General features: G+C 46.9%; 1 protein-coding gene across 4 annotated transcripts; it reads right to left on the reverse strand.

Moving 5' to 3' along the window:
- Positions 1–8,940: 8,940 nt before the first annotated feature.
- Positions 8,941–55,366, reverse strand: SNUPN (snurportin 1). 4 transcript variants are annotated; one of them, XM_077264074.1, is made up of 10 exons: positions 55,214–55,366; positions 39,282–39,342; positions 27,444–27,626; positions 23,187–23,355; positions 22,385–22,489; positions 20,679–20,775; positions 18,720–18,817; positions 12,112–12,189; positions 9,911–9,991; positions 8,941–9,392 (listed from the first exon to the last, which is right to left on the reverse strand). In XM_077264074.1, exons 1-10 carry the CDS (start codon positions 55,281–55,283, stop codon positions 9,141–9,143), a joined length of 1,194 nt encoding a protein of 397 aa, XP_077120189.1. In that variant the 5' UTR covers positions 55,284–55,366; the 3' UTR covers positions 8,941–9,140. The 4 variants fall into 4 exon arrangements, with proteins under 4 accessions (XP_077120189.1, XP_077120188.1, XP_077120190.1 ...); XM_077264073.1 differs by having other exon boundaries at positions 27,444–27,647; XM_077264075.1 differs by having other exon boundaries at positions 27,444–27,623; positions 55,215–55,290.
- Positions 55,367–72,089: the final 16,723 nt, after the last annotated feature.

Genomic DNA, 72,089 nt, shown 5'->3' on the forward strand with positions numbered 1-72,089 from the left:
ATAGGGAAGAACTACATGTGAAAACTTCCTGCGAGGTGGTCCCTACTTGCAGTTTTGTTGCAGAAAGGCAGAAAGCTACCAGCTGCGCAAGCAAACAAACTGACGTGGTCAGTGCGGATTTCCGAGGATCACTGGGGCCCTTTCTGCTTCTGAAAAGCTTTCGGAAGTAGTGAATGGGGAGTTGTGGAAACTGGTACCACGGAGGAACCAGAGCATGCAGTGCGATGGCTCTTGGATCTCGAGGCCGAACGACAAACTCGAGTACACAGGCGATCAGTCAGGATGCCATCCGAACTACAACTGGAGAGCTCCAGTGAAAGCAGGTCTGATGGAAGACTTCCGGGTGAAGTTCCCACTCACTTGAGGCGAAACCCTGATGGCTGAATATGTTCGCAGCACAGAGTTATACTCCTGGGATATGTACTGCCGAGATCACCGAGTGATAGATCTCGGCCCATGTGAAAATGTGAGGTACCTCGGCCATGGTGCCTGAACGTGGGTACCTGCTAGATGATTGACGTATGGCACAGCCGTGGCATTGTCCAATTGAATTCAGATGGGTTGACCCACCATAAGGCAGTGGACCTACTGTAGGACTACCTTTCTGATCTCCAGAGCAATGATCGGGAGATTAGAGGACTGGCATTGGAAGTTACTAGTAACCATTGAACCGGGAGAAAGGCCCTGGATGAAGAAGGAGCTCAGAGACTATCGTCTGAAAGTCTGCTTGACTTGCTGAAAACTAACGTAGCAAAGCAAACTGCTTCCATTGTCGTCTCCATTTTTTCCTCCGAACCCTCCCAGCAAATCGAATGAAATGAGGGGATGAGTGAGCAAGTGCGCGAGCTCTCTGTTGAAGGACCATGACCTTGTCTGGAGGGAGATTTACCACCCTTCTGGAAGAGTACCGGATCATCCTCCAAAAGGATATCTGCTGGGCTGGAAATGAGAAGTTGTCTAAGTCTAGCCACCAGCCCATGTGAGAGGGTATCGCAAGTGATATAGACGACTTCGCGTAGTCCTGCAAGGAGAGGTAAACAGTCGGCCAAACAGGGCAGGGCGACCACGCCTCTAGGTGCAAGAGGAACATGACAGCCGCCATGACCCTTGCGAACACTCTGGGTGCGGTAGCAAGGCCAAAGGACAAGGTCATGACTTAAATGCTGTTCATGAATGGAAAAGCGAAGGAATGTTTGAAGAGGGTAAGCATCCCGAATGTCGATGGATGCCAGAAACTGCACCTTTTTCTGCTGAAGTAATGGCTGAGCGGAGGAACTCCATTCGAAGAAGAACCTTGTGAAAGGTTGTTAGAAGTTTGAGGTCCAGGATCGGTCCTACTTCTCGTTCCCCTTTTAGGAACCAAGATCCCTTAGATCTAGACTGTCCTGGACAACCCTTTCACTGTTGGTCGGGGCTGTAGGAACGTACGATCCTTTGTTAGTCTCCCGCTCAAAAGATTTGATTGACCAGCTGTACTGTCTTCAGGAAAGGGTTACTGGTGTGAATCAAAGTAGTTAAGGTCTCCAGGCAGGAGACCGTTGCTCTAGCAATCCATGCGGCGGCTAGGGAGGGTAGAGGGCTGGACCCGTAGCCACAAAACAGAACAAACCAGATTTGCTATTTGACAGATCGTGGCATTTTTAATTGATGACACATCGGGCAGGGATACTGGTAGGTAAACCACAGGAGATTGTACCCGGTTAATCTGCCAAGTGGCAGAATGCGCGGCTGCTTCCAGCAGTTCATTGCAGAGTTAAAAATTAGGAACCCTCGATCCACCATCCTCTTAACAGGGAAGTGGAGAGGGAACATCCGCCTTCTTGCATCTTCTGTTAAATAGTGGTGATGCAGAGGGGGGTGCTCAGACGCCCGAAAAGGGTGCCTCTGTACATCCACAGAGTTCAGGTCTCCGGGTGGACAGGACAGGTTGTCTGGCGTTAGGCCTGGATGCAGAAGAGGATACCTGGAGGCGACACTCCGTGTGCCCGTCTGTTGATGGTGTGGGGAGATCGGCACCCTTTAAAGGGCCTGTCGCCCTTAAAAATCAGACCAGGCATGGCGTCCCACGTAGAGGCTTCTGTCCAGTGAATCGCATATCCGGACTGGATGGCAAATGCTCTACAAGGGAGTTTAGTCTCCTTATGAGAGACACTGCGTAGTCTAGAGCAGGACCGGAGTCCTCGTCAATGTACAGAGATTGGATGATGATATAAATAGGCGAGTCATCCTTTACTGAAACTCTGGCAAGTCCAGGTCCAAGGCAATATCCGATCCGTGTTCAGAGTCTTGTTGTCAGCAAATCCTTGGAGATCATGAAATGAGAACTTCCGTTTTGCAGATGCCTGTATGTTTCTAGAATACTCGCGGCCCCTGCTAGCCGACGGATCCCATGTAGGAGAGGGACCATGTATATCGGTCCTGCGAGCACTCCGAGCCACGGAGGGATCACGGAGGGATTCAATTTCTTGGTCAGAAAAAACCATGGGTTGCGGCAGTGACGAAGTCCACTGAGGGAACTAGTTACACTGGGATAAACTGGGATCAGCGGCAGAGGGCTCCTCATTTATGACCAGCTTCGGATTGGTCATGTGCCTTTAAGACCAGGGAATACTGGTCGTGTGCCTTTAAGACCAGGGAATACTGGTCGTGTGCCTTTAAGACCAGGGAATACTGGTCGTGTGCCTTTAAGACCAGGGAATACTGGTCGTGTGCCTTTAAGACCAGGGAATACTGGTCGTGTGCCTTTAAGACCAGGGGATACTGGTCATGTGCCTTTAAGACCAGGAATACAGGTCATGTGCCTTTAAAACCAGGGAATACTGGTCGTGTGCCTTTAAGACCAGGGAATACTGGTCATGTGCCTTTAAGACCAGGGAATACTGGTCATGTGCCTTTAAGACCAGGGAATACTGGTCATGTGCCTTGAAGACCAGGGAATACTGGTCATGTGCCTTTAAGACCAGGGAATACTGGTCATGTGCCTTTAAGACCAGGAATACTGGTCATGCGGGTTTAGGTAAAATCTCGCAGCGAGCGAGAAGCGCCAATTCAGGGGGCGGAGCCACAGGCACGACATGGGCAGAGCCTGGAGACTTCCATGAATAGGCCCAAGCCGGGGCCTAAATTTCTGCAGCCGGCGCCAGCGTAGAAGTGAGGGGCGTTGCTCGAGAAAATTGAGCACTTCCGTGCCAGGCGAAAAACGCCAGGAAAACAGGCAGAGCCGCCTTAGGGCGCCACAGTGCGCTTCCCGTTACCTCAGGGAGGTGGGCCACAGGGAAGCCTGAGACTGCCTGTGAATATCCCGCTGCAGAAGTCCATCACTGGCAGTCCACTCACCAACGGTGGGCGTCCCGGCATGGAGCCGCCGCGGATGTCGGGTATTGCAGCATGGACGGAGCAGGGATAGAGGGATAAACCTCAATCCATCATCTCTTTTGTTAGGGAGGTGGAGAGGAACCGTCCGCCTCGTGCCATCCGCTTTCACAGTGGTGGGACAGTGGGGGCTGCTCGGACACCATAGAAAGGTGCCTCTGCACATCCACGGAGTTCAGCCCCCGGGTGGACAGGGCCAGTTGTCCGGCATTAGGCCTGGCTCCAGGAGAGGATACATGGAGAAGACACTCCATGTGGTCGCCTGCTGCTGGTGTGGGGAGATCGGGACCGTGAAGGAACCGTCGCCCCTGAAGTGAGCTGGGTGGGGCTCCGGCGGTTGGCGGGGACTTCAACTGCAGCCTAGTCCGGCTGAAAAAGCCGGGGACTAAATTTATGGAGCCTGCCGGTGGAGCGCGTCGGCGGGCCGTGACGTAGCGCCGAATGATTGCCCTCTCCTCAGGGACCAGGACCGCACCTTCCACGCAGGCAGCGTGATGAAGGAAACTACTCACCACCACCGAGCAGAGATGCAGCCTCTATTGCGAGGGAATAAGCTCAATCGATCCTCCCTTGGCCGGGGGATGGAGAGTCTCTGTCCATCTTCATATGTGCCTGCCGCAGGGGACTTATGGCTGTGCCTGCCGCAGGGGACTTACGGCTACTGTGGGGACTAGGGTTGAGCGACATTTGCTTTTTTAGGATCGAGTTGGGTTTTGTGGAACCCGACCTTCTCGAAAGTCGGATCGCGTGAAATCGGCCGATTCTACTGTAAAGTCGGGTTCCGGACCGGAACACGAAACCCAATGCAAGTCAATGTGGATTATTTTTTACATTTACTTAATCTCTCAATCTCTCTCGTGCAAAGCATATGTTGTGTTTGACTGCGGAAATCACTGCAGCCCAAACGGTAATATGGCTCTATGACGCCGCAGAAACCAGGCCGGAACCTATGTCATCACGCTGCCCACACTCCTTAATTGGCTGAAAAAATGGCGGGGAAGGCGTCATACAAAACGCGACTTTGGCGCCAAGATCGCCGACCACGTGGCCGATCCCACGCTGGAGTCGGGTCGGGTTTCACGAAACCAGACTTTGCCAAAAGTCGGCGACTTTTGAAAATGAACGATCCGTTTCGCTCAACCCTAGTGGGGACTACATGACGCCAACAGGTGAGGGCTTAATTGCGGAGGAGCCAGGGAGATGCACATAAGAGGTATACTCTATGTGCTCGCCATCTTACAGGGGGGAGATCGGGACCGTATAGGAACCGTCGCCCTAGCGTAGATTAGGCGTGCCCCAGTCGTCGCAGGAAAGGTACGGGGAGGTATACTCGCCGTGCTTGCCTGTTGATGGTTCAGGGGAGAGCGGACCCTAGAAAGAAATCTGTCGCCCCCTTCACTCCGTTAATTAAAAAATAAAAATTTACAGAAAATAAAAAATGTTGGGGTCTGAAAACAGACCCAAGTGCCTCCTACAGACACTAAGCAAGAACTGGTTAGCTGAGAGCCAGCAGGAGGGTGTATACTGCAGGGGAGGAGCTAACTTTCTTTGTATCACTTAGTGTCCTCCTAGTGGCAGCAGCATACACCCACGATCTGTGTCCCCCAATGAGGCGAAGGAGAAATACAGAAGTGGTGATGTATTTCTATTATACTTTTCCTCTGATAGTTCCACTCCTGGTTTTGACTTACACATACTGATGTGGTTGCCCGAAGAGGTCATTTACACATACATCACAGGCCTGATTCACTGGGGCTTTCTTAGTACTTTTCTGCACTTTCTTGTCTTTGACTGGATTCACATGTCCGTGAACCATGGATACTGCTTGGTTGGAAATACTCCTGACTGGTAGGTTTTCTAACCAGAGCCCACTGCATCATATATGCTAATGGAGTCAATTATCCCAGGTCAGGAAACCTGCCAGTTGGGCCAGGCTGTGCGATCTGACCACAGCCAGTGTTTTACGGGCATATGAATTTTGCCCAAAGCCAGATTCGCGCATCCAGGTGTTGCAGTCCTAGTACGTGGATGGACCAGATGCAAGTCTTCTGACCTGAAGTTGGCAGCCTCATGCAGTCCTATGAAGTTGTTGCGTTCAGGTCGGGATACCCACGGCTGGTCTGTGAATCACAGACAATGACATGGATAAGTGAATGCAGCCTCAGAGATTTTCTTAAAGGGAACCTGTCAGCAGGATTGTGCACAGTAACCTATAGACAGTGTCAGGTTGGCACCGTTATACTGATTACAGTGATACCTTGGTTGATGAAATCCGTATTGTGGTTCTTGTTTAATCTTTATTTTCAGTTTTGAGTTGATGATATGCCCGTGCTGCGGGGCGGCCTGTGGGGGTCTTCATGAGGTGCTCTAATTATATACTCATAATGCAGACTGCTGACAGGTCACTGATCCCTCACTGACCTGCACGCTAGTTTACATAATGAATACCTGTACATACTGAAGAAAAAACAAAACAAAAACCCTTCTTCAGGAGGTCTCCAGCTGTGGCACCTGCACTGCAGCATAATCGCATGTCTAGTGTCCTAGTAATAACTGTTCTTGATGTCATTGAGCAAGTGAAAAAAAAACAAAAAAAACCACCTCAATTTGAAATTGGCACCCACCGCACCTGCCCAGTAGCAGCTCTCTGCAACCTCCGACAGCTGCTACTGTGCAGGCAGCGCCATCTTGGAGGAGGAAATTTGCTTTTTGTTCTCCAGCAAGATGGCACCGCCGGCGCCATAGCAGCTCTTGGATCTCTATACACACACCAATAGCTGCTACTGCCCAGGTGCCATTTTCACATGGAGATATGGAGTGTGTGTGTGTGTGTGTGTGTGTGTGTGTGTATATATATATTTTTTTGTACTTGCTCATCGAGAACAGTTATTACTAGGGCACCAACCATGCGATTATGCTGCAGTTGCCATGGCCGGAGCCTTCCTGAAGAAGGGTTTTTTTCCCCCCCTTCAGTATGTACAGGTATTCATTATGTAAACTAGGGGGCAGGTCAGTGAGGAATCAGTGACCTGTCAGCAGTCTGCATTATGAATACCTACCTAAGTCATAGCATGCTGCTCTCATGTACAGCATCATGGAATCAATGGTGCTATATAAATAAATAATAATAATGCTGCGATTGTCACTGACACTCGGCCGAGTCTTGTCTCACTCGCACCCATATAAGTCTATGGGTACGAGTGAGACAACCCACATCACTCAGATATCATCTGAGTGCTGTGCGTTATACGCCGACAATAGAGGAGATGGAGAAATTAGTTTCTCTGCCTCCTCCAAAGCTGTGCTCCGACCTGCTCTGTGCGAGAGGCTCGGAGCACAGACACATGACACTTGGCTCCTGATCGCAGCAGAGCAGAAGACGAGGGTCATTAGCATATCGCACCCCATGCTCTCACATCAGATGCCATATGCTGGTGTGATTCCAGCCTTAGGGTACCGTTACACTAAAAGACTTACCAACGATCACGACCAGCGATACGACCTGGCCGTGATCGTTGGTAAGTCGTTGTGTGGTCGCTGGAGAGCTGTCACACAGACAGCTCTCTCCAGCGACCAACGATCAGGGGAACGACTTCGGCATCGTTGAAACTGTCTTCAACGATGCCGAAGTCCCCCTGCAGCACCCGGGTAACCAGGGTAAACATCGGGTTACTAAGTGCAGGGCCGCGCTTAGTAACCCGATATTTACCCTGGTTACCATTGTAAAAGTTAAAAAAAAAACACTACATACTCACCTTCTGATGTCTGTCACGTCCCCCGGCGTCCACAGGGTTACGCGCTGCTGCTCAGAGCTTCCTGCACTGAATCTGTCAGCGCCGGCAATAAAGCACAGCGGTGACGTCACCGCTGTGCTCTGCCGGAGCTGACACAGTCAGTGCAGGAAGCTCTGAGCAGCAGCGCGTAACCCTGTGGACGCCGGGGGACGTGACAGACATCAGAAGGTGAGTATGTAATGTTATTTTTTTTTAACTTTTACAATGGTAACCAGGGTAAATATCGGGTTACTAAGCGCGGCCCTGCGCTTAGTAACCCGATATTTACTCTGGTTACAAGTGAACACATCGCTGGATTGGCGTCACACACGACGATCCAGCGATGACAGCGGGTGATCTGACGACGAAAGAAAGTTTCAAACGATCTGCTACGACGTACGATTCTCAGCGGGGTCCCTGATCGCAGTAGCGTGTCAGACACAGCGAGATCGTAAGTATATCGCTGGAACGTCACGGATCGTGCCGTCGTAGTGACCAAAGTGCCACTGTGAGACGGTACCCTTAGAGATAATTGCGTCTTCATCAGTGAATCACTGAACAATTGTCTGACAACATGGCATCATGTGACACTCACTGTTAGGGCTAGTGCACACAACCGTAGTTTCAGTCCGAATGATATTTGTTAAAAAAAAAAAAAAAAAAACAAAACAGGAGAGTGCTCAGACAATGTTATTCAATGAGGCACTGCAGATGAACGATTTTCTTCCAGAAGTCAGAAGAGAGTCACCCATTCAAATCTATGGGTGTGAGGAGAAAAAACAAACAGATGGCATACGGAGTCAGAGTGTAGCATCCGATTTTTACCAATACATTGCAATTCTATAGCACAGGAAACTGTAAAAACAGATAGAAAAATACTGGTCCACTTTCTGGATGAAATACTGAAGTTTTTTTTTTTTTATACATTTGTGTGAACCTACCCTTACAAAGAGTAGACACTATTAATAGTGATGAGCGAGCATGCACGGATGCAAGCCGAGTCTTCAGCGTGCTCTAATGCTATACTAAAGTCACCGTGGCTGCCATGTCTCACAGCTATTCAACAGCAACAACACATGCAGGGAATGTCTAACAAACAGGCAGTATGTGATGCAGCTGTCAAACAGCCACGAGGCATGCAGCCACAGTGACTTGAGTATAGTATTCGAAGACCACTATATTAGCACCGAGCATGCTCGGATAACACTTTATCCTATAACACCTTATCCAACCATGTTCGTGCATCACTAATTAATCATCACTATAAATACCAAAATAATCATAGATCTGTGACTTTATATGATCCACAGAATTCCAGAATTTAAAAAAAAGAAAAAAAAAAAGAAAAGAAGAGCTGAATATATAATTGACACAGATCAGATATTTCAGCTTCTATCATTTCTGAATAAGCTTTGAAAATATCACACACTTCATCAATGTCACTTTTGCATAGATGTCTATAACGTACACTGGGTGAAATTAATTTTCAAATCCACAGCTCATCAATCCTGAGCAGATTTTCACCCTTTGCACTGCATAGGGTAAGATTCACCTTGTACTCATGACCTGCAACAGCCTCATGATTTGACACGTATGAGTGATGGGTACGTCACAATAACCTACAGTCCGCTGTGCAAACTATCCGCCATGCATGGTCCTACCCTAACAATAATTCAATATGAGACGGTTACAAGACATTTTAGGTCTGTGTTGTGACGAAGACGACAAAGCTAGAAATATCCAGGCATCTTTACTACAAAGCAAAGTGCAGGTACTGATCAGCAAAATTCACATGAACATTTCTGAAAATGTATTTTTATTATAAAAAAAAAAAGCTATAAAATGTATTCTGTAAGTTTATAAATAGTGCACCGCTGTACATTAACTCCATATCAGGTCCAGAACAATATTAAGGTCAAAGCACAGGTGGTGTTATCTGAACGGCAGCAATGAATGTGCGCACCATCCTGGAGAGCGTGTGCCAGCAGTCTTTTCTTAGGATGGAGGGATTGTTGACAGATGTTCCAGTTCATAACGTCCACCTTCCGCTGCGCCTTTCCCATCCTTCTTGTGTTCAAGAATCTGTCGCATTTGCTCTTGTGCATATGCTGGCTTTTCTGTAAGGGGTCCTGGTGGGGCAGGAAATCCTAGAATTTCAGGTGCCATATATGGACGGAGCCACCCAACCAGCGGAGTACTACCTGGAGTATAGTGTGTGTGCATGTGGTAAAATAACAGGCCGTCCACCTAGTAATGAAGCAAGAACACAAACCGATAAGTGTCCATCCTCCTGCGGAGAGCAGAGTGCAGCTTTATAATGATCAGCAGTAGTGATGAGCGAACGTGCTCGGATATGGTGTTATCAGAGTGTGCTAGAAAAATATGTTCGAGTCACCGCACCTGCATGTCTCGAGGCTGTTCAACATCCGCAAGAAATCCAGGCGCAGGGACCAGAACATATTTGAGGATGCCGAAGTCACTCAGTTAGCACCCGAGCATGCACCAATAACACCTTATCCAACCACGGTCCCTCATCACTAATCAGAAGACATCACCTCCTCTTTCTTTCTTCTAGCTCTTATTTTAGTGCTCTTTATTCCAAGTATATAATGCTAGTAATACAACTGCCCATTTATTAAAATAGGAGGCCAATTAGCTCTGCAATGTTCAGGTGTATTATGGCATACTAATAACGGATATTGCTTCAGGAGGGACCTGTGAAAGGGTAGTTTAATATATAGATGAATGTATAATGAATACTATACCTTGTAGGGATAGGACTGTGTGAGGACACTCTGAATGGAATCCAACGAACAGGGGAAATTCGGCAGACCAACGAACTTGAACTTCATGAAAAAAAGAATATAAAATATAAACAGGAATGGATATTTTCTATACTCTGGAATTCCTGTGCTTCAGAGGTCTCTTCCATATATTACATTGTAAGGGCTCATTCACACAATTGTACTTTCAATCCAAGTGCTGTTCATTAAAAAAAACAAAAAACAGATTGCTAGCTTTTGTGGAATAAGGAATTCCCTTCCAATGCTACTGCCTCTACTTCTTTAAGTACACAAACTTACCGTAAATGCCAGAAAATAATTTCTCAATTTATACTATTATCCATGTAACAGTTAGTTTTTCATCAGTAATTTTTACTTTTACTTAAAACTTTGTGCAATATGCGTAGTTGACCCATACTTTTTTCTTGGGTTTCCCCTTCCCATCCCAGATTAACTGTACGCCCCTTCTTCCCATTATTTTGATCTTCCCCATTATCTCTTCCCCTCTAAAAATATTTAAGTACCAATAGAAAAAAAAAAAAACAGATCGTCCTCAGACCAACGTTACTCAGTAGGGCAGTGCAGACTTCCTTTTTTTTTTTGTTCCCTGTGAACCAAATCGGTGTGTGGGAAAAAAAAAAAAAAGAAATTATGAATGCCACAGTATAGAATCCATTTTTTATGGAAACATTGCAATTCTGTTATATGGGAAACTGAAATTGGTCTTGTAAATGGTTAATTGTTGCTGCTGTACAAAACTGATTGTATACAGACTGTACACAAATATAGCAGGCGAGAACAAAAAAAATCGTTCAAGTTGTCTGGATAAAATAGACGATATTCTATATGGTTGTGTGGAACTGGCTTGAGTTATATACAACTATGAAACATATGAGGAGCATTTTTCTACTTAAAAAGAAAAATAGAGGGGTAGGATATGTTTTTGTTAATGCTGCATTGCACATTGGCTTTTTTGGGCAAAAGGCTAGGTATTGAAAATGGGCATTGTTGGTGTAAAAGCCGGTGGTTAAGGCTTCTTTTACACTTCAGTTGTTTGGCGTCAGTCTGCTCCGACATAGTGACGGATCGACGGATCCGTCACAATTGTTGAGAAAACGGTTCTAACGGTTCCGTTTTTTTGACGGATCAGTTACTTGGGGGTTGTCTGGGAAAAGTATCTACTTTTTGGAGAATGCGCAATTGAAAAAGCGGAATGGGGCGACGGATCTGCCGAAATGACGGTCGCGACGGATCCGTCGCCCATAGGCGGCCATTCTATGGAATGGCGGACGCGACGGATCCGTCGTGAACCGCCATTTCGGCGCAGACAAAAAACGTTATAATGTCCGTCAATGTCTAGACAACGTCCGCCAACGGCACGGACGACCATCCGCCACAATCCGTCGCTAATACATGTCTATGGGAAAATAGCGGATCCGCAAAAAAAAAAAATGGCGGATCTGCTATTTGAGGAAAATGGCGGTTTCAGACTGACGCCAAAAGACTGAAGTGTGAAAGAGGCCTAACGAGGACATCACAACACTGGACAAGTGAAGGAATGGGACAGAATTTTAATAAAATTATTCCCCATCCCAGAAAAAAAAAAAATCCTGTACTTTTGTACTTTGAACTCCGGATTTGAGAACTAGTGATGCAAGGAATGCATGTCACCATGTAACATCATAGCACTACACTTTCATTTTAGCATCTCACCCACTTACTGAAAAAAAAAAAAAAAAGAATGACAAAAAGTCCTATTTCCAGCATCTAACAAACTTTTACATACACAAGGTTTTTTTTTTATGTCAGTCAGTGCTGTAACATTACATGGATGAAGTATACATATTTTTGCTGTAGATGTGGCACAAATTCCTATTTCTATCATAGTGTGTCATGTCATATTATGCTGCTGTGTAGTATGGCTGGGACATGCAATCAGGATGCGATACCATCTGAAACCCTGTATTTCTACAATCATACAGGAATGGACATGAAGACACGGTGCACAATGACAGCATACAATGGCAGATCATCATCTCTCCTGCAATTATTGTAGAAGGAAAGAATCTTATAGCATGCTGCCAGTCAGCGCCTCCAATGCGAAGCCTGTGTGGCTACTAGCCCTTGGCTGGTGACTACTGCTCTACTTACTGGTATCTAATTCCATCTAATGCTTTACTTACAGGGTTGATCTTGGAAATATTACACAACCCATCTTCTTCCTGCAGCTTTGATTGGAGCCAGTAAAAGCGAAAGTCAGTCTGTGAAAGAAAAACGGGCCAATATGACAGAGCAAATGAAACAGAGGAGGATTACATTGTCTGTACGTCAATTGCTGTACAATATCTATACAACTGCTACAAAAACGAGACACACAAGAAAAATTGTCAGGGTCACTCATTAAACCATGTATGTCCCAAAGCTAGAAAAGGAGATTTTTGTGTACTCACCGTAAAATCTCTTTCTCTTAGCCTCTAATTGGGGGACACAGGACCATGGTGTTATGCTGCTGTCCACTAGGAGGCGACACTATGCATAATCTGAAAAAGATTAACTGTGGCTCCTCCTGTGCAGTATACACCCCTGGACGGCATCAGCCTTCTCCAGTTTTGTGCCAAAGCAGTAGGAGGAACGTAACATGAATAACATAATTATGCCTGTAAGAAGGCAACTATGTACGAGCTCAAGAAACAATATGAGAACTCAACAGTTACAACAGCCCGGAAAGGGCAACAGGGTGGGAGCTGTGTCCCCCAATTAGAGGCTAAGAGAAAGAGATTTTACGGTGAGTACACAAAAATCTCCTTTACTCTGTCGCCTCATTGGGGGACACAGGACCATGGGACGTCCTAAAGCAGTCCCTGGGTGGGAAGCAATGGACGAATATTGTGCAGACAGGCCCGTACACTTAGGGCACCGCCGCCTGCAGGACACATCTACCCAGGCTCGCTGAGGACTGGGTATGAACCCTGTAGTGTTTAGTAAATGTGTGTAAGCTAGTCCAAGTGGCCGCTTTACACACTTGTTGTGCCGAAGCCTGGTGCCGAATGGCCCAGGAGGCCTCTACCGCCCGTGTAGAGTGTACCGTAATACCGGCTGGAAGACGAAGATTCTTAAGGCGGTACACCTCTTGTATGGTGGATTTGATCCACCTGGCAAGAGTAGCTTTTGGAAGCTGGCCTACCCTTGTGGCCGCCTTCCAGAAGGAGGAAAGGAGAATCAGACCTCCGGAAGGACGCAGTCCTAGACACGTATATACGCAAAGGCCTGACAAGGTCAAGCGTATGCAGAGCCTTCTCCACTCTATGAACCGGAACTGGACAAAGGGATGGTAGTGAAATTTCCTCATGGAGGTGGAAGTCTGACACAACCTTCGGAAGGAAGGATGGGACCGTACGAAGAACTACCTTGGCCTGGTGACAAGCCAGGAAAGGCCGTCTGCATGAGAGTGCTGTCGGTTCAGACACCTTGCGTAGCGAGGTGAGTGCCACCAGGAAAAAAAAAACACCTTCTGGGAAAGAAGGCGGAGCGGGACCTCCTTAAGGGGTTCGAAGGGTGGTTCCTGCAATGCTGTCAGGACCAGGATGAGGTCCCACGTTTCTAGTGGTCGTCTGTAGGGGGGAACCAATCGGGGAACCCCCTGAAGGAAAAGGCCTTACTTGCGGCTTGGTAGCAATGCGCTTTTGGAAAAAGCACTGAGAGGGCTGACACCTGGCTTTAGGCGAGCCCAATGACAGACTGGCTTCCAGACCCGCTTGGAGAAAACCAAGAGCTTTGGGTAGGGAATAAGGGAGTGGAACCTAGCCACGAGATTCGCACCAGGTAAAGAAAACTTTCCAGGTACGGTAATACATCTTGGCAGTGGCTGATTTCCGTGCTCTGATCATGGTTGCAACGACCTCTGTCGAGAACCCTGCCTGGGTTAGAACCCAGGTCTCAAGGGCCACGCCATCAAGTTGAGAGCCCTTGAGTTCTGGTGGTAGAACGGCTCTTGTGATAGAAGATCGTGGCGGTCGGGGAGACACCAGGGGGCGTCTGCTGTGAGTTGTACGATGTCGGCGTACCATGTGCGTCTGGGCCAGTCCGGTGCAATGAGGATAGTTGAAACTCCCTCTTGTTTGATCTTCCTCACCCTCTGGATATCAGGGGGAGAGGTGGAAAAAATATACAGAAGCTGGAACTGAGTCCAGTCCTGAACCAGAGCGACTGCTCCGAGCGACCGCGGATCGTGAGTTCAGGCAATGAAGTTGGAGACCTTGGCATTGAAAAGGGATGCCATTAGGTCCACATCCGGGGTCCCCCAGCGGAGACAGATCTGATGAAAAATTTTGGGATGGAGAGACCACTCTCCCAAGTCTATTCCTTGTCGGCTGAGGAAGTCTGCTTCCCAGTTGTCCACACCCGAACGTGGACCGCCGAAGGACCGGCCCTGTGTCCTCCGCCCAGCGGAGGACATATGACACTTCCCGCGTCGCTTGGGTACTGCGGGTCCCCCCTTGATGAGTCACATATGCCACAGTCGTGGTATTGTCCGACTGTATCCTGATGTAAGAGGCTGCCAGTAAGTGATGGAAAGCCCTCAATGCCAGAAGGATGGCACGAATTTTCAGGATGTTGATGGGCATGGACGCTTCCGCTGAGGACCACTTGCCCATCAGGAGCCCCCAGCTGAGCCGGGGTCCCTGGATGCAGGCGCAGTGTGCTGGCCTATTGCTTGGAGGTGTAGGATGCTGCCTGTACAGGCCCTACCTGAGGTGTCTCAACCTATACCCCCAGAGAGGGAAAGGGAAGGTGCTATTGTCACCTTCAGGGGCCTTTATCCTCGCCTCGACCTCAACCCAGAAACCAAAAGGAATTGGGGAAGGGAGTCTCGACTTCGAACCAGCACCCGAGGGACTGGGGAAGGAGCAGCATGGGGAATAGCCATCTCAACTTCAACTGGGCACCCCATAATAGGGGGCCGAGGAAGGAGCCATGCCGGGAGTCTCACAAGAGACCCTCTTTTCTTCATCTGCTAGTCGGAGGGCCAGTGCCTTGTCCTTGGGAAGGAGCACTAGACCCCTGGAAGTGTTGAATAACATTCCCAGGAAGGTCAGGGACTGACTCGGAGTTGGTGATGACTTTGTAGGTTGATTAACCAGCCCATACAACAGAGAGTATCGGTTGTGATTGAGACGCTGAGCTCGCAAACCTTGAAGGTGGGAGCCTTGATGAGTAGATCGTCCAGGTATGGAACGACTACTATGCCTCTGGAATGCAGGACGTCCATGGTTGTTGCCATGACCTTGGTGACACTCTGGGAGCCGTGGCGAGTCCAAAGGGGAGAGCCACAAATTGGTAGTGGTCCTGGCCTATTGCGAACCTGAGAAACCTCTGATGGGCAGGTGCAATGGGTATATGCAGGTATGCGTCTTGTATGTCTATGGAGGCGAGATATTCTCCCTTCTCCATGGACGCAGTGATGGACCGAAGGGACTCCATGCGGAAGTGACGGACCCGTACATATTTGTTGAGCTGTTTTAGGTCTAGTATGGGCCGTACGCTGCCTCCTTTCTTGGGAACTACGAACAGATTGGAGTAGAACCCTCGGAAGCGGTCGGTCGTGGGTACCGGTACTATGACTCCTGATTAATAAAGCGAGGAGACCGCTTGGTGGTAGGCTCGAGCCTTGGCTGGCGGTTTTGGGGGGACAGAGAGGAAGAACCTGTCCGGTGGGTTGGAGGTGAAGTCTATTTTGTATCCGGAAGACACTAGTTCCATGACCCACCTGTCTTCTGTAATAGGCAGCCATACTTGATGAAAGAGCAAAAGTCGGCCGCCTACCGGTGTGGTGTCTTCCGGAGTCCGTGAGTCATGAGGAAGAGAAAGTCTGAGATTTTCCTCCTCTGGGCTTAGACTGGCCTGCTTTTGACTGCCAGGTCTTGTCCAACCTTTGCGTCGATCGTGAGTTGTCCCTGCGTGGGGAACGATTACGATTTTGTACTGGACGTGAGACGGACCAGCCGGAGGAATTCCGAAAGGATCGGAATCGAGTTTGGTTACACTTCTGGTAAGTGCGTTTAGGTTTCAGTTGGGGAAGAGAAGTACTCTTACCCCCTGTGGCGTTGGATCTCAGAGTATCCAACTGTTCACCGAAAAGTCTCCCACTGAGGTAGGGGAGGTGCGTGAGGGACTTCTTTGAGGCTGCGTCCGCTTTCCATTCCCGCAGCCAGAGGATACGCCTGATGGGGTTTGATGCTATCCCCGCGACTCCCCTTGCTGAAACCAGAGCTGCATGGAGCATGTAATCTGCTACAACTGCAATTGAACCGCTTGGTCCGACAGTTGAGGAGCGGATGCTTGGAAGGCTTGTAGATTCTTTGCCCAGGCCAGGATGGCCTTGGCAGCCCAAGCTGAAGCGAACGCAGGAGCCATGGATGCCCTTGCTGCCTTGAAAATTGAACGAGCCATGCGTTCTACCTGCCAGTCTGCTGCGTCCCTGAGGGTTGAGCTATCTGGCGGTGTAAGGAGGGTCTGTGCTGCCAGCCTAGAGACTGGGGGATCCACTTCAGGTGGATCTGTCCATTCCTTGGTGTCCTTCTGTGGGAAGGGGCACCTCGCCTCCAGATATTTGCGATTAGCGAATTTTTTCTCAGGCTGTGAGAGCTGTTTTTTAAGGATCGCCTTAAACTCTGGTGGTTAGAGAAAACCTTAAGCGGCTTCAGAGGTCCTTCAAAGGAAGTCTGATGTTCCGGGGCCTCTGATGGCGGATCAGAAATGACCAGCACCCGATGGATGGACGATATTATGTCCTCAACTAGCGCTGTATTGCTAGGAGGGATTGGGATCAGGGACCCCTCCGTTTCTCTGTCTGAGTCAGAGACGCAGATGCCTTCCGAATCCTGTGTATCACTGAGGCGTCCCCTGCTAGGTGAGCTGGGGAGGAGACCTTCTCCGGTTGGTGATTGCGGAGATCTGCATTGTCTGTCCCTGGAATGGGACGGTCTAGATGACCTGGAGCAACGGTGTCTCTCCCTAGAGGGGGATGACCGTGTGCTATGGGATGACGCAGATGGACTTGATGTATGGATCCGCTTGCGTCGTGACCTAGACGTGGATGTGCCAGGGTCATCTTGTTCCTGAGTCAAGCTCTCCCTTTGCGGGGTAACGGTCATAGCCGGGGCATGACCCTGCAGAGCCTGAAGCAATGTGGAAGTCAGTTATCTATAGACTGCGTCATAGATTGCGATATCTGAGTAGCCCATTCCGGTGTGGCATTAGACACCGAGGCATTGGCAGGGGCTTCTTGTGTGACACAGTAGTTTGTATACAGTTCTGACAATGCGGGTACGTGCTGCTACTGGGGAGAGCGGTCCCGCAGGCTGTGCAGAATGCATAATAGCAGTTCTGCCTGGTTCTCTTAGACCTTGAGCCCGGCATAGTGCACAGAGTGCAGAAGTGCTGCCAGCAGATGGACCTTACAGGGGTAGAGAACCTACAGGGGAGCCTTATAGGTAATATGGATTCACAGCTGAGTAAAGATAACCCAGCTGTGATCTTACCCCACCAGTGTACCCCTAGGTCCAGCGCCGAAAATCCACAGTCCTGTGCCCCCCGGAGACTGGCTGCCTGGTCCTGGTCCTGCAGACCGGGAGATGCAGTGTTAATCTGCAGCCGAAAATGGCTGCAGAGACAGAGGAGAGAGGAGGAGAAGGGGGCGGAGAGCTGGAAAAAGGTGGCAAGGCTATAAAAAACCCGCCCTTTCTGTCTCGATCCGCCCCTTGTATGACACTGTAGAGTGTCATATTTGTCATCCGGGGGGCGGGCCGGGGGGCGGAGAGGAGGCTGCTGCTTCAGCTAGGCCGAAGCCGGGGCCTAAATTAGATGCCTGAGGCCCAGAAGGGCTCCAGGCCGGCGCGAAAGTCCGGGAGGGGGTCGGATCTGAACCGGACCCCTCCGGATTTGAAGGCAGGATGGCGGTGGGGCTATAAGCGGAGGCAGTATAGAGCTGGTGCTGCCACAGAGACAGGGACGCAGGGAGCCCTGTGTCTGTATGTGCCATGCCTGCCTGCACTCCCCCCGGCCCCAACAGGAGCCCGCAGCTGGGCTGGGGTCCCTGGATGCAGGCGCAGTATGCTGGCCCATTGCTGGGAGCTGTAGGATGCTGCCTGTACAGGCCCTACCTGAGGTGTCTCAACCTAATACCCCCAGAGGGGGATAGGGAGGGTGCTTTTGTCACACCTTCAGGGGCCTTTATCCTCGCCTCGACCTCAACCCAGAGACCAAAAGGAATTGGGGAAGGAGGGGGGTCTCGACTTCGAACCAACACCCGAGAGGTTGGGGAAGGAGCAGCATGGGGAATAGCCATCTCAACTTCAACTGGGCACCCCATAATAGGGGGCCGAGGAAGGAGCCATGCCGGGAGTCTTACAGGAGACCCTCTTTTCTTCATCTGTAATCCCATCGGAAAACGGGAAACGGAGTAAAAACGGAGTAAAAATCTTAGGTGTGCCTCCTTTGCGACACTAAGCAAAAACTGGAGAAGGCTGATGCCGTCCAGGGGTGTATACTGCACAGGAGGAGCCACAGTTAATCTTTTTCAGATTATGCATAGTGTCGCCTCCTAGTGGACAGCAGCATAACACCATGGTCCTGTGTCCCCCAATGAGGCGACAGAGTAAGTCAGTTTTAGAAAACAAATATTTCACCTACTGAGTGACCGTCATTATGGGAAAAACAGGCACACAAATTCTTATGGACTAACAAGAAACACAGAAGCCTTGTTCATATCTGGATCATATTCATGACTTACCTGGCAGTCGTACACCGGGTGCCCCCTCCAACACATGACATCTAACACGTAATATGTGCGAGACTCCTCGTTATATATGCAGTCTAGAATAGTGTAGTCTGTAATAGATAACATGCAACATGGTCATCATCTGCCAGAAAAAAGATCTAGTCATGTCCAATACTGAGCCGGGTCTAGTCTAATTTTTTCTCTCTTCTATATTGATCTTCTTAAGGAAGCCCCCCACTCCCAAAAATGTGAAAACAGCTACAATTACACCTTACCAATTCAAACCTCTTTCCTATATATCTTTCAAGCACAGCATTGCTAAAACCTGGGAAAAAGCTTTGGTCAACAAATCCCAGTATTGGTATATTGGGATTATTCGAAGATGGAGTAGATCCCGACTTGCCCCTATTCATAGGCATCTATCGGATCTTATTTCAAGCATGGAAACTTCTTGCATTTCATTGGTTAGACACAAACCTTCCATTCATGGAAGAACTACAACATAAGATCAATATAATCTGATTGGAAAGAGAAGTCCATCTTAAATGCAATTCTACAATTCTATTCGCAACTCAGAAAGGATATGGAGACCTCGGGTGGATACGCCAGGGCAGCCCACAAATCTTCTAATTAGAGATAGAATATTTACGATGCTATCCTTTAATTGTTAGTCCTCTTTTTTTCCTTTTTCTCTCCCTTCTTCACACTTTATACTCTGTTATTCCAGAACTCCTCTGAAAATGAAAATGGTTGTCTCTGGAATGTCAGGATTTGGGTTTTGTTAGGGTTAGGGAACTGAAGTTGAAATATCTTGTCTACGTTTTATACTATGGAATTATGTAATTTATGTTATTTGAAAGACGGAAAATTTGTATTTGGAGTTTTTCAATAAAAATTATTAGATGGCTGTTTAACATGCACTGTGTTCTCTGACAGCGGCATTTAACATGCATGCGCCAGAAGAAAGTTGCAAACCCCACCCACTGGCTCCTATGTCATGACTGCGGATCACCGGCGGGTTGGCATGACAACTTGGGGTCTGCAGGAGACCCCTGTGGTCATAGCAAGTGAGCATTTCTGCTACATAGAGCAGGGTTGTAGCCCTGCTCAGTGTAGCACAAGCGATTGGAAGAACGTAGCTCGTAGTCTCCCATGGAGGTTATTAAAGCAAGTAAAAAAAAAAAAAAAAAGTTTAACCCCTTTCCGACATCGGGGATAATAGTACACCAATGTTGGACTCCCCGTTTGGTGCGGGCTCCGGCGCTGAGCCTGCACCTTTCCGGGCACATTTTTTTCCAGGACACTATTTGGTAAAACCAATCGTGTTGTTCAAAATTACAACTCATCTGGCAAAAAACAAGCCCTCACATGGATATATTGACAGAAAAATAAAAAAAAAAGTCATGGCATTGGCAAGAAGGAGAGAAAAAAACCGGAGATGCTAAAATGGAAATACCAGTGGTCCTTAAGGAATTAAGCTGTACAACAAAGTTGCATCTGTATAACTTTTTTTTTTTTTTTCAACAGATTGAGCTGGATCCGTTTCAACAGATGATTACTGGACATGTGAACGTAGCGTTACGTTGTTGGCTTCATCTGACATAAGTCAGGGAGGGAGCTTTTAAGGTGTGAAACAGTTACTGACTAGCATCTAGTATTGTTACTTGCCCTTACACAATATGGTGGAAGGTTTTCATGTGCTTATATGATTTTAATTTATGCGTATATTTCATGATAATTATTTGCTTGTACAAGGTACAAGCATTTTATAAATTATCCCATCGTTTTATATGAATTTATGCACATGAATTGAGTGCATTTGTTGCCTCTAAATCAGAAGCTACAGTAGTGAGAGCGCCACAGTAAGTTGCTAATTCCTCTCGCTCTCCTCTCTCCTGTTCTGCACTGGGGTGTATATCAGTCAGGAGCTAGCTTAGGTCTCTCATTTTCTAAACTAACAACCAGACTTACCTTTACCAGTAGCACTGTTATGCCGATTTCCACCTGGTAGTAATGATGGAAACCTGTTCACGCAGTACCCACTTTTAGTGTAAGCTGCAGTAGAACCCTATGTAGGGTGGATAAAAGAAAAATAAAATTAATATGGAGGCATCCAACCAGGAGAAACAGAAGTGTATATATAAATTAGAAAAAAAACAAATATTACATATGCATATATGTGTGTGTGTGTGTGTGTGTGTGTGTGTGTGTGTGTGTGTGTGTGTGTGTGTGTGTGTGTGTGTGTGTGTGTGTGTGTATCTCTATATATATATATATATATATATATATATATATATATATATATATATATATATATATATATATATATATATATATATATATATATATATATATATATATATATATATCAGAGTTGCCTAAAGAGAGTTTATAGGCCTTAACATTTATAGCACAACCCTAGTATATGTGCCATTAGTGTGTGATCAGTCATAGTCTGTCTGAGAACCCAAACATTCAAAGAAAAAAAAAATTCATTTATGATTTATACATTTACTGTCACTTGTAAGGCAACAGCTAAAATATAGGATACAGTTTTGACCCCATATTAAAAAACAAATGGAAAAAAAAAATAAAAATTATATATATATATATATATATATATATATATATATATATATATATATATATATATATATATATATATATATATATATATATATATATATATATATATATAGGTTAGAGCCACTTCAGAAGGTAGCAGCTAGATGAATACATGGGATGGAAGGTCTCTCCTGTAATGAGAGGTTAAAAGAGAATGGCTCAGTGGTTAGCACTGCAGCCTTGCAGCGCTGGGGTCCAGGGTTCAAATCCCACCTTGGACAACATCTGCAAGGAGTTTGTATGTTCTCCCCATGTTTGCGTGGGTTCCCTCCCGGTTCTCCGGTTTCCTCCTACATTCCAAAGACATACTGATAGGGAATTTAGATTGCGAGCCCCATCGAGGACAGCAATAATAATGTGTGCAAACTGTAAAGCGCTGCGGAATAAGTTAGTGCTATATAAAAAGATTATTATTATGTATAACTGGTGGAGAAAGGTCCAATCAAGTTGAACATATGTGTAACAGAGACCCCCAAATCTGTCAATGAGGAGGCCTCAGTCATTGGTAGTACGGCCCCTTTGCACCTTAATGTTTATTGCGGCTTCATTCTCTTCACAAGTGTTAACATTGGTGGCATATCCTAGTACTTCACTCCTGTTTGTGTCAAAAACTGTGCCAAATTGTCATGTAAGAAGCCTTCTTGGCTCCGTTCACAATTTTTTACATTTGTTAAAAATGCAGTCCAGATGTAAAAAGTTACAGAATGAAAACCGCTTTGCACATTTTCTTTACTTCGTTTTGCGTCTTATATTACTAGTAGTAAAAAAAAAAAAAAAAAAAAAAAAAGATTGATTGAATAGATGAAAAACAGCAAAATAAAAACCAGATAACTGCACATAAAACACACAATGGCAATACAAAAATCGAAAGAGAAGTCACTGAACACTGGCAGGTCTGGTGCAATAACTAAACAATATGCACGTGTGGGCCATATGGACTAGATGCATCTGTACAGAAGAACTGCAGCCAGCAAAGGAATATTTGAAAAGATATCCAATATACAATTCATAAAAGACAAAGCTATAATGACAGGGAACAAAATATAGCTCACCCGTGAAGCCACAACTAATGAACGCTTTCCAGTGGGGCAGACTACAAGAATCCACAGATCAGCCAGATCTGGAGGAATTTCTATAAGCCACTCAGAAAGCATAATCTGGAGAAACACAAAACACAAACAAGACAAAATAAAAATGAAATGGCCATTAAAAAGAGAAATAGATTATTATAATATTAGTGATGACAATTTATAGAAATGGTCCAGTGAGACAGTCACTGTATCCCCTTCCTGATATTTGTCTCTACCAGGTCTTTCCATCAGGCTCACAAGACAAGCCTGCACCATTCCCTGCAGATGATGGCTGTGTTATTGAGCCATCATCTGCCCCTATGGTTAACAACGTAGATGCTGCTGTCATTCTCTCACAGCGGTATTAACAGCGAGCTGCCCCAAACTTCCATCAGCTCCCTCCTTCATAATCGCAAGGTGCCGATGAGTTGCCATGAAAGCTAGAGGTCTGCTACAGACCCTCCTGTCTGTCATGTTGGTGTCTGGCATTCGTAGGAGACCATTTTTTATGTTTTATACTACAATACTGTGGCAGTAGATATTATTTGACCATTCATACTGACAAGTTCAATCCCTCAAAGGGGACTAAGAAAGAGGAGATATACACGTACATTTAGCAACTGGAATTGGTGCGAATAGTTAGTGATATCACCGGTGTTTGCCTGCCTACTCCATCCTGCTTTTGTGGAACACTGCTTAGGTGGATGTTATTTTTTTTTTAACCAGTCAACATAGAAAGTCAATGTAAAGGAGAAGGTAAAAACTTAATTTAAAAAGTTAGTACCTGGTTAGCATAATGTCTGGGTAACTTTTTGCAAGGCTCCACATCCATGTCCTCTGCGTCTTCATCTACGTCTTCTGTTTGTTTCCCATCCTCATCCTTCTCTTCATCTTGGTCTGTCCAATCCCCAGATGCGAGCCGGCGAGCATGGTTGGTATAGTCCAAGCGCTTTCTGTCAATGAATAGTTAGAAGAGCTGAAATTGTAGAATTCTTACATGAGTGCCTATTGTATGAGCGCATATTGTACAGAACATGGGTACAAGCGCTCATGTATATTTACACAAAACATGTCCGCACAAGAGGGATGCTTAATATTATTCATGCATAGACGCACTTAATGTACAGATTTGTGATCTGCTCTTGGACCAAAATTACTAATTATCAAGGCTAATAAGCCATGGCAGGGGTGAATTGGTATAAAAATCACTTTCATTTGCCATCTATGAGAGAGATAGTCGGGATTTAATTATATCATATTTGCAAGGTCACTTGAAACTTTTAGTTTTACCATACCACCAAAACATAAGTGGTTTTCCAGTTAGATATTTATCACCTACCCATAGGATAAGTATCTGATTGCTGACGGCCCCCAACTCCAGTCCCCAATTCCCTTTTCCTTCTCACTGCATGACTATATTGGGGAGAACTTTAAATGAATCTGTTGCCACTGATTCCAGCGATGTACCACTTACTGGGCTTCTTACAGCAGTTGTGATAAAATCAGTGTTTTATCTGCTGTAGATTGTCTAGTTCTCTGAATGCTGAGCTCTGTATAATCCCACCCACAGCACCGATTGGCAGCTTTCTGAGCTCACTGTGCAAAAGCAGAAAGCAGCCAATCAGTGGTGGGGGCGGGATTACACAGATCTCAAAAATACAGAGGACTACTTGGCAACAGGTTTAGTAGTCCTCTAGGAATAATCTGCTAATAAAACTGTGATTTTATTAAAACTACAGCAAGCAGCCCAGTAAGGCTAAGTTCACATTTGTGTAGCGTATTATCTGCATACGCAAACGCATGCCAAAAGGCATGTTTACGCAGAGTTTTCTATCTACATCAGCTTACACATGACTGCAAAAAAAGCTGCGTTTTTTGCCTGCATTTGTGTTTTTTTATGCGCATGCATTCAGTATTTCCAGGGCGTCTCAATCAGTTCCTGGACATGCGCAGTCCGAAGTATGCAAGAGCATCGAACGCATGCGTACGCAAGGACATGCGTACACCTGCGTTCCCATAGACAGTAATGTGCTTTTTTAACGCACTTATCCGCTTATTTAACGCTTCCAAAAATGCAACCGCGAAAAAACGCATGCGGATCAAATGCTGCGCGCACAGACGCAAATGTGAATCCAGCCTTAGTGATGTATTAATGGAATCAGGGTCTTTGATGGGTCTCATTATGCTGCACGACAGATTCCTTTAACAGAAGAGGTGGTTATGGTGGCACTATGGTGGTGTGAGGGAATATAGCCTCTCACCTATGGAGAGGGAAGCAGCACCAAGTTCTTACCCATTCTAGAGCTGAGCAAATTACAAGTGATATTTGTTGCAAGACAATGCTGGTGCGCCATCTGATCAACGAAGGTGAGGGTGATCAATGAGTGGAACAGGCTGCCACAAGAGGTGGTGAAGTCTTCTTCAATGGAAGTCTTCAAACAGAGGCTGGACAGACATCTGTCTGAGATGGTTTAGTGCAGGGGGTTGGACATGATGACCCAGGAGGTTGCTTCCATCTCTAACATTCTATGATTATAAAAGGTGATAACATAACAGCTATAAGAAGATACCTTTAGTCAATATATTCCAAAGCACCAACCGGTATTCAGCTCCGGAACAGAGTCTCCGTCAGATGAGCAACCGATGCCGAAAACCGGTTTATGCTTTTGAAGATCTCGAATAAAGGTATCTTCTTCTTATAGCTGCTCAGTTATCACCTTCCTTGATCGGACAGCGCACCAGCATTCTCACATAACATATCAGATTCCCTTTATATGCACGGTGCTGCTCAAATCAAATTCTATAGACTGACAAGACAGCCAGTCTCCATTGACAATGAATGAAGCGGCAGGGCACATGCTCAGATACCACTCCTTACCGAGACCGTGAAGTGAGGAGGAATGGAAGGCTAAGGAAGGGACCCTGCTCTTGGATTGCCAAATAACCCACAAATATCTGAGGTTAGTGCTTATATCTAACAAAACTGGAGCTAAACAGTTCCATAACATGTAAACTAACATTAGCATTTCATTTTACATTATGCTACACCTAACAGGATGAATGAGAAGTTATGCATAGGATACGGTCATATATAATTTTAGGTCCTCAACATAACCCCTTAGTGACCAGGCCAATTTTTTCTAATCTGTCATGTGTCACTTTATATGGCAATAACTCTGGAATGTTTCAACATATCCCATTGATTTTGAGAATGTTTCTTCGTGATGCACTATATTTTATGCTAATGGTAAATTTAGGATGATAGCTTTATTTTAAAAAAAATAAAAACATATCAGAAATTTGACAAATATTTTAAAAACTTAGCAATGTTCAAACTTTGAATGATTATCCCTTTAATCCAGAGTTACACCACACAAAATGGTCAATGAATAACATTTTCGTCATGTATGCTTTACATCGGCATCATCTGTAAAATTTTCTTCTATTTTTTTTATGCTATAAGGTTTTAAAATGTAGCAGTCATTTTTCATTTTTTCAAAGCAATTTACAAAACTTATTTTTTTTTTTAAAGCACCAATTCAGTTTTGAAGTGACTCTGGGGGTCCTGCAAAAACTTGCGTTCCCATGCGGTCGGTGAGCATGTCAAAACGCCGCATCCGCATACAATGCTTGTCAATGTGTACCCAATGTTAAAGATAGGTACGTAGGACGCATGCGGAAGTAGGTGGAGCTTAAGGGAGGACGTACGCAGCCCTCCACAGACTAGCCACACGCAAGTGTGAACTTAGCCTTAAGGTACCTTCACACGAAGCGACGCTGCAGCGATAGCGACAACGATGTCGATCGCTGCAGCGTCGCTGTTTGATCGCTGGAGAGCTGTCACACAGACCGCTCTCCAGGGACCAACGATGCTGAGGTCCCCGGGTAACCATGGTAAACATCGGGTTGCTAAGCGCAGGGCCGCGCTTAGTAACCCGATGTTTACCCTGGTTACCAGCGTAAAAGTAAAAAAAACAAACAGTACATGCTCACCTGCGCGTCCCCCGGCGTCTGCTTCCTGACACTGACTGAGCTCCAGCCCTAACAGCACAGCGGTGACGTCACCGCTGTGCTTTCACTTTCACTTTAGGGCCGGCGCTCAGTAAGTGTCAGGAAGCAGACGCTGGGGGACGCGCAGGTGAGTATGTACTGTTTGTTTTTTTTACTTTTACGCTGGTAACCAGGGTAAACATCGGGTTACTAAGCGCGGCCCTGCGCTTGGTAACCCGATGTTTACCCTGGTTACCAGTGTAAAACATCGCTGGTATCGTTGCTTTTGCTTTCAAACACAACGATACACGGCGATCGGACGACCAAATAAAGTTCTGGACTTTATTCAGCGACCAGCGACATCACAGCAGGATCCTGATCGCTGCTGCGTGTCAAACTAAACGATATCGCTAGCCAGGACGCTGCAACGTCACGGATCGCTAGCGATATCGTTACAAAGTCGTTTCGTGTGATGGTACCTTTAATCATCTAGATGCAGTCATCACTATTGACAGCAGCATCTATGGGGTAAAATGGTCATGGTCGGTGCCAACACTGATAGTGGCTGATGCAGCAGGGTGTGAGCTATAGTGGACAGCTGTGGCATTTTCACCTGTATGGGGATGCTATTCAATTATACCTCAAGTCAGTAAAAAGATGTATGTTTGGTCACTAAGGAGATAACATACAAACTACTTGCAGATTTTGTCCTTGGTGGGATTTGAACCCAAGACCCCAGCGCTAATCCCTCGTCACCATGCTGCCCATGAAGAAAAAACAATGCACTGTATTGTGGGCCACGTTCGCACTAGCAGTATTTGGTCAGTATTTTATCTCAGTATTTGTAAGCCTAAACCAGGAGTGGGTGATAAATACAGAAGTGGTGACGTGTTTCTGTTATACTTTTCCTCTGATTGTTCCACTCCTGGTTTGCTGAGGTAAAATACTGAGTGTGTGAGTGTGGCCTCATACCAATGATCTAATGTGACCTGATGAAATCAGCAGTCAGACAAATAATGGAAAGTAATAATCAGCAGTGCCCATCACGTACAGTTTCTGTAGTTCCAGAAGTTTCCTCCTGCGCTCGCTCTGCTCCAGAGAGCTGTATTTGCCTTTATACTGCGCTAATCTTGGATGAGGAGCTGAAGTACTATTGAGGTGGGAAGAAACAGCGAAGCTCCCTGCAAGGGCCTCTGCGAGGGCGTCCATCATCTGCTGTTCACGTAGTACTCTGCTGGACAGAAAATACAATGGACTAAACAGACAATGACGAATTAAAAAACACATGTATGGAGGCATACCAATCAACCTGCAGATACACAGATATACATACACAAAACCCATTCACAGAAGGCGAACATGTGCAGAGTAGAAGCTTTTGCTTTCACATAATCCATGTCCCCAGATTTCACTGCACATACTGAAATACCCATTTACCAAGTCAGACTGCAGGAAGGATCCACAGACTGAGACATTTTTCATATCTGGAAACTTCACATAGTTGGTGGATTGCCCGACAGACATTATGTGTAATTAGCATCTTGGTAGGATAAGTCTTCACAAACAATCTAACACAGCCAAACGGCTTGAAACAACAGGCATGTTGTCCTGGCTGCAAGACTGCAATACGTGCCCACCACACAGCAGAGACTACAGCCGGCCGTACCCACAGATGGAGGGCGGCCACATGATGCTCTGACAGACCAGCAGCCATCTCTCTCATACACAGAAGGGCACGCTCGGCTGAGTGCTCCTGTGAGCTCTATGAGAAACTCACATGTCCGGCAGAGGGTTATCTCAGGGGGTACAAAGCAATCCTCAATCGGACATGCCCAGTCAATCTCTCCCCTGACAGTCAGTTGACCAGTGCCCCCATACACATTAGTGTGAGCTGTACCTGTCAATAAAGGCAGATGGGGCCGATTTTTGTGTAATATGTATGGGGAGCTTAAGTGTCCATGGACACATGGCAGGTTTGCTGCAAAATTGCATGAATTAAATGAATTAGCAAGCTGGTGCTGTATTATGACGCACATTTGCTGCTTTAGGGCACATTCCCACACAGCGAAAACATGCTTGCTGAAAATCCAATGCATTTTACAGCTGCAGCATAGCATGTGAATTTTTAAGAAATTTTTGTCAATCTACTAATGTAGGCGAGTAATCCACCCCTCACTCCCCCTTAGAAAATGCTGCCGATACTATAGTACCACAGGTGCAACTGTTTTTTTTTTTCAAGCGTTGAACGGTTTTTATTTCCACAACGCGTTTCAACTCATCTTGGTTGTTCTGTCCAGCCATATAATTGCTGTCTAGAAAGTTTAGTCATTTTTTTAGGTCTCCGTTATTACAGACATTGTATTTTTGTGTGTATTAATCTACTATATAATTGTCTAAGGGTCACTTCCGTCCTTCTGTCTGTCGGCAACTTCCGTCACGGATATTCATTCGCTGATTGGTCTCGCAAACTGCCTGTTATGGCTGCCGCGACCAATCAGCGACGGCCACAGTCCTATTAGTCCCTCCCTACTCCCCTGCAGTCAGTGCCCGCTCCATACTCCCCGCAGTTACCGCTCACACAGGGTTAATGCCAGCGGTAACGGACCGCGTTATGCCACGGGTAACTCACTCCGTTACTGCCGCTATTAACCCTGTGTGACCAAGTTTTTACTATTGACGCTGCCTATGCAGCGTCAATAGTAAAAGGATCTAAATGTTAAAAAAAATAAAAAATCATTATATACTCACCTTCCGCCGCCTTTCCTGCTGCTCGCAACCCTCCAGTAACCGCTCCGTGCAAGCGGCAGGTTCCGGAAGCAAGGATCGTATGGGAGAAGGACCTGCCATGAAGTCACTGTCATGTGACCGCGACGTCATCACACCCTGGGACCGGAAGCTGCCGCCTGTACCGCGCACAGGCGACAGAACTACAAGTATGGTGAGTGTTAGAACTACAACGGGCCCTCGGATCGGAAGATGAGTATGTTTGTTATTTTTTAACCTGTAACATACGTGGCTGGGCAATATACTACGTAGCTGGGCAATATACTACGTAGCTAGGTAATATACTACATCGCTGTGCAATATACTACGTAGCTGGGCAATATACTACGTCGCTGTGCAATATACTACGTGGCTGGGCAATATACTACGTCGCTGTGCAATATACTACGTCGCTGTGCAATATACTACTTAGCTGGGCAATATACTATGGAGCTAGGCAATATACTACGTCGCTGTGCAATATACTACGTGGCTGGGCAATATACTACGTGGCCGGGCAATATACTACGTGGCCGGGCATATTCTAGAATACCCGATGCGTTAGAATCGGGCCACCATCTAGTCCTTCCTATATTTCATATTGTAAGGTAACAGCACCACCTGCTGGCCGTTTAATGCATAGATTCTAGTTTAATTTGCAATGTCTTGTGGGAGGTTCCTAGGGCATTGTGGGATTGTTCCTGTTGCATTATGGTCTTATTATGACACTGTGAAGGGAACAGCAGCCATTATTCCTCCATGCTTCTTTCACACTTCCGTTATGGGGCTGTCACCAAGCATTGGCGGGACGTACCGACGGACGTTGTGAAAATTCGGCACAACGTGGGCAGCGGGTGCAGTTTTTCAACGCATCCGCTGCCCATTCAAAATTCCCGGGGAGGAGGGGGCGGAGTTCCGGCTGCGCATGCGCGGTAGGAAATGCAGGACCCAACGTATGAAAAAACGTTCCCTTGAACGCTTTTTCGTGACAACGGTCCGCCAAAACACGACGCATCCAGTGCACGATGGACACGACGTATGGCCATACGTTGCGATCCGTCGGCAATACAAGTCTATGGGAAAAAAACGCATCCTGCGGGCACATTTGCAGGATGCGTTTTTTTTCCCAAAACGACGCATTGCGACGGAGGCCAAACGACGCAAGTGTGAAAGAAGCCTTAGGAGAAACTACACCATTCGCGTTATTCATGCTCCTTTACACAGCCTGCTCTAAGCATAGTTAGTAAGCACTATCTATGTGTTATAATCCTGTGTTTATCAATACGTTGTTGGACTAAAGTAGGTAATCATCAGTTTGTATATTACCCCATGTTACCTGTGTATTGCAGACTATTTGTGTTTCATGCTCTGTGCAGTTATATATTCTGAAATGCTCCTGTTATTGCATCCTATAGTTTCACCCTTTCCTGTCACATCTGCAATCAATAAAAGAAGGTTACAATTTTACAGCCTCTTTTCTTAAAGAAGACAGGGGGTTTAGCTACATGTCTCACTGCACACCCTGCTAGCGTGTATGAGGACAGTATATTGGTCCTAAGGATTGATCATTACAGCAGCGCAGCCGGATATCGTGTTAGGGCTCATACTCACTTGCGTGAAATACTGCAGAGTCTCGCATGTTAAAACCCGGCTCTGCCGCCGGCACTCCAGAGCAGAGCGTGCGGCCGCACAGCAATACATGGAGCTGCACGCTCCGCTCCCAAGTGCCAGCGGCAGAGCTGGGTGTTACCATGCGAGTCTCGGTCGTATTTCACGCAAGTGAGTATGAGCCCTTAGTGTCCAAATTGAGTTGATACCTCAGTGGCATCTTTCTGCGTAAGGTCCTATGTGGGAACAACGCTTAATGCATCATATGCATTCACACTAAAGGTACCGTCACACTCAGCAACTTTGCAAAGAGAACGACAACAATCCGTGACGTTGCAGCGTCCTGGATAGCGATATCGTTGTGTTTGACACACAGCAGCGATCTGGATCCCGCTGTGATATCGCTGGTCGGAGCTAGAAGTCCAGAACTTTATTTGGTCGTCAGGTCGGCGTGTATCGTCATGTTTGACATCAAAAGCAACGAAGCCAGCAATGTTTGACATGGAGCTAACAACCAGCGAGAACGAGAAGTGAGTCGCCGTTACGTCACCGGATCGCTCCTGCATCGTTCTGGAGCTGCTGTGTTTGACGTCTCTACAGCGACCTAAACAGCGACGCTGCAGCAATCTAGTTTAGGTCGGCTCGTTGTCTATATCGCCGCAGCGTCGCTGAGTGTGACGGTACCTTAAGGCTAGGCTCAAGTTGCATATTCGCAGATTTTCCATACATACAATCCACAACATTTTACAATCCCAGAAAAGTGGATGGATTTTAAACCTCATCTCTTCTAGGGGCTCCTACAGTTGCAATTTAGACTTCGCACAACAATCCTGTAAATTCAGAATGTTGCACCAGAATAGAGGGAAAAAAATGCCATCATTAAAAGTAAATGTCAGCAGGTTTATGTTGCCCAATCTCAGGGCAGCATAACAGGGACAGAGACCGTCATTCCAGTGTTGTGCCCTTTTTTCATTTTTGCGTTTGTTTTTCGCTCCCCTTCTTCCCAGAGCCATCTTTTTTTTTACATTTCCAACAATATGGCCATGTGAGGGATTCTTTTTTGGGGGACAAGTTGTCCCTTTGAACAACACTGTTGGTTTTACCATATCGTGTACTCAAAAACGGGAAAAAAAAAATTTCAAGCACGGTGAAATTGCATAACGGTTTTAGGGATTTTTTTTTATTTTTTAACATGTTCACCAAATGCTAAAGCTGACCTGCCATTATGATTCTCCAGGTCATTACAAGTTCATAGACACCAAACATGTCTAGGTTCTTTTTTATTAAACCCCTTTCTGCCATTGGATGAAATGTTTTGAACAGCTGACATGTGCCCGCAATAGGCGCGGGTGGAATCGCGATCCGACTGCGCCTACTAACTAGTTAAATGCCGCTGTCAAACTGACGGCGGCATTTAACAAGCGCCTCTGGCCATCCGGCCGGAAATGCGCGCACCGGTGACCCCCGTCATGTGATTGGGGGGTCATCGGTGCGTTGGCATGACAACCAGAGGTCTCCTTGAGACCTCTATGGTTGTTGATGCCAGATTGCTATGAGCGCCACCCTGTGGTCGGCGCTCATAGCAAGCCTGTAATTCTGCTACATAGGGGCGATCTGAGCATCGCCTAAATGTAGCAGAGATGATCAAGTTGTGACAGCTTCTAGCCTCCCATTGAGGTTATTGAAGCATGCCAAAATAAAAAAAATTAAAAAAGTTTTTAAAAATATGAAAAAAAAAAAAATATATATATAAAAAAAGTTTAGTCACCCCCCTTTCAAAATAATAACAAAAAAATATATACACATATTTGGTATCGCCACGTTCAGAGTCACCAAATCAATAAAAAAAAAAAAAAAATCACCTGATCACTAAACGGCGTAGTAAGAAAAAAAGTCAAAACGCCATAATTACGTTTTTTTGGTCACCGCGACATTGCATTACAATGCAATAACGGGCGATCACAAGAACGTATCTGCACCAAAATGGTATTAAAAACGTCGGCTCTCAAAGTGACTTCAAATGTGATGTGGTCCCTAAAAAAAATGGTGCTGTAAAAATGAGAAATTGCTGGTCAACTTTAAACCCTTATAACTTCATAATAAACTAATCATTTTGGTTCCAAAATTGTGCTGATGTAAAGTAGACATGTGGGAAATGTTACTTATTAAGTATTTTGTGTGACATATCTCTGTGATTTAAGGGCATGAAAATTCAAAGTTGGAAAATTGCGAAATTTTGGCCAAATTTCTGTTTTTTTTCACAAATAAACACAAGTCATATCAAATAAATTTTACCACTATCATGAAGTACATTAAGTCACAAGAAAACCATGTCAGAATCACCGGGATCCGTTGAAGCGTTCCAGAGTTCTAACCTTATAAAGGGACAGGGGTCAGAATTGTAAAAATTGGCCCGGTCATTAACGTGTAAACCACGCTGGGGGGTAAAGGGGTACATGCTGTCCATTTCCTTGTGATCCTCCTTGAGATGGTTCTACTCCTTCAATGGATTCCAGCTGTGTGTTTAACCCCTTACTTACATCGGGCGTAATAGTACGCTGATGTCGGGGTCCCTCCCTTTGATGTGGGCTCCGGTGGTGAGCTCACATCTTTCCGGGGACATGTCACCTGTTTTGAACAGCTGACATGTGCCCGCAATAGCCACAGGTGGAATCGCGATCTACCCGCGGCTATTAACCAGTTAAATGACTGCGGCATTTAAACTGACAGTGGCATTAAAATCGTGCTTCCGGCCATCGGGTCGGAAATACGCACACAGGTGACTTCTCACGTGATCGCGGTTCACCAGTGTGTTGGCATGTCAGTGCTGGCTTGCTGTGAGCGCCACCCAGTGTTCAGCACTAGTGATGAGCGAGTGTACTCGTTGCTTGGGTTTTCCCGAGCACGCTTGGGTGGTCTCCGAGTATTTATGACTGCTCAGAGATTTAGTTTTCATCGTGGCAGCTGAATGATTTACAGCTACTAGACAGCTTGAATACATGTGGGGATTCCCTAGCAACCAGGCAACCCCCACATGTACTTAGGCTGGTTACTAGCTGTAAATCATTCAGCTGCTGTGATGAAAACTAAATCTCCAAACACTAACAAATACTCGATCACCCGAGCAACGAGTACACTCGCTCATCACTAGTCAACACTCATAGCAAGTCAGTAATCTGCTATAGGTCGGGGTCACACTTAACGTATTGAAAATCGGTCCAAGTCTCAATGCCGAGAGTGGCACAAGTGTTCTCCGTATGGTCATCCGTGTGTGATGTGTTTGCAATGCGATGTTCTCGCACCTATGTATCCGTATGACATGAGTATGGCTTTATATTTTTCACTGCTTTTCACCATTGAATTTAATGGCTCAATGGGCTGAAATGAAGAAAATGTGTGCGTATTTCTCGCAAGTAACATTGATGATCCGTGTGGTGTCCAATTTTTTTTCTCACACCCATAGACTTGCATTGGCGAGACTCGGGCGATATAAGCATACAATCGCGATTTCACTCGCCCGAGAAAAGAAAAAAAAAAAAAAAAGTGATGGGAGCTGCCCCATAGATTAACACTGGCTTTCCTCACATAGAACTCATCCGTATTTTACGCTAGTGTGACCCCGGCTATATAGAAGCGATCTGCACATCACTTCTATGTAGCAGAGCCAATTGGGCTATGGCAGCTTCTAGTCTCCTATGGAGACTATCGAAGCATGCCAAAAGTTTAAAAGAAAAAAAAAAGGGGGGGGTCTTGAAAATATTTTAAATAATAATAAAAAAAAAAATATAAAAGTTTAAATCACCCCCCTTTTGCCCCATTCAAAATAAAACAATAAAAAGAAAAATCATCTTCCTCTTGACAATATGGGGTTAAGGTCTGGCGAGTTTGCTGGCCGAGCACATTGATACTGATGTTTTTAAACCAGGTATTGGTACTTTTGGCAGTGTGGACAGGTGCCAAGTCCTGCTGGAGAATGAAATTTCCATCTCTAAAAAGCTTGTCGGCAGAGGGAAGCATGAAGTGTTCTAAAATTTCCTGGTGGACGGCTGCGCTGACTTTGGTTTTGATAAAATACAATGGAACTACACCAGCAGATGACATGGCTCCTCAAACCATCACCGATTGTGGAAACTTCACACTAGACCTCAAGCAGCTTGGATTGTGTGCTTCTCCACTCTATCTCCAGACTCTGGGACCTTGATTTCCAAGGTCTAGTGTGAAGTATCCACAATCAGTCGGTGCTCATAGCAAGGCATCAATTCTGCTACATACAGGCAAGCTGATGATCACCTGTGTGTAGCAGAGCCGATCGGGTTGTGGCAGCTTCTAGTCTCCCATGGAGACTATTGAAGCATGCCAAAAGCAAAAAAAGTTTTAAAATATATATATATATATATATATATATATATATATATATATATATATATATATATATATATATATATATATATATATATATATATATATATATATATATATATATATATATATATATATATATATATATTCAAATAACCCCCCCTTTCACCCCATTCAAAATAAAACAATAAAAATAAAATCAAACCTACACATATTTGGTATCGCCACATTCAGGATCGCCCGATCTAGCAACGAAAAAAATTAACCTGATCACTAAACAGCGTAACAAGAATAAAGTCAAAACGCCAAAATTATGTTTTTTTGGTTGCCGCGACATTGCATTAAAATGCAATAACAGGCGATCAAAAGATTGTATTTGTACCAAAATGGTATCATTAAAAACGTCAGCCTGGCACGCAGAAAATAAGCCCTCACCCGACCCGAGAAATGGAAACGCTACGTGTATCGAAACGCTTTTTTTTTTTCTAGTGCACAACATGGTAAAACCAATGGTGTCGTTCAAAAGTACAACTCGTCCCGTAAAAAAACAAGCCCTCACATGGCCATATTGACCGAAAAATAAAGTTATGGCTCTGGGAAGAAGGGGAGCGAAAAACGAAAACACAAAAATGAAAAGCGCTTCGGGGGTTAAGGGTTAATTAAACTGATAGGACTTGATATGGAAAGGCACACACCTGTCTATATAAGACCTCACGGCTCACAGTGCATGTCAGACCAAATGAGAATTATGAGGTCAAAGGAACTGGCCAAGGAGCTCAGAGACAGAATTGTGGCAAGGCACAGATCTGGCCAAGGTTACAACAGAATTTCGGCAGTACTCAAAGTTCCTAAGAGCACAGTGGCCTCCATAATCCTTAAATGGAAGAAGTTTGGGACCACCAGAAGTCTTCCTAGACCTGGCTGTCCAGCCAAACTGAGCACTCATGGGAGAAGAGCCTTAGTGAGAGGGGTAAAGAAGAACTCCAAGATCAATGTGGCTGAGCTCCACAGATGCAGTAGTGAGATAGTTGAATTTGTGAACTTTCTCCCATCACTGCAGCCCTCCACCAGTCGGGCCTTTATGGCAGAGTGGCCCGACGGAAGCCTCTCCTCAGTGCAAGACATAGGAAACCCCGCACAGAGTTTACTAAAAAACACATGAAGGACTCCCAGACTATGAGAAATAAGATTCTCTGGTCTGATGAGACAAAGATAGACCTTTTTGATGATAATTCTAAGCGGTATGTGTGGAGAAAACCAGGCACTGCTCATCTCCTGCACAATACAATCCCAACAGTGAAACATGGTGGTGGCAGCATCAAGCTATGGGGGTCTTTTTCAGCTGCAGGGACAGAACGACTGGTCGCCATTGAATGAAACATGAATGCGGCCAAGTACAGAGATATCCTGGATGGAAACCTCTTCCAGAGTGCTCTGGACCCCAGACTTGGCCAAAGGTTCACCTTCCAACAAGTAATGACCCTAAGCACACAGCTAAAATAACAAAGGAGTGGCTTGAGAACTCTGTGACCATTCTTGACTGGCCCAGCCAGAGCCCTGACCTAAACCCAATTGAGCATCTCTGGAGAGACCTGAAAATGGCTGTCCACCAACGTTCACCACCATCCAACCTGACGGAACTGGAGGGGATCTGCAAGGAAGAATGGCAGAGGATCCCCAAATCCAGGTGTGAAAAACTTGTTGCATCACTCCCAAGAAGACTCATGGCTGTACTAGCTCAAAAAGATGCTTCTACTCAATACTGAGCAAAGGGTCTGAATACTTACGACCATGTGATATTTCAGTTTTTTTGTTTTTTTTTATAAAATTTGCAAAAATTACCTCATTTTTTTTTCAGTCAAGATGGGTGCAGAGTGCACAGTAATGGGAAAAAAGTTAACTTTCTGAATTTACCAAATGGCTGCAATGAAACAGAGTGAAAAATTTAAAAGGGTCTGAATACTTTCTATACCCATTGTGCAATATGTACATATATATATATATATATATATATATATATATATATATATATATATATATATATATATATATATATATATATATATATATATTAGATGTTTCCAGCCAGCTAACGCTCGGCACGCTCATTGCTATCTAATTAACGCTGCTGGTGATTAAAGGGACTCTTGTCACCTGAATTTGGAGGGAACAATTTTCAGCCATAGGGGCGGGGTTTTCGGGTGTTTGATTCACCCTTTCCTTACCCGCTGGCTGCATGCTGGCTGCAATATTGGATTGAAGTTCATTCTCTGTCCTCCATAGTACACGCCTGCGTAAGGCAAGATTGCCTTGTGCAGGCATGTACTACGGAGGACAGAGAATGAACATCAATCCAATATTGCAGCCAGCGGGTAAGGAAAGGGTGAATCAAACACCCGAAAACCCCGCCCCTATAGCTGAAAATTGTTCCCTCCAAATTCAGGTGACAAGAGTCCCTTTAAACTAAAGTAAATAATGACACAATGACAGCACGGTGGCGCAGTGGTTAGCACAGCAGCCTTGCAGCGCTGGAGTCCTGGGTTCTAATCCCACCTTGGACAACATCTGCAAAGAGTTTGTATGTTCTCTCCGTGTTTCCTCCGGGTACTCCGGTTTCCTCCCACATTCCAAAGACATACTGATAGGGAATTTAGATTGTGAGCCCCATCGGGGACAGCGATGATAATGTGTGCAAACTGTAAAGTGCTGCGTAATATGTTAGCGCTATATAAAGATTATTATTATAATGACAACATTCAATAGCGCTTGTGGAGGTGGTAAATTAACTTAAAATTAAGTTAATAACAATAGTGTGGTGATGTGTTGGGGGCGGGATTATGTGTGGTGATGTGGTGCTCCCGGGAGGCGGGATTGTCTGTAGTAATGTGTTGGGGGGCGGGATTATGTGTGGTGATGGGGTGGGGGGGGCAGGATTATGTGTGGTGATGTGTTGGGGGGCGGGATTATGTGTGGTAATGGGGTGGGGGGGATGTGTTGGGGGGCGGGATTATGTGTGATGATGTGTTGGGGGGCGGGATTGTGTGTGATATGGTGGGGGGGTGGGATTTGTGGGGGTCGGGATTGTGTGTGGTGATGTGGTGCAGATTGTGTGTGGTAATGGGGTGGGGGCAGGATTATGTGTGGTGATGTGGTGGGGGCAGAGCTACTGTGCAGGGGGGCGATGAGATATATATATACACATACACATACACACACACACACACTTGGTGCGATTTATCACAGCAGATTTCACTCTTTGAAGTACACAGGCTGAGATCTGCAGCAGATCTACCACGGGATCCCCATCTGATGCATGCAGATTCTGTCACCGATCCGCTTAGGGATTTTCCATCCAGTGTGGATCCCCTAAGACTAGGCTGGGAGCACTTTGTACAGTGGATCAGGCATGCACTTAGTACCAAAAAATGAAAGAAGGGGCGCACTGATCGTTGGTATAAAATAGCAATTGCGGGGTGCACTACCTAGGCCAAATATAACAGTATGCAACAACACGAGAAAAAGCTTGGACTAATTCGGTACGCACAACCACAGCTTATATAAAAGTATCAAAAACCTTTATTATCACCTCACAATATACCGTATATAAAAACACTAAAAACATACATAGATCACACCCCAAGCAAAAGCCCCCCATTAGTGCAATATAAGCATGCCGAATAATCAAATAATATACAATTACATACTAGAATCTGTGTGCATCAAAATACCAGCCCTGAACATAGCATGCACTTAGTACAGCTCATGCTGTTCCATATTCTGTGCAATAGGAAACTGCAGAAACTGCAATGACAACTGTGCATTTAGAAATGTAATAGAAAGTTTTAGCTTCTATGTTGCCAAGAAGAAGGTGGCACAGGTGCCCATCCTACACTGCCCATCAGCAGTCACACCCACCCTACAGCGCCCATCAGCAGTCCTTACCACAGGTGGCCCTCTACAGCGCCCGTCAGCAGTCCCTACCAGAGGTGCCCACCCTACAGCGCCCGTCAGCAGTCCTTACCACAGGTGCCCACCCTACAGCGTCCGTCAGCAGTCCCTACCAGAGGTGCCCACCCTACAGCGCCCGTCAGCGGTCACTCTCACAGGTGCACCTGACATGCCATTCACATAGTAACAAGGTGCCCTGCAGCGCACTCACCTCTGGTGCCGGCTAGGAGTCTGCACAGTGTCCGCCGGGCGGTGACCAGTCACAGACACAGCTGCACAAACGGTAGATGCTAGAGTGTATGGTAGATGCTAGAGTGTATGGGCTCCTTCCAGGTGTGACGTCATTTCCGGGGGCGTGTCCTATCAGGAGGGGGCGTGTTCTCCAAGGCGGCAAAGGAAAGCAGCATGACAGCTTGTGGACGCCATGGAGGTTTGTGGTTTCAGGGTGAAAAATGCTACTTGCCGATCGCTATTCGCTATTGGGGGGAGGCCCTGTGGTGGTCGACCTATTTGTCTGTGTGGGGAGTGACCCGTGGTGGGATTTTGGGGGGTGTTGCTGGCTATTGTGGGGGATCCCTGCGGTGGGATTTTGGTGGGCTCCGCTGCTGCTGGCTATTGTGGGGGACCCCTGCGGTGGGATTTTGGTGGGCTCCGCTGCTGCTGGCTATTGTGGGGGACCCCTGCGGTGGGGTTTTGGTGGGCTCCGCTGCTGTTGGCTATTGTGGGGGACTGCTGCGGTGTGGTTTTGGGGGGCTCCGCTGCTGCTGGCTATTGTGGGGGACCCCTGCGGTGGGATTTTGGGGGGCTCTGCTGCTGTTGGCTATTGTGGGGGACTGCTGCGGTGTGGTTTTGGGGGGCTCCGCTGCTGCTGGCTATTGTGGGGGACCCCTGTGGTGGGGTTTTGGGGGGCTCCGCTGCTGCTGACTATTGTGGGGGACCCCTGTGGTAGGATTTTGGGGGGCTCTGCTGCTGCTGGCTATTGTGGGGGATCCCAGCGGTGGGATTTGGGGGGGCTCCGCTGCTGCTGGCTATTGTGGGGGACCCCTGTGTGTGGGATTTTGAGGGGCTCTACTGCTGGCTATTGTGGGGGATCCCTGTGGTGGGGTTTTGGTGGGCTCCGCTGCTGTTGGCTATTGTGGGGGACCCCTGCGGTGGGATTTTGGGGAGCTCTGCTGCTGTTGGCTATTGTGGGGGACCCCTGCGGTGGGGTTTTGGGGGGCTCCGCTGCTGCTCGCTATTGTGGGGGACCCCTGTGGTGGGGTTTTGGGGGGCTCCGCTGCTGCTGGCTATTGTGGGGGACCCCTGCGGTGGGATTTTGGTGGGCTCCGCTGCTGCTGGCTATTGTGGGGGACCCCTGCGGTGGGGTTTTGGGGGGCTCCGCTGCTGCTGGCTATTGTGGGGGACCCCTGTGGTGGGGTTTTGGGGGGCTCCGCTGCTGCTGGCTATTGTGGGGGACCCCTGCGGTGGGATTTTGGTGGGCTCCGCTGCTGCTGGCTATTGTGGGGGACCGCTGCGGTGTAGTTTTGGGGGGCTCCGCTACTGCTGGCTATTGTGGGGGACCCCTGTGGTGGGGTTTTGGGGGGCTCCGCTGCTGCTGGCTATTGTGGGGGACCGCTGTGGTGGGGTTTTGGGGGGCTCCGCTGCTGCTCGCTATTGTGGGGGACCCCTGTGGTGGGGTTTTGGTGGGCTCCGCTGCTGCTGGCTATTGTGGGGGACCCCTGCGGTGGGGTTTTGGGGGGCTCCGCTGCTGCTGGCTATTGTGGGGGACCCCTGTGGTGGGGTTTTGGGGGGCTCCGCTACTGCTGGCTATTGTGGGGGACCCCTGTGGTGGGGTTTTGGGGGGCTCCGCTGCTGCTGGCTATTGTGGGGGACCGCTGTGGTGGGGTTTTGGGGGGCTCCGCTGCTGCTCGCTATTGTGGGGGACCCCTGTGGTGGGGTTTTGGGGGGCTCCGCTGCTGCTGGCTATTGTGGGGGACCCCTGCGGTGGGGTTTTGGGGGGCTCCGCTGCTGCTCGCTATTGTGGGGGACCGCTGCGTTGTAGTTTTGGGGGGCTCCGCTACTGCTGGCTATTGTGGGGGACCCCTGTGGTGGGGTTTTGGGGGGCTCCGCTGCTGCTGACTATTGTGGGGGACCCCTGTGGTGGGGTTTTGGGGGGGCTCCGCTGCTGCTGACTATTGTGGGGGACCCCTGTGGTAGGATTTTGGGGGGCTCTGCTGCTGCTGGCTATTGTGGGGGATCCCAGCGGTGGGATTTGGGGGGGCTCCGCTGCTGCTGGCTATTGTGGGGGACCCCTGTGTGTGGGATTTTGAGGGGCTCTACTGCTGTTGGCTATTGTGGGGGATCCCTGCGGTGGGGTTTTGGTGGGCTCCGCTGCTGCTCGCTATTGTGGGGGACCCCTGTGGTGGGGTTTTGGGGGGCTCCGCTGCTGCTGGCTATTGTGGGGGACCCCTGCGGTGGGATTTTGGTGGGCTCCGCTGCTGCTGGCTATTGTGGGGGACCCCTGCGGTGGGGTTTTGGGGGGGCTCCGCTGCTGCTGGCTATTGTGGGGGACCCCTGCGGTGGGGTTTTGGGGGGCTCCGCTGCTGCTCGCTATTGTGGGGGACCCCTGTGGTGGGGTTTTGGGGGGCTCCGCTGCTGCTGGCTATTGTGGGGGACCGCTGCGGTGTAGTCTTGGGGGGCTCCGCTGCTGCTGGCTATTGTGGGGGATCCCTGCGGTGGGATTTTGGGGGGCTCCGCTGCTGCTGGCTATTGTGGGGGACCCCTGTGGTAGGATTTTGGGGGGCTCTGCTGCTGTTGGCTATTGTGGGGGATCCCTGCGGTGGGGTTTTGGTGGGCTCCGCTGCTGCTGGCTATTGTGGGGGACCCCTGTGGTGGGGTTTTGGTGGGCTCCGCTGCTGCTGGCTATTGTGGGGGACCCCTGCGGTGGGATTTTGAGGGGCTCCGCTGCTGCTCGCTATTGTGGGGGACCGCTGCGGTGTAGTTTTGGGGGGCTCCGCTACTGCTGGCTATTGTGGGGGACCCCTGTGGTGGGGTTTTGGGGGGGCTCCGCTGCTGCTGACTATTGTGGGGGACCCCTGTGGTAGGATTTTGGGGGGCTCTGCTGCTGCTGGCTATTGTGGGGGATCCCAGCGGTGGGATTTGGGGGGGCTCCGCTGCTGCTGGCTATTGTGGGGGACCCCTGTGGTGGGGTTTTGGGGGGCTCCGCTGCTGCTCGCTATTGTGGGGGACCCCTGTGGTGGGGTTTTGGGGGGCTCCGCTGCTGCTGGCTATTGTGGGGGACCCCTGTGGTGGGGTTTTGGGGGGCTCCGCTGCTGCCGGCTATTGTGGGGGATCCCTGCGGTGGGATTTTGGGGGGCTCCGCTGCTGCTGGCTATTGTGGGGGACCCCTGTGGTAGGATTTTGGGGGGCTCTGCTGCTGTTGGCTATTGTGGGGGATCCCTGCGGTGGGGTTTTGGTGGGCTCCGCTGCTGCTGGCTATTGTGGGGGACCCCTGTGGTGGGGTTTTGGTGGGCTCCGCTGCTGCTGGCTATTGTGGGGGACCCCTGCGGTGGGATTTTGAGGGGCTCCGCTGCTGCTCGCTATTGTGGGGGACCGCTGCGGTGTAGTTTTGGGGGGCTCCGCTACTGCTGGCTATTGTGGGGGACCCCTGTGGTGGGGTTTTGGGGGGGCTCCGCTGCTGCTGACTATTGTGGGGGACCCCTGTGGTAGGATTTTGGGGGGCTCTGCTGCTGCTGGCTATTGTGGGGGATCCCAGCGGTGGGATTTGGGGGGGCTCCGCTGCTGCTCGCTATTGTGGGGGACCCCTGTGGTGGGGTTTTGGTGGGCTCCGCTGCTGCTGGCTATTGTGGGGGGCCCCTGCGGTGGGATTTTGGGGGGCTCCGCTGCTGCTGGCTATTGTGGGGGACCCCTGCGGTGGGATTTTGGGAGGCTCCGCTGCTGCTGGCTATTGTGGGGGACTCCTGTGGTGGGCTTTTGGGGGGACCTGCTGCTGGCTATTGTGGGGGATCCCTGCGGTGGGATTTTGGGGGGCTCCGCTGCTGCTGGCTATTGTGGGGGACCCCTGTGGTAGGATTTTGGGGGGCTCTGCTGCTGTTGGCTATTGTGGGGGATCCCTGCGTTGGGGTTTTGGTGGGCTCCGCTGCTGCTCGCTATTGTGGAGGACCCCTGTGGTGGGGTTTTGGTGGGCTCCGCTGCTGCTGGCTATTGTGGGGGACCCCTGCGGTGGGATTTGGGGGGGCTCCACTGCTGCTGGCTATTGTGGGGGACCGCTGCGGTTTTGGGGGGCTCCGCTGCTGCTGGCTATTGTGGGGGACCCCTGCGGTGGGATTTGGGGGGGCTCCGCTGCTGCTGGCTATTGTGGGGGACCGCTGCGGTGTAGTTTTGGGGGGCTCCGCTGCTGCTGGCTATTGTGGGGGACCGCTGCGGTGTGGTTTTGGGGGGCTCCGCTGCTGCTGGCTATTGTGGGGGACCCCTGCGGTGGGATTTTGGGGGGCTCCGCTGCTGCTGGCTATTGTGGGGGATCCCTGCGGTGGGATTTTGGGGGGCTCCGCTGCTGCTGGCTATTGTGGGGGACCGCTGCGGTGTGGTTTTGGGGGGCTCCACTGCTGCTGGCTATTGTGGGGGACCGCTGCGGTTTTGGGGGGCTCCGCTGCTGCTGGCTATTGTGGGGGACCCCTGCGGTGGGATTTTGGTGGGCTCCGCTGCTGCTGGCTATTGTGGGGGACCCCTGCGGTGGGATTTTGGGAGGCTCTGCTGCTGCTGGCTATTGTGGGGGACCCCTGCGGTGGGATTTTGGGAGGCTCCGCTGCTGCTGGCTATTGTGGGGGACCCCTGTGGTGGGCTTTTGGGGGGACCTGCTGCAGGCTATTGTGGGATTTTGTGGGGGGGGGGACTGCTGCTGGCTGTTGTGGTGGACTTCTGTGGTAGGCGACCTGCTTGTGTGAGGGGGGCTGCAGGCTATTGGGGGACCCCTGACCTGCTTGTGGGGGGGCGACCTGCTGCATGCTATTGGGGGTGACCCATTTTAGTGGAGGGTGACCTGCTTGTGGGGGGGGGGGAACCTGCTGCTGGCAATTGGGGGGAGCCCTGTGGTGGGATTTAGGGGTGACCTGCTTATGGGGTGACTTGTTTGGGGTGGGAGACCTGCTGCTGGCTATTGGGGTGACCCCTATGGTGGGACCCCTGTGGTGTGATTTGGGGGCGACCTGCGTGCGGGGGACCCCTTTTAGTGAGGGTGGCCTGCTTATGGTTGGGTTTGGGGAGGCGACCTGCTTGTTGCGGGACCCCTTTTAGTGGGGGCAACCTGCTTGTGGAGGGGTGACCTGCTGATGGCTATTGATGGGCCCCTGTGGTGGGGTTTGGGGGTGACCTGCTGGCTATTGAGGGGGACCCCTGTGGTGGGGTTTGGAGGTGACGTGCTGCTTACGGGGTGGACCCCTTTTAGTGGGGGCGACCTGCTGCTGGCTATTGGGGAGACCCTGGTGGTGGGGTTTGAGGGCGACATGCTTGTGGTCGGGTTTTGGGAGGGCGTGACCTGCTGTCTATTGGGGGGGACCCTTGTGGTGGATGTGGGGGGAGACCTGCTGCAAGCTATTGGGGGACCCCTGTGGTGGGATGTGGGGGTGACCTGCTTGTGATGGGATGTGGGGAGGCGACCTGCATGTGAGGGGTGACCTGCTGCAGGCTATTTGGGGGACCCCTGTGGTCAGATTTGAGGGCGACCTGCTTGTGGGGAGGCAACCTGCTTGTCGTTGAATGTGGGGAGGCGACCTGCTTGTCGTTGAATGTGGGGAGGCGACCTGCTTGTCGTTGAATGTGGGGAGGCGACCTGCTTGTCGTTGAATGTGGGGAGGCGACCTGCTTGTCGTTGAATGTGGGGAGGCGACCTGCTGCTGGCTATTGGGGGGGATCCCGTGGTGGGATTTGGGGATGACCTGCTGCTTACAGATGGAACCCTTTTATTGGGGGGTGACCTGCTGCTTACTGGGGGATCCCTTTTATTGGGGGGCGACCTACTTATGGGTTGGGTTTGGGGGGGGCTGAAGAGGGTTTAAGCTGGGTGGGGGGTGGACATCGAAGGGGGTGTGTGCTGGGTGGGGGGGGTCCACGTCCGATGGGTGTTGGACGTCCGATGGGGGTTTGTGGGGGTTGGACGTCCGAAGGGGGTGTGTGCTGGGTGGGGGGGGTCCACGTCCGATGGGGGTTTGTGCTGGGTGGGGGGGGGTCCACGTGTGATGGGGGTTTGTGCGGGGTGGGGGGTCTGCATCTGGGGGTTTCTGCTGGGTGGGGGGTTCCGCGTCCGGTGGGGGTTGTACGTCCGATGGGGGTTTGTGGGGGTTGGACGTCCGATGAGAGTTTAAGCTAGGGTGGCGTTCGATTGGAGGGGGTGTCTGATGGGATTTATGGTTGGGGCAGGGGGCGTCATATTTGGATTTACGCTTGAGGGGAGGGAATGTCTGGTGGGCTTTGGATTTATCCTGTGGGGTCCGCTGGTTAATGTGAGGTAAATGTTTCTGACTGGGGGAGCGAGGTTATGCTGTGTGGCCCGCTGGTTAATGTGAGGTGGAGGTTTCTGACTGGGGGAGCGAGTTTATGCTGTGTGGCCATCTGGTTGATGTGGGGGGGGCTAATGCTTCATTGGGGTACACAAAAAAAATATGAGTGTATGCTGCTTATGCTATGCAAAAATTTTTTTGAGGTATTTCCCTGTAGAGTAGGCCACACCACCAACTGGCACGAAGCTAATCCTTTTTAGCTTAATGTCAGTAGGAGGCAGACATGGGTCTGGACCACCCAGCCCAGTTCTGACTTAGGTTTTGGGGTTTTTTTTTATTAACGATTTTCCTTTTTCTTTTCTTTTTTTTTTTTCAGATACGGCTTTTGAGGGCGACAGTGGAATTGTCACTCTAATCTCCCACCTAGAATTGTCACTACCGTATCATCTGTGGTCTACGAGGCAAGGCCCTAACACATCAAGAGTGTTTGTGGTTCCCCAGAGGACGGTCCATGCCACGAATCCCCCTACCCTCCGGCCCCCCCAGAGCCAGATAGAGTAGGGAGGGAAGACTAATCCGTTATGTGCCAGCCGCCGAAAGGTCTGCGTCCAGGTTATTCCATGCCCATCTTCATCATCGGTCTGTGAAGAATGATGTGTGATCTTCAGGACACATATATCCTACCAGGCAGTGAGGGGGCTTCTTTAAAAAAAAAAAAAAAAAAAAAAAATGGACAGGACAAGTATGTCCTAGTTTGCCCCTGAGCAATATGGACGTCTCCTGGGGAAACCTTCCTATTCATGCAGCCTCCATGTTTTCCAGAGGCTCCTGTGACCCTGCTCTTAAAATATCCAGGCTTCGGTCTAGGACTTCTCTGGTGGCCGGTCCACACCGCCAGTGCCCTGAACAATCATGCACGCCAACTTTCTAGTGCGTCCTACTCTGCACCTATCAGTTTAAGAGTACTTCGCTTCTGCAACAGAGTACTAAAGTCTGCCTCCCAAGAGATCTGCTGTTCAATTTTGGTTGTCTTGGAAATGTTCTGTCCAAAAAACCGACGGGACAACTCTCCGACCCGCCAGGAAAAGACGAGACCTTCCTTTAAGCCCCCGTCTCACATAGCGAGATCGCTAGCGAGATCGCTGCTGAGTCACAAGTTTTGTGACGCAACAGCGACCTCAGTAGCGATCTTGCTATGTGTGACACGTACCAGCGATCAGGCCCCTGCTGTGAGATCGCTGGTCGTGTCGGAATGGCCTGAACCATTTTTTGGTCGTTGAGGTCCCGCTGACATCGCTGAATCGGTGTGTGTGACACCGATCCAGCGATGTCTTCACTGGTAACCAGGGTAAACATCGGGTTACTAAGCGCAGGGCCGCGCTTAGTAACCCGATGTTTACCCTGGTTACCAGCGTAAATGTAAAAAAACAAACAGTACATACTCACCATCTGATGTCCGTCAGGTCCCTTGCCGTCTGCTTCCTGCTCTGACTGTGAGCGCCGGCCGTACAGTGAGAGCACAGCAGTGACGTCACCGCTGCGCTCTGCTCTCACTGTACGGCGGCACTGTCAGAGCAGGAAGCAGACGGCAAGGGACCTGACGGACATCAGATGGTGAGTATGTAGTGTTTGTTTTTTTTGGTAACCAGGGTAAACATCGGGTTACTAAGCGCGGCCCTGCGCTTAAGTAACCCAATGTTTACCCTGGTTACCCGGGTGCTGCAGGGGGACTTCGGCATCATTGAAGACAGTTTCAACAATGCCGAAGTCGTTCCCCCTGATCGTTGGTCGCTGGAGAGAGCGGTCTGTGTGACAGCTCCCCAGCGACCACACAACGACTTACCAACGATCACGGCTAGGTCGTATCGCTGGTCGTGATCTTTGGTAAATCGCTATGTGAGACGGGGCCTTTAGGCCAACCCCCTCCTGGCATCCATGAACCCACCAGCACTGGTCTGCTAGGCCTGGATCTAGCAGACTCTCTTCGACATGATGGGGCGTTCCCACCTTGGATGTTTCTCAGGGTCGGCTGCCGTGTCCTTCACAATTCAAGGCCGGTATTATGATCTCTGGTCTGGGACACCGAAATCTCAGACATCGGAGGCAGGCCTGGGGGGAACAGAGCCACATACCAAACCGACAGTCCAGCCCGCATGCACCAACAGCATACTACAGTTTTACAATACTTTAGAAATGCATAAAATGAAACAAGCAAAGGCATAAAGTTATTCAATGCAAAAAATGCAGTTTTATAAAATTGGAAATGTTTCTATATCTAATGGTAAAATGATATTTATCCAGTATTTCTATAAGTAAAAGTCTGAGATTTCTGTGGGAAATGGTAATTTGTTCCTCTTAAACCAGTTCTGAATGTAAATAAAACATTGCTCTGATGAAGTCTCCACATTGTATTTTTGCCTTTCATTTCATGCGCAGGGCAGGACAAGCCCATGATGTATCTGTGTTAAGGTACCTTCACATTAAGCGACGCTGCAGCGATAGCGACAACGATGCCGATCGCTGCAGCGTCGCTGTTTGATCGCTGGAGAGCTGTCACACAGACCGCTCTCCAGCGACCAACGATGCCGAGGTCCCCGGGTAACCAGGGTAAACATCGGGTTGCTAAGCGCAGGGCCGCGCTTAGTAACCCGATGTTTACCCTGGCTACCAGCGTAAAATGTAAAAAAAACAAACAGTACATACTTACATTCGCGTCCCCCGGCGTCCGCTTCCAGTACTGACTGAGCGCCGGCCCTAACAGCAAAGCTGTGCTGTACTTTCACTTTACGGCGCTCAGTCAGTGTGGGAAGCCGGGGGATGCGAAGGTGAGTATGTACTGTTTGTTTTTTTGCATTTTACACTGGTAACCAGGGTAAACATCGGGTTACTAAGCGCGGCCCTGTGTAAAACATCGCTGGTATCGTTGCTTTTGGTGTCAAACACGACGATACACGCCAGTCTGACGACCAAATAAAGTTCTGAACTTTGTTCAACGACCAGCGATATCACAGCAGGATCCTGATCGCTGCTGCGTGTCAAATATCGCTAGCCAGGACGCTGCAACGTCACGGATCGCTAGCGATATCGTTTAGTGTGAAGGTACCTTAACACATGGAAGGTGCTATAATAACAGCCGTAGGCTGGTTTCACACCAGCGTTCGGCAGGGCTGCGGACGGCAGCCTTCTTCCTCCGTTAAGGCTACTTTCACACTAACGTCGCTTGCTGTACGTCTCAATGCGTCGTTTTGGAGAAAAAAACGCATCCTGCAAAGTTGCCTGCATGATGCATTTTTTCTCCATAGACTTTCATTAGCAACACATCGGGACGGATTGCCACACGTCGCACACAGAAAAGGTGAACGGATGGTTTCTAAATGCCTGGTTTCCACCGTGAAGCATGGAGGAGGAGGTGTGATGGTGTGGGGGGCTTTGCTGGTGACACTGTTGGGGATTTATTCAAAATTGAAGGCATACTGAACCAGCATGGCTACCACAGCATCTTGCAGCGACATGCTATACCATCCGGTTTGCTTTTAGTTGGACCATCGTTTATTTTTCAACAGGACAATGACCCCAAACACACCTCCAGGCTGTGTAAGGGCTATTTGACCAAGAAGGAGAGTGATGGGGTGCTATGCCAGATGACCTGGCCTCCACAGTCACCAGACCTGAACCCAATCGAGATGGTTTGGGGTGAGCTGGACCGCAGAGTGAAGGCAAAAAGGGCCATCAAGTGCTAAGCATCTCTGGGAACTCCTTTAAGATTGTTGGAAGACCATTCCCAGTGACTACCTCTTGAAGCTCATCAAGAGACTGCCAAGAGTGTGCAAAGCAGTCATCAAAGCAAAAGGTGGCCACTTTGAAAAACCTAGAATATAAGACATATTTTCAGTTGCCTTACACTTTTATTAAGTATATAATTCCACATAGTTTTGATGCCTTCAGTGTGAATGTACAGTTTTCATAGTCATAAAAATACAGAAAAATCTTTAAATGAGGTGTCTAAACATTTGGTCTGTACTGTCTGTGTGTATGTATGTGTGTGTGTGTATATGTATTTGTGTGTATATATATATATATATATAATATATTACACGGACAGCGGAATAGCTGATAGTTAATTTGTCGGCTTCTGTTAAATCATTGCAGAGGCTGACAGGATAGGAGACATGGTTTACATACAGTAAACCATTGCAGAACAGTTAGACTTATATAGGTCAGTGACTAATACGGTTAGTAGTGTGTGTGTGTGTGTGTAAAATTTGGGGCCTGTATGTATTTAATAATGTTTTCACTGAAAAATCTGGCGTGGGCTCCCGCACAATTTTCTGTGCCACAGAGGGAAAGCCAGTGACTGAGGACAGATATTATAGCCTAGAGAGGGACCATGGTTATTGCCACCCCAGAAAAGGTGCATCTGTAAGATGCGCCAATTCTGGCACTCAGCCTCTGTCTTCTCACTGCCCTGTAGCGGTGGCATATGGGGTAATAAGGGGTTAATGTCACCTTTGTATTGTAAGGTGACATTAGGCCAGCTTAGTTATGGAGAGATGTCTGATAGATGCCTCTCCATTACTAACCTGTGCGCTTGATGTTACTTGACAATAAAAAGGTGACATCAACCGCACAATTATGAACCCCTCTGCTACAGGGCAAGTGGGAAGAGCGAGGCTAAGTGCCGGAATTGGCACATCTATAAGATGCACCATTTCTGGGACGGCTGACAGCTGATGGTTTTTAGCCTGTGGGGCTGCCAATATCCATGGCCTCTTCACAGGCTATAAATATCAGCCTACAGCTGTCTGCCTAGCATTTGCTGGTTGGATTTTATGTCAATATTTTGTGTCCCCCTGTAAAATAGCCAGTAAAGGCTAAGCAAACAGCTGTGAGCTGATATTAATAGCCTGGGAACCTTTATGGTTATTGGCTCCTTTCCAGAATAGTAACATCAGCTGTCAGCTTTCCCACTGCTGGTTATGAAAATTATGCGGGAGCCCATGCAGGTTTTATTTTTTGAAAAATAAACATTGCATTTCACGCAGGTTTCTTAGTTGTTTTTTTTACAGCATATGTAGGTTAATTATGTTAATGCTCCTACATGGGTGTGTATGTCTTTAGTTAATATTAATGAGGGTATCTCGTGAAGAGATTGAATAAGGAAATGCATCAAATTCCTTTATTTATTTTTTAATATATCTTTATTTAGCGCTCACGATTTACAGAAACGCATCAAATCCGCATAAAAAAGTACAGAATTTCCACTGCGTTTTCTGCTAAGAGACGCACTAACCATGCAGACATTTCCTCAAGCAAATCTGCAACGTGCGCACATAGCCTTAACCATTATGCGTCCATATTCATTAATGGAGAAGAAATTGGTGTGCACTAAGGTTGAAATAAGGCGAGGTGCAGGTGTAGAGGACTGGGATGTCCTAACACACTAAGATTAAATTTAATACACCGCACACTCTAAGTGTATCATTTGTGAAAAACTTGAAATTTATTGAAGTGCTATAGACATATCATTCAACAATGCAGAATGCGACCAGAAGTCAAACTGACAACGTTTCGACTCCTCCCGAGTCTTTATCAAATGGTCGCTTAGCAAGGTGAATAGTAGTATAGCATAAATAGTATCCTCGTAGCATAAAGAGTATCTTATAAAATGGTATTAATAATAGGCAGGTGGCCTTACGTTATGGTACCGCAAGTATAGTCTTTCAGAGTTGGTGGGAGTACTAAAAGTATTTTTGTAGCTCAAAGAATGCGATGTTCCTGTTGTGCCGTAAAGCGAATCCTGGCAGGCTCTGTGGGTAGTAAGAGGATTAGCCTCGTGTGGTATATGGACAGCAGATGGGTCTAACGTGACGTAGGTACTGCCTAGGACTACTGGTAGTGTGGGGCTATTTGTGAAGTTCCTCTGGCAATATTAGTAGATAGGTAGCAGCAGCTACCATGAAGCTGAAGACAGGGTACTTCTTTATAAGCAAGGCTCCACACAGGCTGTATGCGGCGGTAGCAAAGAGTGGGTTGCATAAATGGCAAAAGGGGCCATGGGTTGGAGACCTCTTAGGGTGCTGGGGTGTAGGCGGCGCTCCTGCCGTTACAGCAAGGCGCAGGAGCGCCGCCTACACCCCAGCACCCTAAGAGGTCTCCAACCCATGGCCCCTTTTGCCATTTATGCAACCCACTCTTTGCTTCCGCCGCATACAGCCTGTGTGGAGCCTTGCTTATAAAGAAGTACCCTGTCTTCAGCTTCATGGTAGCTGCTGCTACCTATCTACTAATATTGCCAGAGGAACTTCACAAATAGCCCCACACTACAAGTAGTCCTAGGCAGTACCTACGTCACGTTAGACCCATCTGCTGTCCATATACCACACGAGGCTAATCCTCTTACTACCCACAGAGCCTGCCATGATTCGCTTTACGGCACAACAGGAACATCGCATTCTTTGAGCTACAAAAATACTTTTAGTACTCCTACCAACTCTGAAAGACTATACTTGCGGTACCATAACGTAAGGCCACCTGCCTATTATTAATACCATTTTATAAGATACTCTTTATGCTACGATGATACTATTTATGCTATACTACTATTCACCTTGCTAAGCGACCATTTGATAAAGACTCGGGAGGAGTCGAAACGTTGTCAGTTTGACTTCTGGTCGAATTCTGCATTGTTGAATGATATGTCTATAGCACTTCAATAAATTTCAAGTTTTTCACAAATGATACACTTAGAGTGTGCGGTGTATTAAATTCATATTCATTAATGAGCAGAACCACGTGACCGCTGAACACAGGAAGAGCTGCCCGGAGACCATCGGACATGCAGGGACCGTGCCAGGAGCAGGTGAGTATGTGACAGCCGCCGCTTCCCCGCCGACAATGACTCGAGTATAAGCCGAGAGGGTCTCTTTCTGCCCAAAAAAATTTCGGCTTTTATGCGAGTACATACGGTACAGCACTCTAGAAGGGTGTGTATAAGGGCATATAGGTGCTGGTGGTACTATATATGGGGAAAACCTGGTGACAGGTTCCCTTTAAGAAACCTATGGAACTAGGTTAAAATTAGCATTTTTTTGGATGGTGAAAAACTTGTAATTTAAATATTGATGGTGGCTGAACTGCAGGTGGTCTGTGTCGCTTCATAAGTTTAAGGCCGGGGTCACACTAGCGCAGAATACGGATGAGCGCTATGTGAGAAAGCATCGCATGGCACTCGGACCAGTGTTAATCTATGGGGCAGATCACATCTGTGATTATTTTTTCATGCCAAATCAGCATACGAGAACAATTGCAGCATATATACCTGACAGGGGCCCATACAGTCTATATCTACAATAATATATACCTGACAGGGGCCCATACATTCTGATATCATCACTAATATACACTCACTGGCCACTTTATTAGGTACACCTGTCCAACTTCTTGTTAACACTTAATTTCTAATCAGCCAATCACATGGCGGCAACTCAGTGCATTTAGGCATGTAGACATGGTCAAGACAATCTCCTGCAGTTCAAACCGAGCATCAGTATGGGGAAGAAAGGTGATTTGAGTGCCTTTGAACGTGGCATGGTTGTTGGTGCCAGAAGGGCTGGTCTGAGTATTTCAGAAACTGCTGATCTACTGGGATTTTCATGCACAACCATCTCTAGGGTTTACAGAGAATGGTCCGAAAAAGAAAAAAAATCCAGTGAGCGGCAGTTCTGTGGGCGGAAATGCCTTGTTGATGCCAGAGGTCAGAGGAGAATGGGCAGACTGGTTCGAGCTGATAGAAAGGCAACACTGACTCAAATCGCCACCCGTTACAACCAAGGTAGGCCTAAGAGTATCTCTGAACGCACAGTGCGTTGAACTTTGAGGCAGATGGGCTACAGCAGCAGAAGACCACACCAGGTACCACTCCTTTCAGCTAAGAACAGGAAACTGAGGCTACAATTTGCACAAGCTCATCGAAATTGGACAGTAGAAGATTGGAAAAACGTTGCTTGGTCTGATGAGTCTCGATTTCTGCTGCGACATTCGGATGGTAGGGTCAGAATTTGGCGTAAACAACATGAAAGCATGGATCCATCCTGCCTTGTATGGAGCATCTTTGGGATGTGCAGCCGACAAATCTGCGGCAACTGTGTGATGCCATCATGTCAATATGGACCAAAATCTCTGAGGAATGCTTCCAGCACCTTGTTGAATCTATGCCACGAAGAATTGAGGCAGTTCTGAAGGCAAAAGGGGTCCAACCCGTTACTAGCATGGTGTACCTAATAAAGTGGCCGGTGAGTGTATACCTGACAGGGGCCCATACATTCTGATATCATCAGTAATATATACCTGACAGGGGCCCATACATTCTGATATCATCAGTAATATATACCTGACAGGAGCCCATACATTCTGATATCATCAGTAATATATACCTGACAGGAGCCCATACATTCTGATATCATAACTAATATATACCTGACAGGGGCCCATACATTCTGATACCATCACTAATATACCTGACAGGAGCCCATACATTCTGATATCATCACTAATATATACCTGACAGGAGCCCATACATTCTGATATCATCACTAATATATACCTGACAGGGGCCCATACATTCTGATATCATCACTAATATATACCTGACAGGGGCCCATACATTCTGATACCATCACTAATATATACCTGACAGGGGCCCATACATTCTGATACCATCACTAATATATATACCTGACGGGGCCCATACATTCTGATATCATCACTAATATATACCTGACAGGAGCCCATACATTCTGATACCATCACTAATATATACCTGACAGGAGCCCATACATTCTGATATTATCACTAATATACACCTGACAGGAGCCCATACATTCTGATATCATCGCTTATATATACCTGACAGGAGCCCGTACAGTCTATATCTACAATAATATATACCTGACAGGAGCCCGTACAGTCTATATCTACAATAATATATGCCTGAAAGGAGTCTGTACAGTCTATATCTACAATAATATATACCAGGAAGGAGCCCATACACTCTAGCATCTTCAGTAATGAGCCGGCTAGAGTGTATGGGCTGCAGTCAGGGAACCAGGAAGGAGCCCATACAGTCTATATCTACAATAATATATACCTGACAGGAGCCCGTACAGTCTATATCTACAATAATATATACCAGGAAGGAGCCCATACACTCTAGCATCTTCAGTAGTGAGCCGGCTAGAGTGTATGGACTGCAGTCAGGGAACCAGGAAGGAGCCTGTACAGTCTATATCTACAATAATATATACCTGACAGGAGCCCGTACAGTCTATATCTACAATAATATATACCTGACAGGAGCCCGTACAGTCTACAGTATATCTATAGTAATATATACCTGACAGGAGCCCGTACAGTCTATATCTACAATAATATATGCCTGAAAGGAGTCTGTACAGTCTATATCTACAATAATATATACCAGGAAGGAGCCCATACACTCTAGCATCTTCAGTAATGAGCCGGCTAGAGTGTATGGGCTGCAGTCAGGCACCTGGAAGGAGCCCATACACTCTAGCATCTTCAGTAGTGAGCTGGCTAGAGTGTATGGGCTGCAGTCAGGACCTGGAAGGAGCCCATACACTCTAGGCTCAACCCTGCACAAACTGTTCAGGACCTTTCCTCAGAAGGACCTTCATGATGTCACGGTCACATGATTGCGCCATGTGACACGTCACGAGCGGAGGTTCCGTCTTTGGGCGGGATATGTACGTGGTGTGTTTTATACAAGGCACCGCTGGGGGCGCTGTGGTATACTGAGGGCTGGGCGGCAGCAGCGCTAGGTGCAGCCAGTGGTGTCGCTCCCAGCGGCGATGTCGCCGTCCACTGACAGGGAGGAGTGCGTGTTCCACTGACGGGGAGGAGTGCGTGTTCCGCTGACGGGGAGGAGTGCGTGTTCCGCTAACGGGGAGGAGTGCGTGTTCCGCTGACGGGGAGGAGTGCGTGTTCCGCTGACGGGGAGGAGTGCGTGTTCCGCTGACGGGGAGGAGTGCGTGTTCCGCTGACGGGGAGGAGTGCGTGTTCCGCTGACGGGGAGGAGTGCGTGTTCCGCTGACGGGGAGGAGTGCGTGTTCCCCTGACGGGGAGGAGTGCGTGTTCCACTGACGGGGAGGAGTGCGTGTTCCACTGACGGGGAGGAGTGCGTGTTCCACTGACGGGGAGGAGTGCGTGTTCCACTGACGGGGAGGAGTGCGTGTTCCACTGACCGGGAGGAGTGCGTGTTCCTTAGAGGTTTTTATTATTGTTTTAGTGGCTTAAAAAAACCTGAACTTTGTAGAAAGAAATGTGTAGTGTTTGTGTCTCCATCTTCCGAGACTGATAACTTTTTCTTATTTTTCAGTCGCTTGTGAAGTTTTGTTTATTTTTTTGCGCTGTGACCTGTGGGTTTTATTAGTATTTATTTGGGGAATAGAACATGTTTAGATCATTGCTTATGCAATGTTTTAGGTTAGGTGCTGCAAAAAATAATAAAAAAGCATTTCTGGTGTTTTGATTTTTTTTTTAGTGTTTGGAGTTTAAAAGTCAAAGCATTTTACCTTCTCATAGATCAGACTTTTATGGGCACAGCCGTTCTGAATATGCTTACTTTTTGCAATTTATAAACTCGTATCGGATAAAATATAACTTTTACTTATATATTTAAAAATAGAAAAACCACAAACTCACATATAAAGTGCAAGGTGCATATAACAGATAAACACACAAATACTGTGAACAGAAATTAGCGCTATAAATCCTTAAAACGCTATGTCACTATAACCCTTATATTAATCTTCCGAAATAGGGTACAATAGCGCTTCAAACCTCTATGATCTCTAAGATCCTTCAATATTAATATAGAATATCATTAATACAGCAATAGGGACCTTTCAATAATTGGCATCCCAAAGAGGTTTTTTAAACCCCAGTATCGCAGAGAACATATACATCTATACACTGCAGATCGGGGAATAACAGGTCTGGATTCTTATTTTACCGGAACCATACCAATATTTAGTCTGTCCAGGACCATTCAACACTCTTATTAGGTCCTACTAAAAAGAATCCATTTAGTTTTGACTGGTTTGTGCAGAAATAAATAGGAACAATCTCACCCGCTTTGTATTATTGCTGATGGCGGTGGATGTTCTTCCCCATTGTCCCGACGCGTTTCGTTTAAAACTCTTCAGGGGATAACATCGGGGTTAATCTAGTGTTTTTGCCCAGCCGACGCTGCTAGTCCATGCGCGTATTGTATATAGGTATGCTCGTTTCTTATATAGTGCATCTTACATTGTCGGCATCCGGTCTTTCTCCCGCCCGGAGTTTACACATGTGACCGGATGTGAGGTAATCTGACCGCATCAGCTGACCGGAATCTACGTCAGCCGTATACCATACTAGCTCCTGGAACGCAGGCTTTCCAACGCGCCTGCGCTCTCACTGCAGTATGTCTAAATTTGCTCCTGGGCTGGTGGGAGGAAAATGTTGTATTCTGTGAGACAACAAAAGGTGTGGAGGAGAAAGTGGCATTATGGTTAAGATATCTGGATGATGTTTTTGTACTATGGAGGGGCAGTGAATTGGAATTTCATAATTTTTTGGATAATTTGAATGACAATGATCTTGGATTACACTTCACCTCTGAAATGGATAGAAGTAAACTGGCTTTTCTTGATGTCTTGGTCCAAAGGGGTGAAGGGGGATTATTGGTTACGAAAAACTATCGTAAACCCACAGCCACCAATGCATTATTAAGGTGGGAGAGTAGCCACCCTGGTCCCCTTAAACAAGGTATACCTAAAGGACAGTATTTAAGACTCCGCCGAAACTGTTCGGAGCTGAGCAGTTTTAAAGAACAAGCGGATGATTTGAGAGGAAGGTTCCGGGATAGGGGATACCCTGAACGTGTACTCAATGAAGCGTATAGATCCTCTCTTACAAGAGAACGTGGAGAGTTGCTGATAAAAAAACCAAAAAATGGGGATGAAGGGATTACACGATTCATAACCCGCTTCTCAAATGGAGCTAACGAGATCCGTAAAATTCTAAAAAAACATTGGCAAATCCTCTGTATGGACCCAGACATCAGGAATAGCATAAACCCATTGCCTCAGGTCACCTTTCGCAGAGGTAGATCCATAAAGGACAGATTAGTCCATAGCCACTACCAAGAAGAAAAAAAGAATCACTCATGGCTCAGTACGCAGCCGGCTGGCTGCTACAAATGCGGTAGATGCAAAGCATGTACTTCTGTACAAACAAGCAAGACATTTGTGGGAAATAATACAGGAAAGACCTACCAGATTAGGCAATTCATCAACTGCCAAACGAAGGGAGTGGTGTACAAAGCTACATGCGAATGTGGGCTTGAATATATAGGAAAGACTAAGAGGGAATTCTGCAAAAGGATAAGAGAGCATATACGAGATATTATAAAGAAAAACGATACATCTATAGCCAATCATGTAAATAGATACCATCAAGGCAACACTAAGAAAATCACCTTTGTAGGGATTGATAGAATCAAACCACCTATTAGAGGGGGAAACTGGGATCAAATGATTCTTCAAAGGGAATGTAAATGGATTTTTTGGTTAGGTACAGTCCATCCAAATGGTCTTAATGATCAGCTCTCGTTTACTTCCTTCCTCTGATGTAGGGTGGATTAGGGATATTAGAGAGGGTGAGTCGACGTTGAGTGGGGGCGCCACTGCGTAGGTCCTAGGGTGCCAACCTCCGCGTTAGGTAGGGTTAGTAGTTATAGGGGCCCCTAGGGCCTGTGTAGGCTGCCACTTTACTCTTTCTTTTTCCATCTAAAACTATCCCCTCTATGCCTCAGAACTCTTGGGAATAGTCGGTCGTATATACAAAAAATACAATAATAAAAAGTATATATGTAACATAGTATCCCCAATTCATGTCACTCTGCTTATTATCTTTTTATCCCCTATATAGGTAGTATACTTGATCTGTACAGACTTGTCCTGGGTCCAATATGCCTTTTGACTATTTAATAATGTCTTACCGATAAGGGAAAATACATGTACATAACATGATGGTACACTAGAGATGCAATGTAAAAGTTATAAGCATCCATCTAGTGATATAGGCAAGATAGCTGGATTTTATAGCTATCAAATGATATAAATAAATACCGCAACTAGTAACGCAGGCGCATTGAGAATGTTTGCGTACTAGACATACTGCAGTGAGAGCGCAGGCGCGTTGGAAAGCCTGCATTCCAGGAGCTAGTATGGTATACGGCTGACGTAGATTCCGGTCAGCTGATGCGGTCAGATTACCTCACATCCGGTCACATGTGTAAACTCCGGGCGGGAGAAAGACCGGATGCCGACAATGTAAGATGCACTATATAAGAAACGAGCATACCTATATACAATACGCGCATGGACTAGCAGCGTCGGCTGGGCAAAAACACTAGATTAACCCCGATGTTATCCCCTGAAGAGTTTTAAACGAAACGCGTCGGGACAATGGGGAAGAACATCCACCGCCATCAGCAATAATACAAAGCGGGTGAGATTGTTCCTATTTATTTCTGCACAAACCAGTCAAAACTAAATGGATTCTTTTTAGTAGGACCTAATAAGAGTGTTGAATGGTCCTGGACAGACTAAATATTGGTATGGTTCCGGTAAAATAAGAATCCAGACCTGTTATTCCCCGATCTGCAGTGTATAGATGTATATGTTCTCTGCGATACTGGGGTTTAAAAAACCTCTTTGGGATGCCAATTATTGAAAGGTCCCTATTGCTGTATTAATGATATTCTATATTAATATTGAAGGATCTTAGAGATCATAGAGGTTTGAAGCGCTATTGTACCCTATTTCGGAAGATTAATATAAGGGTTATAGTGACATAGCGTTTTAAGGATTTATAGCGCTAATTTCTGTTCACAGTATTTGTGTGTTTATCTGTTATATGCACCTTGCACTTTATATGTGAGTTTGTGGTTTTTCTATTTTTAAATATATAAGTAAAAGTTATATTTTATCCGATACGAGTTTATGATATAATTTTGGGATAATACCATCGGCTGATTGATATACTTTTTGCAATTTAATTTATTGTTGGATAGGAAAAGAGCTCCTTTAAGTTTTTATACTTTTAAAATTTTTGATGTGGGAGGGACGTTTTGAGACGTTGTGCCTATTACCAAATTAAATTGTAAAATACAAGTAGGTGCACGGAGGAGCCACGCTGATACACTGAGCATCAAACGCAAATCTCTAGTACATCATGACATCATCTTATCTAGGCATTTCTTGGTCATGCAATGTAACAATATCATTGGCTAAGCTTAGCTCTAAATATGTGCTAGCATAAGCATACATACATCTCATTGGCTAAAGGTAATACACCCAGCAAAAGAGTGTAAGTGTGTTCTGCTCTTTGGTTTCATTTCCTATGTTTTCTTGAAGTCAGTTAGACAAAGAAATTCCTAAGGGACCCCCTTATCGCAAATCACACGTACTGGCTCAAACTCCATTTTGGAAAACAGTATAGATAGCTATAGATCCTGGTCTCACTCTGAGATCATTTGATCAGTCGTATAATATACACCTATACTTCGGTATTGCAATACATAGTAAATATCATGGATGGGCTTCACAGGACCATCAATGGCGGCCTTCTGCAGGCTCCAGCTACCATAGCAACACATCTGCACCCAAAAATAACATAGCTGGAGAACTAATGGCTACGATTGTGATATTTAAATGCTGCTGTCAGAGATTAACAGCAGCCTTTAAAGGGAATCTGCACCAGGTTTATGCTCCCCATCTGAGAGGAGCATAATGTAGGGGCAGAGACCCCGATTCCAGAGATGTGTCACTTACTAGGCTGCTTGCTGCAGTTTTGATAAAATCACTGTTTTATCTGTTGCAGATCTTCCAGATATCTAAATTCTGAGCTCTGTATATCCCCATCCACACCACTGATTGACAGATTTCTGTGTACATTGTTCATAGGCAGAAAACTGCCAATCAGTGGTGGGGGCAAGCTTATAAAGAGCCAGCATTGAACTGGCCTGCCAGGACACCGGACGATCCACCGATGGGCCCCAGGTCCTCGGTGGGCCCCAGTGCCAGATATAGTGTGGCCCCCTGATAACCGTGGTTGTTAGAATGACCACAACATACCAGAAACCATGCGCGGAACATTTTACTAATGTGTGTGTGTGTGATGGGAACATCACTGCTATACACCGCGCGCTGACTGCATCATGCGACGCGCAGCAGTGACGATTAAAGGCTGCCGGCATCATGGTCATTGTATGTCACTGCTATGCACTGGGCACTTACATCAGTGCGCGGGCGCATAGCAGTGATATTAAATGGCTGCAGCTTTTAAAAGTCACTGCTATGCGTCGTGCACCAACATCAGCGTTCGGCCTCTGATGGGTTCGACGACCATGTTAATGACCACACCGGATATGAAGCCACAAGAGGGTGCGGTTAGAGCGCAGGAAGTGTAGTGGACGTAAGGACCTAGGATGGAGCAGCATATGGGACCAGTTTGGGGGGGATACATAGAAGCCCAGGATGGGGGATACAAAGAGGCCCAGGATGGGATGATACAATGAGGCCCAGGAAGGGGGGAATATATAGAGACCCAGAATGAGGGGGACACATAGAGGCCCAGGGTGTTGAGAATACGTAGAGGACCAGGAGGAGGAATATATAGGGATCTAGAATGGGGGGGAAACCTAGGGACCCAGGATTGGGGATATGTAGGGGCCCAGGATAGGGGGATACGTAGAGGCCCAGGGTGGGGGGAGGATACATAGAGGCCCAGGATGGGGGGCAAAGCGGCCCAGGACAGGGTGACATAGGGGCCTATGATGGGAGACATTATTAAATAAAGGGGCCGCAGATTGAGGATGTTATTAAATAAAGGGGACCAGGATGGGTGACAATTACTGTACAGGGTCCAGAATGAGGAACGTACATTAATTGTGGTGGTAAGTGATGACATAATTACTGTAGGGGCCTATTAGGGGACATTACTGCTGTAATATAATTTATGTTCGAGGATACTGTATTCCATGGGGGAACAAATGGAAGGTCCTGTTACTGTGGAGGGCACACTATGTCACTTTTTTTCTTCATCTGAAGTAGTGTAAAAAGTGGGAAATGTGCTGTAGGAGTGATCAGCTATAGATACGTAATTGTCTGTTATTTTCTGCAGAGACAAGTACTGGCTGGAAGACTTGATAGAGGTCTACAACGGATGAAGCAGAAAAGCAAAGATGAAGGATTTCAACTAGATACATTTCTGGTGAGTCAGTATATTATTATTATTTATTTATAGAGCACCATTGATTACATGGTGCTGTACATGAGGAGGGGTTACATACAAAATACAGATATCACAGTAAACAAACTAACAATGATAGACTGGTACAGAGGGGAGAGGATCCTGCCCTTGCGGGCTTACATTCTGCAGCATGATGGGGAAGGAGACAGTAGGTTGGGGGTTGCAGCAGCTCCGGTGGTGTTGAGGTGGCAGCGTGGTCATTCAGGTTCCATCTGAAGGATCCGAATGTGGAGGATAATCGGACATGTTGGGGCACAGAATTCCAGAGAATGAGCGATATTCGGGAGACGTCTTGTAGGCGATTGGGTGAGGAACGAATAAGTGTGGAGGAGAGGAGGAGGTCTTGGGAATACTGGAGATTACATGAGGAAAGATAAAGGGAGGTTAGTTCGGAGATGTACCAAGAAGAAAGGGTATGGATTGCTTTGTAGGTCAGTGTTAGTAGTTTGAACTGGATACGCTGGGGATTTGGGAGCCGGTGAAGAGATTTGCAATGGGGGGAAGCGGAGGAGTAGCAGTGAGATAGATGAACTAGTCGGGCAGCAAAGTTAAGGATGGACTGGAGAGGTGCGAGACAGCAGGTAGGCCACAAAGGAGGATGTTACAGTAATCGAGGCAGGAGATGATGAGGGTATGCACAAACATTTTGGTATTGAAGGTGAGGAAAGGATGGATTCGGAAAATATTTTTGAGCTGGAGGCGACAAGAGGTGACGAGAGCTTTGATGTACTGTTCGAAGAACAGGGTGGAGTCATGGGTTACTCCGAGGCAGCGGATTTCCAGTGCAAGGGAAATCATGATGTCATTTATTGTGAAAGATAGATCAGGTAGGCAAAATACGTGAGATGGAGGAAAGGTAATGAGTTCAGATTTGTCCACATTGAGCTTGAGGAAGCGAGAAGAGAAGAAGGAGGATATATCTGGGCCAGAGAGGTAGATCTGAGTATCATCAGCGTACAGATGGTACTGGAAGCCATAGGACTTAATGAGTTGTCCCAGGCCAAGGGTATAGATAGAGAAGAGTAGGGGTCCTAGAACACAGCTTTGGGGGACTCCAACAGAGAGAGGGCAGGATGAGAAGGTATAGTGTTGGAGTGGAAGATGTTAAATGGGCGGTTGGATAAGTAGGAGATCCAGGATAGGGCAAGGTCTTTGATGCCAAAGGAAGAGAAGATGAGTAGTATGAGGCAATGGTCAACTGTATCGAAGGCAGAGGACAGGTCTAGAAGAAGGAATATAGAGAATTGGCTTTGGCTGTAAGTCGTTAGAAATTTTGGTCAAGGCAGTTTCAGTGAAATGGTGGAGGCGGAAGCCAGACATAGCTGGACATAGTGGTTGGGTTAAGAGATGGCTTTTTATGGATAGACATGATTGTGGCATATTTAAAACCAGGACGGAAGGTACCAAAAGTTAGTGATAGGTTGAAGAGATGGGTTAGGGATGGGATAAGTGTAGTGGTGAAGTTGGGGAGGAAATGGGATGGGATGGGTTCAACTGCTAAAGTGGTGAGGTGTGATTTGGAGAGGACACAACTAAGATCTTCAGTGATGTTGGAGAGGGAGGTTATGGGTTTAGGGCATTGATCTGGTATACAAAGTGGTTGCACAATAAAGACTTGCCTTGTTTGGTCGATTTTATTTTTGAAATGTGTGGCAAAGTTTTTAGTAGAGATGAGGGAGCTTGGAGAGGGCAGTGGAGGGTGCAGGAGGAAGTTAAAAGTTTTGAATACCTGGGGATGTAGGAAAAGGAAGATACGAGGGTTGAGAAGTAAGCCTGCTTAGCAGAGGTGAGTACTGATTTTAATGCGAGTGTTGGTTGTTTGAATACAGTGAAGTCTTATTGCGAATGTGTTTACTTTCAATGCTGCACCCCAACCCCGGACACTTGCCGAAGCTTTTTATTGAGGCTATTGTGCCAGGGTTGTAAATTTGTCGCAGTCTCCCGTTCCTGACAGGGGCAACCGCGTCAATAGCTGATGCGAGAGTGGCATTGTAGAAAGCAGTGGCAGTCTCTGTGCATGGAGTGAAGATATGTATGTCAGTGGTAAAATAGTCGGAGAGTGTGTGAGTTTCTAGATGTGCAAGGTTTCTGCGGGGGAATGCTAGTTGCTGGACATGTTGACAGGTGAGGACAGTGATGAGAATGTTTGTAGATGATGAGGGGAGGTTGTGAGGTTAGATAGGGAGCAGAGTCGGGTGAAGATACGGTCTAATGTATGTCCGTCTGTGTGGGTGGCTGAGGAGGACCACTGAGTAAGTCCAAAAGATGAAGTAAGCGACAGGAGTGTGGAGGCTGCTGACTGGCAGGTGTCACTGGGGATGTTAAACTCACCCATGATGATGGTGGGAATGTCAGCAGAGAGAACGTGAAGAAGCCAGTTGGAGAAATGGTCAATAAAGGCAGTGGCTGGGCCTGGAGGTCGGTATATGACAGCCACTTGCAGGTTGGAGGGAGAGTAGATGCAGACAAAGTGGACTTCAAAAGAAGAGGATAAGGAAGGGTAGAGGTGAGATTGGGTTGAAGATGCAGTTGGTAGAAAGGGGAAGACCAACTCCTCCACCATGTCTGTTGCCAGGGCAAGGAGTGTGGGTGAAGTGGAGGCTTATGTAACACAGCGCAGCAAGGGAGGCAGTATCGGAGGATGTCAGCCATGTTTCTGTGAGGCCCAGGAAGGAAAAATTGCAAGACATAAAGAGGTCATGAATCACATGGAGCTTATTGCAGACGGATCAAGGGATCGAGAGTGCTCCAGAGAGAGGGAGCAAGGATGGGTGGGGGGTGTCAGGGGCCCGGGTTATACGTAGGAGAGATTCTGGTAGTTCATATTAGGTACAGAACAACAGGAGGGGGAATTAATGGAAAGTATCAGTATTGAGAAGTAGAGAGAGGGAGAGCAGTTGGGAGAAGTATAGTGGGCGGCTTGTTTTATGTTTTAATAGGATAGATCTGAGGTTGAGGAGCAGGTCTGCAGATGAGGTCAGGTGGGGAGGTAAGAGGGAAGGAGAGATGATGATTTCATTAGAGGGTGCTGGGGTTTGGGAATAGCGATGGAGATTGAGGATTGGTGGAGCAAAAACTGTAAGGGCATATGTAAGCAGGGCTGTGGAGTCGGAGTTAGTTTTGGTCGGAGTCGGTAGAAATGTACCGACTCCAGCTTTAAAAAAAAATGTACCGTATATACTCGAGTATAAGCCGACCCGAGTATAAGCCGACCCCCCCTAATTTTGCCACAGAAAACTGGGAAAACTTATTGACTCGAGTATAAGCCTAGGGGGGAAAATGCAGCAGCTACCGGTAAATGTCAAAAGTAATAATAGATACCAATAAAAGTAAAATTAATTGAGACATCAGTAGGTTAAGTGTCTTTGAATATCCATATTGAATCAGGAGCCCCATATAATGCTCCATACTGTTCATTATGGCCCCATAAGATGTTCCATATTAAAATATGCCCCATATAATGCTGCACAAAGGTTAATAAAGGCCCCATAAGATGCTCCATAGACACATTTGCCCAATATAATGCTGCACAAATGCTGATTATGGCCCCATAAGATGCTCTATAAAGATATTTGCCCCTTATAGTGCTGCACAAACGTTATGGCCCTATAAGATGCTCCATACAGACACTTGCCCCATATGCCGTAGTGCCCTACAAACGTTATTTATGGCCCCATACAGACACTTGCCCCATATAGTGCTGCACAAACATTATGCCCCTATATAGTGCTGCTGAAACGTTATGGCCCCATATAGTGCTGCAGAAACGTTATGGCCCCATATAGTGCTGCAGAAACGTTATGGCCCCATATAGTGCTGCAGAAACATTATGGCCCCATATAGTGCTGCAGGAATGTTATGGCCCCATATAGTGCTGCAGGAATGTTATGGCCCCATATAGTGCTGCAGGAATGTTATGGCCCCATATAGTGCTGCAGGAATGTTATGGCCCCATATAGTGCTGCAGGAATGTTATGGCCCCCATATAGTGCCGCAGGAATGTTATGGCCCCATATAGTGCCGCAGGAATGTTATGGCCCCATATAGTGCCACAGGAATGTTATGGCCCCATATAGTGCTGCAGGAATGTTATGGCCCCATATAGTGCTCCAGGAATGTTATGGCCCCATATAGTGCTGCAGGAATGTTATGGCCCCATATAGTGCTCCAGGAATGTTATGGCCCCATATAGTGCTGCAGGAATGTTATGGCCCCATATAGTGCCGCAGGAATGTTATGGCCCCATATAGTGCCGCAGGAATGTTATGGCCCCATATAGTGCTGCAGGAATGTTATGGCCCCATATAGTGCTCCAGGAATGTTATGGCCCCATATAGTGCTGCAGGAATGTTATGGCCCCATATAGTGCTGCAGGAACGTTATGGCCCCATAGATGCTCCATACAGACACTTGCCCCATTTGCTGCGATAAAAAAAAAAAAATCACATACTCACCTCCGTCGATCAGGCCCCCGCACTTTCAATAGTCACCTGCTCCTCGTTCCGGGCGCCGATCTGTCTCCAGCACTGACGTTCAGCAGAGGGCGCGCACTGACCACGTCACCGCGCCCTCTGACCTCAGCATCAGTGCTGGAGACAGATCGGCGCCCGGAACGAGGAGCAGGTGACTATCGCGCAGCGCTCCCCTCCCCGTATACTCACCTGGTCCTGCCGCTGTGTAGATCCCGCTTCCCCGACGCCGCAGCGCTTCATCCTGTACTCAGCGGTCACATGGTACCGCTGATTACAGTAATGACTATGCGGCTCTACCCCTATGGGAGGTGGAGCCGAATATTCATTTACTGTAATGAGCGGGACCATGTGACCGCTCAGTGCAGGAAGACTCTGAAGCTGCTGCTGCCGGCGCCGGGGAAGACAGGGACCTGCAGGGACCGCGCCTGGACTAGGTGAGTATTTTTAGACAGCCCCCGCTCCCCCTCCCCTGCCGACCCCCGGGTATGACTCGAGTATAAGCCGAGAGGGGCAATTTCCGCCCAAAAAAGTGGACTGAAAATCTCGGCTTATACTCGAGTATATACGGTATTAATATTTCATAATTGAACTTTCATATGAATTTTATAAATGTTACTCAAATATATATGTTCTATCAAACTATGAACAACAGTGATAAGCAGTTCTGCTGGAAATAGAGACATTTCTTACTTCTTGGGTGTCACTGTTCTCCACTGCCCTTATCTAATCTTATACTTGGTTAACCTCATGCTGCCCCAACCCCCCTACTTACAATGTATGAAACTGAAAGTGTAAATGTGTTGCAAATTCTTAGTAGTAAAGCTCCTCCTCTAGACTAGATGTTTACTAGGTGTGCGTCTTCCAAGCATCTCACAGCTGCTACTCAGAAGAGGAAGACTGTAAGAAGTATTATCCTTTCAACAAACTTTGCATCAGTTAACTGTGAGTACATGAGGAATAACAGTATTACTGACCACTTTATCAGTTGTACGACCTGGCAATAATTTTGTACAATTGTTTTTAGGAAAAACAATTGTCATTTGGATTGTGAATGCAGAATTAAAAACCTGAGAATGTCAAAGAAGCATCACATTAAATCAGCTGTATTTGAACATTTCACCATCACTCAAGATAGAAAACATTATGTCTGTCAGTGTATGACAAATGATCCAGACGAAAACAAATGCTGTGAAGCCAAGATCAGTGCATATTCAGACAAAGATAAAAATGCTCCTACCAGAGCTTGTAATCTAAAGAGACATTTACAACGCTTTTATCCAGAAGTACTGAAAGCAATGGATGAGAAAGACTGCATCCAAACCAATGAACCAGTGCCCAGCTCTTCCAGCCAAACAAAGGAGCAGAGAACTTTGCAGCCATCAGTTGCAAGATATTTTGTCAGTGACAAAGTTACTGTGACAATGACAGTAGATTCATTTAAAAAACAGATTATAGAGCTTGTTGTAAAGGATAGTGTGCCTATTTCATTATTTTCACGACCAACTTTTATGTGTCTGAATGGGGAAATGGCCCGCAAGCTTGGTGTTTCTCTGGAGAGAGAGAGTATTCGAAAATTAGTAATCAAAAAAGCTTTTAAACAAAAGGAAGAACTTAAAAAAACTCTCAAGGGACGCTTTCTGTTTCTTAAAATGGATGCCTGCACACGTCACAGAGTGAACTATTTTGCCATCAATGTCCGATTTGTTTGTGACAAAAATGAAATAGTTACCAAGACATTGGCAGTAAAAGACACCAAAGCTCATCACACCAGTGAGTTTCTCCAGGTCTTGATGGAAAAGGTTCTGCAAGACTATGAACTTAAAAAAGAGCAAGTTCTTTCTGTCGTAACTGACAATGCTTCAAATATAAGTACTATTAAGCTAATGAATGAGAGTAATGATGGTGACAAGCAGCTAGAAGAACATTCTGGGTCCACAGACACAGAAATGTTTGACATAGAGGAACACAGTATTGTAACTGAGGAGCAAACTGAAGTTGCTTCAGATGAACAGCAACATGATAGTTTAGATGATCTTGTTGAAACTGTCAATACGTTCTTTCATTCATCACATGCGCTGTGTTGTGCATACGCTACAGCTGGCTATAAGAGACAGTCTGCAAGAAGGACATGCTGCTGCACTGATTGGCAAGGTGAGAAAATTGGCTACTGTTGCCAGAACCCCTAAAGTTGACTCAATTTTGAAGAGACGTGCTGGAAAAGGGGCAATTACTGATCAAGCCACACGATGGGGCAGTACTTACTTAATGATTCAGCGCTTGGTTGAACTGAAAACCTTTCTTGTAGACATGGCTAACCCTCAACTGACGCTAAATGAAAGTCAGTGGAATCAGGTGACTGAGCTGGAAAAATTGCTAGAGCACCCATTTACAGTGACTAAAAAATTACAAGCAGAGGACTTAACACCAGGTATTTTCTTAAGGCCACGTTCACACTTTGCGGGTTCCTCTGCGGGTTAATCCCGCAGCGGAATTGATAAATCTGCAGGGCAAAACCGCTGCGGTTTTCCCTGCAGATTTATCGCGGATTGTTCCGCGGTTTCCGCTGCGGGATTACTCCTGTACTATTGATGCTGCATATGCAGCAATATGCAGCATCAATAGTAATGTAAAAAATAATAAAAATCGGTTATACTCACCCTCTGACGTCGCGATCTCCTCGGCGCTGCAAGCGGCTGTGCCGACAAGGACCTTCGTGACGTCACGGTCATGTGACCGCGGCGTCATCACGGTCATGTGACCGCGACGTCACCACAGGTCCTGTTCGGCACAGCAACTGAGACCGGACGCCGCGGGCAGCGCTGAGAGGTGAGTATAGCATTATTTTTTATTTTAATTCTTTTTTTTACACCAAAATATGGTTCCCAGGGCCTGGAGGAGAGTCTCCTCTCCTCCACCCCGGGTACCATCGGCACATTATCCGCTTAACTTCCCGCAACGTGGGCACAGCCCCATGCGGGAAGTTAGCGGATCAATGCATTTCTATGGGTGCAGAATCGCTGCGATTCTGCACCAAGAAGTGACATGCTCCTTCTTTTTTTCCGCAGAAAAGCCACGCGGCTTTTTCCGCGGAAATCCGCAGCATGTGCACAGCGGGTTTTGTTTTCCATAGGGTAACATTGTACTTTACCCTGCATGGAAAACTGCTGCGGATCTGCAGTGTCAAATCCGCTGCGGATCCGCGGCAAAACCCGCAAAGTGTGAACATAATTAAATCACCCGAAAAAAACGGTCCTTTTAATTTATTGTGTTATACTACACTTAGAATCCAAAATAGAATCAAAAATTGCCCTAACGCAACACGACTCAAAAACACAATTTTCGCTGAATTAAATATTGTGATGTTTATTCATAATTATAACATATATTAAATCATAATTTGAACAGTAAAAATCTCCAAATGTAGAAAAGGAACGGATATATACACATAACATCAGTTTAAAACCCATATAAGAGCCAACAATTCCCAATATATAGATAGAGAGATTTAAATATCCCACCCCTATCTCTGAGAGTCTACAACTGCAGTCTCAAATGAATGACCGTCTATTGTTTGATATGCCCATGGATCCTTATACCGAGACTTATGACTTATTTCACTGCTGCCAGCATGTATATCCAAATTACTCGGTTTTTCCTTATTCACTAACCAAGGCACTATAGATCAAACAATAAGGCAATCAAAAAAGGGGAGTCATAACTCACATAAGGGTCTGATGTCCGTGCCACCGTTCCTGAACCCCGACGCGCGTTTCGTAACACTTCCTCAGGGGGCGTGTCGGGGTACAGGGACGCCGGACATTTAAATGATGCCCCCACCAATCACAAACACCAAAACCTTACTCATAAAGATGCCGATCAGCTGTATGGTTCCGGAATCATAGTGGCGCTGATGCCGTTCACCGCGCGCCGGAAATGACCCGACTAGTTCCGGAGCATGGACCGCAGACCGGCAAGCGCTCAATAATGAGCGCTATGCGTGTCAGCAAGCCCTGAATGCCGGAACCTGAAGAGTCTGCGCGAGGCAAGCCTGAAGCAGCAGCGCACATTCCGGAAACAAGAAGATGAGAATACGGCACTACAAGGATGGTGGGGGATATAACTAATACGCATAATTTATCCTATACCAATTAATACTTTATTATTATTACAAAAAACACTTAATATAACATCTATGAAATAATCTATATAAATTCATCACGATTAAATTAAATAACCCCAATTAAAATACACGTTATTAAGACATAAATTTAGGAAAAACTAAAGTGCAAAAAGTGATATAATCCCAGATATATAATCTGGTAATAAACTAATCAAAAAAACTGAAACGGCATAGTCTATATATTAAATAATGCCTAAATAAATCTCGTATATAATAATAATAATAAAACTTCAAGTGAATTATTATAATAATCAAATAACCAATATTATTGTGCATATTAAAGTGAATCAGTGATATAAAAGAACATTAAATATTTATACTTATTAATTTAAAATTCTCAATCAATTATTACATAATTAAACGTGATTAACCATAAAGTGTCAGTGCAATGTTATATAATTATAATTTAAAAATTATTTTTAATTATCAACTATTATTTCATAACGATGTCATATTTTTTCTCTTTCATTTTTTCTTCTTTATTTTCTCCATGTGGATCCCAGATGGAAACGGATAAAACTGCATGGTCCACAATTAAATATAACAATCGAAATCTATAATATGAAAATAGCAAGTTAAAATCAATTAAAAAAGAACCATCCCACATACCCCTAAAAGACACAAAAACGACGCCACTACCTATGATTAATGGGAAAGAGACATTTTTATCAGCAATCCCATCCCAGGCATTGACAATGTGCATCATTGGATGCGCTATATTGATGATGTGTGGTTTGTGTGGGATGGGCCTATATCTCAATTGGAAGCACTCATGGCGGTCTTGAATGACAATGATCTCAACATCAGATTGACTTTTAAAACTGGCCGAAATTTGGATTTTTTAGATTTACAGATTAATACGTCGGTTAACGGCAATATATCTACTGAGGTGTTCAGAAAAGCAACAGCAACAAACACCCTGTTGCATGCCACATCGTCACACCCATGGTCGGTAATTAAGGGGATACCAATGGGACAATTTGTGAGAGTTAAACGCATATGCTCGGATGAGCATTCTTTCGAGAGACAAGCAAGAGAATTAAATATGCGGTTTAAGAATAGGGGATATAGTCATGCAAGTATTAAAAAGGGATATCAAAATGCTAAACATAAATCAAGGAATGAACTACTATATAAAAATAACTGTAGGAATACAGACAGCCAGGAAGAGTTTTCATGCCCACGCCTTATTGCAACCTACAACAACAAATGGTCGGAGTTTTGCCAAATAGTTCGTAAACATTGGCAAATTTTGTTGACGGATCCTATTTTAAAAAAATGTTTGCCTTCCTCTCCCCTCATTACAGCTAGGAGATCCAAAAATTTAAAGGACATATTGGTTCATAGCCATTACGAACCTATGAAAAGAGAAACTTGGTTGGATACCATAGGTTTCTATCCATGCGGGCACTGTAAAGCGTGTGACAATATGGTCAAAAGTAAAACCTTTATAGATGCTAAAGGGGAAAGAACATATGAAATCAGACATTTTATCT

Source organism: Ranitomeya variabilis, chromosome 5 (genome assembly GCF_051348905.1).
Source record: "Ranitomeya variabilis isolate aRanVar5 chromosome 5, aRanVar5.hap1, whole genome shotgun sequence".
NCBI classification, from domain to species: domain Eukaryota; kingdom Metazoa; phylum Chordata; class Amphibia; order Anura; family Dendrobatidae; genus Ranitomeya; species Ranitomeya variabilis.

Coding starts and splice junctions, on each gene's coding strand:
- SNUPN (XM_077264073.1), bottom strand. CDS start 55,283: ATGGCGCAATCATGTGACCGTGACATCATGAAGGTCCTTCTGAGGAAA. Junction 23,356..27,443: donor CTTCTGGAACTACAGAAACT/GTACGTGATGGG, acceptor ATTCATTGACAG/AAAGCGCTTGGACTATACCA. Junction 22,490..23,186: donor CCAGACATTATGCTAACCAG/GTACTAACTTTT, acceptor GTGTTTCTCCAG/ATTATGCTTTCTGAGTGGCT.